At 56.0% G+C, this 68,430-nt stretch overlaps 1 protein-coding gene across 1 annotated transcript; it reads left to right on the top strand.

Annotated features, from left to right (window-relative positions):
• Window positions 1-28,258: 28,258 nt before the first annotated feature.
• On the top strand, window positions 28,259-65,579 carry GRHL3 (grainyhead like transcription factor 3). The gene is made up of 16 exons (XM_068159146.1): window positions 28,259-28,731; window positions 44,669-44,855; window positions 45,771-45,832; window positions 46,981-47,317; window positions 47,590-47,669; window positions 49,468-49,621; window positions 50,086-50,197; window positions 51,006-51,100; window positions 52,742-52,900; window positions 54,008-54,086; window positions 55,474-55,610; window positions 56,486-56,520; window positions 57,297-57,385; window positions 57,803-57,888; window positions 60,620-60,684; window positions 64,639-65,579. The coding sequence occupies exons 1-16, from the start codon at window positions 28,715-28,717 to the stop codon at window positions 64,751-64,753; spliced, it is 1,809 nt and encodes a 602-aa protein (XP_068015247.1). The 5' UTR covers window positions 28,259-28,714; the 3' UTR covers window positions 64,754-65,579.
• The last annotated feature ends 2,851 nt before the right edge of the window (window positions 65,580-68,430 follow it).

Below are 68,430 nucleotides of genomic sequence, written 5' to 3'. Positions count from 1 at the left end.
AAACTTGGAAGGAGCTTTTCTGTGTTACTTCATGGCCCAGCCCAAAGCAGGGTTACATGGAAAGCACAGCAGCAGGGCTGGTTTGTTATGGAATCACAGAGCCACTGAATCATTAAGGGTGGAAAAGACCTCTAAGAGCATCACAAGCAGGGCAGGAGAGGGGATTCTGCCCCTTGGCTCTGCTCTGCTGAGACCTCACCTCCAATCCTGCCTCCAGCTCTGGTGTCCCCAGCATAATGAGACACAGAGCTGCTGGAGAGAGTCCAGAGGAGGCCACAAGGACGAGCCAAGGGCTGGAGCAGCTCTGCTGTGAGCACAGGCTGAGGGAGCTGGGGGTGGTTCAGCCTGCAGAGGAGAAGGCTCCAGGGGCACCTCAGAGCTGCCTGCCAGGACCTGAAGGAATCCTGCAGGAGGGCTGCAGAGGAACTCATGAGGGTGTCTGGAGACAGGACAAGGGGGAAGGGTTTGAAGCTGAGGCAGAGCAGGGTCAGAGTGGAGCTGAGGAAGAAGTTCTTCAGCAGGAGGGAGCTGAGGCTCTGGCACAGGCTGCCCAGGGAGGCTGTGGATGCCCCCTCCCTGGGGGTGTTTAAGGCCAGGCTGGATGAGACCTAGCTGAGAGGTGTCCCTGGGCATGGTGGGGAGGTTGGAGCAGAGCAGCTCTGAGCTCCCTTCCAACCTGAGCCATTCTGGGATTCTATGCCCAGCACCACCATGGCCACTAAACCATGGCTCAAAGTGCCATGTCTGGATGGGTTTCTTTCCCACCTCCAGGAATGGGGACTCCACCACCTCCCTGGGCAGCCTGTTCCAATGCCTGACCAACTCTTGGCAGAGTCCCCATCCCTGGAGGTGTTCAAGAAGCCAGTGGCCATGGCACTTGGGGCCATGGTTTAGTGGCCTTGGTGGTGCTGGGCTGCTGGCTGGGCTGGGTGACCCTTGGGTATCTTTTTCAGCTGAAACAGTTCTATGATTCTACATCCTCTGTGTGGCATCACTCCCATTCCTGCAGGGTCTGCAAAGCTGCCTCCAAGCTGGCAAGGCTGAGCTGTCCTTTCCCCCCACCCCCCCCGTTTCCTGTAGCTGCTGCAAAACAAGGCTGAGGTTACAACACTCCAGGCTGAATCAACCCCCGGCAGCAGGCAGCGCTCGCCGGGGCCGTCCGCAGCAGCCCATTACCTCCTCTAATTAACCCTCACTTCATTAGCAGAAAGAAGGCCACTCAGGGCTGCGTGGGCGTCGGGAGGATGCGGCCCTGGTGCCTCCTCTCCGCGCTGCTGTTTGTTGGTTTCTGTGGCTCCGCAGAGACAAACAGCCCCACCCCGAGCGCCCTGCCGGGGCTCCGTGCCGAGCAGAGGCCATCTCCCCCTGCCCCTTCCCACCAGGGGTCAACAGCCGCCGCGTCCCCGCTCCTGGAGGGCAGACCTCGCTCCCTCTGGGGCAGGGGGGGATGGCGGTGAGCCTCTGCCTGGGCGGACGCTGCTGCTGCCGCCTGTCAGCTGCAGGCTGGGCTGTGCCCTTTGCCGAGATGCTTCTTGCATCACCAGAGGTCCCAGTCCCTGCCTGCAGCCCACGCCCTCCCCATCCTATTTAATTCTGCCCTTGCCCGGGCAGGAGGCAGCTCTGCTCCCGGCCCTGCTCTCCTCTCCGGGGCTGCTCTGCTCCCAGGTGCATTTCACCGGCAGAAAGAAGCAGAGGCTCAGGACCCTGCACCGTGTCTTTGCCTGGGTGGTTTGACCACCCTCCCGTCCTGCCACGGACCCCCCTCCCTGCAAAGCCCTTGCTGAGCATCGTGGTTGGATGAGGCCTTGAGCAGCCTGCTCCAGGGGGAGGTGGCCCTGCCCGCGGCGGGTGGGGGGGTGGGAACTGGATGACCTTCGAGGTCCTTTCCAACCCCTTCCATGAATCCCTGGAGGCTTGAGAAGAGAAACCCAGCACCAACTGCAGCCTCCCTCTAGCCTCAGGGGTCCCAAAGGAGACCACTCCAGACCCCATTTGCTTCTGATTTTCCACCTTTTGTTCCTCCTTGGTTTCTGTACTTTTAGTTTAGTTTTTCTTTCTTTTCCATTTTCTTTTTTCCATTTTTTTTCCTATTTCTTTTTCTTCTCTTTTTTCTTCTTTTTTTTTTCCCTTTTCCTCTTTCTTTCCCTTTTCCTCTTTCTTTTCCTTTTCCTCTTTCTTTTCCTTTTCCTCTTTCTTTTCCTTTTCCTCTTTCTTTTCCTTTTCCTCTTTCTTTTCCTTTTCCTCTTTCTTTTCCTTTTCCTCTTTCTTTTCCTTTTCCTCTTTCTTTTCCTTTTCCTCTTTCTTTTCCTTTTCCTCTTTCTTTTCCTTTTCCTCTTTCTTTTCCTTTTCCTCTTTCTTTTCCTTTTCCTCTTTCTTTTCCTTTTCCTCTTTCTTTTCCTTTTCCTCTTTCTTTTCCTTTTCCTCTTTCTTTTCCTTTTCCTCTTTCTTTTCCTTTTCCTCTTTCTTTTCCTTTTCCTCTTTCTTTTCCTTTTCCTCTTTCTTTTCCTTTTCCTCTTTCTTTTCCTTTTCCTCTTTCTTTTCCTTTTCCTCTTTCTTTTCCTTTTCCTCTTTCTTTTCCTTTTCCTCTTTCTTTTCCTTTTCCTCTTTCTTTTCCTTTTCCTCTTTCTTTTCCTTTTCCTCTTTCTTTTCCTTTTCCTCTTTCTTTTCCTTTTCCTCCTCTTTTCCTTTTCCTCCTCTTTTCCTTTTCCTCCTCTTTTCCTTTTCCTCCTCTTTTCCTTTTCCTCCTCTTTTCCTTTTCCTCCTCTTTTTCTTTCCCCCATCTTTCTTTACTTTTTCTTTTTCTCATTTCATTTTCCTTTTCCTCCTTTTTTTTTCTTTTTATTTTTCTTGTTCCTTTTTCCTTTATCTTGTATTTTTTTATTTTTATTTTTCCCCTTTTCTTCTTTTTCTTTACCTTTTTCTAATTTCCTTTTCCTTGTTCTTTTTTCCTTCCCCCCCATTTCTTCTTTTTCCTTTTCCTTGTCCTTTCCCCCCTTTTTCTTCCCCCTTTTTTCTTCTTTTTCTTTACTTTTATTTTTCTCTTTTCCTTTTTCTTGTTGTTTTTCCCTTTTTCTTTTTCTCTCCCCCCTCCCCCTTTTTCTTCTTTTTCTGTACCTTTTTCCTCATTTCCTTTTCCTTTTTCTTTTTCCTTTCTCCTTTTTCTTTTTCCTTTCTCCTTTTTCTTTTTCCTTTTTCCCCCCCCCTTTTCTTCTCCTGTGGCAGCAGCCACTGGGCTGTCTCTTGTGAAAGAGGATTTTTAGCAGACAAACCTGTCATTATGAAACGAAGTCTGGCCTCAGATATAACAGAGGAGGATCAGAGAGGCAGTTACTGTAATTACCCCTAATGATACTTACACTTTACCATACGTTAGCTGCATCCAAACCTTCTTTATTCCCTCTGCAAACAATGAATAATTAGCAGGCTCTGTCCTTGCCTTTTCAGGAGTTACATCATGCTCCCTGGGACACAAAACCCATCTGGGAGCAGCGCCCAGCAGGGAGAATTTCAGGTGCCACTGCAACCAGAGCTTGTCAAAACTGCAGGGGAGCTCATCAGGATCAGGAGGGACAAAGTTATCTGCAGGGCAGAGCTGTTCCCAGGGCACCTTCTCAATAGCTTTTGACTGGGGGAGGGGGTAGGTGGGCAATTTTCTAGGCTGTTATTTCTCACTGTGGAGGAAATCTGTTCCAGGCTTGTTCCTGTGGCCACTGAGACCGCAAGGCTCTGGGGCAGGGGCTCTGGTGGAAGTGGCTCTGCTCTCTCAGGGGTGCAAAGGGGTTTGGCTATGGCAGAGTTCACTTTAGCCTAGGTGAGTTCACTGTAGCCAAGGTGAGTTCATTATAGCCTAGGAGTGTTCACTATAGCCTAGGTGAGCTCATTACAGCCCAGGTGAGTTCACTTTAGCTAAGGTGAGTTCACTATAGCCTAGGTGACCTCATTATAGATGAGTTCACTATAACTAATTTGAGTTACCTGTAGCCAAGGTGAGTTCAATACAGCTAAGGTGAGTTCACTATAGCCATGATGAGTTCACTACAGCTGAGCTCACTCCACCTGAAGGGAGGTCACTATAGGCAGGGTAAACTCACTATAGTTAAGCTGAGTTCCCTGTAACTAAGCTGAGTTCTCTACAGCTCAGCTGAGTTCACCACAGCTCTGGTGAGCTGGTGGTTAAAACCAGCTGTGGTTTCCAGCCCTTTTCAGACCACCAAAGCCCAGCCCCCTGGTTGATGCTGTGATGCATCACTGCTGACAGCAGTAATTTTTAGTGACAGATACAGAAATGTCCTTAGGGAAAAGACAACACTGATGGAAGTTTCCTGTGGGAAAAAAGCTTTTTATTCCCCCCTGTGTTTTCAAGTGCTTTCACCTTTTCTGGTGATGTCTTCAGGGGTAGTTTCTTCACAGGCCTTCAAAGGCTCCTGAGCCCATTAATTTCACCATGGCTTGAGGTCAGTCCCCATCTTCCAGGCAATAATCACTTTCTTTTAGGATCAAACCTGGCCAGCTGGCTGTGATTTCTGATGGTATTGGATCAAGGATTTAAGGCACTGGAGCAGGGCCCTGTGAGGAGAGGCTTGGAGCCCTGGGGCTGCTCAGTCTGGAGAGGAGAAGGCTGAGAGGGGATTTAATAAATGCCTATCAGCATCTGAGGGCTGGGGGTCAGGAGAGAGGGGACAGGGACAGGCTCTGCTCAGCTGCACCCTGGGACAGGACAAGGGGCAGTGGATGCAAGCTGCAGCACAGGAGGTTCCACCTCAACATCAGGAGGAACTTCTGCTCTGGGAGGCTCCCAGAGCCCTGGAGCAGGCTGCCCAGAGAGGTTGTGGAGTCTCCTTCCCTGGAGCCTCTCCAGCCCCATCTGGATGTGTTGCTGTGTAACCTGTGCTGGATTCTCTGCTCCTGCTCTGGCAGGAGGGGTTGGACTCACAGTCTCACAGTATAACTAAGGTTGGAAAGGACCTCGAGGATCATGGAGTCCAACCTATCACCACAGACCTCATGACCAGACCACGGCACCGAGTGCCACATCCAATCCCCTCTTGAACGCCTCCAGGGACGGGGACTCCACCACCTCCCTCCATGATCTCCGGAGGTCCCTTCCAACCCCTCACCTCCTGTGAGCTGTGCTCCAAGCCAGCTGTGGTCTGTGCTTGTTGCAATCGCTGGGCAGACCACACCTGGCTGTGAAACATTGCCTTTTGCATAGCACCTGATACTGTGAGTTAAGCTGAGTTGCACAACGCGGGCTCTAATCTTGACTGGAGAGATAGGATCAGATCTGAGTCAGAGGCATCTCAGAGGAAGGAGGTTGAGTTATTTATTTATTTATTTGTTTATTTGCACAGCAAATGGCAAGGAAAAAAAAAAAACAAACCCTTCATTTGCATGTATGCAAATGGCTTTGAAAGCTCGATTCGTTTGTTTTTTCCCCCCCACCCCCTGAGTGAGTCCTGGGTCAGGGAAGTGTCCCACAGCATGCAAATGGCTGTTTGTGCATCAGGGGCTGAGCCGGGGTTGGAGGAAGCTCCTCTGGCTCGCAGCATCTCCCGGGCAGCAGTAAACAAAGGGGAGGAGACTCCGAGGGGAAGGGGAAGGTTACAGCAGGGAGAGCTCCTGGGAGGCTCCTCCGGCTGCTGTGAGGCTCTGAGCTGGGCCTCAGCCCAGGAGCAAAAACCTTCATGGCAAAATAAAACATTGCAAAGGTGCTGCTGGTGGTGGTGCTGGTGATGCTGGTGCTGGTGGTGGTGTTGGTAGTGGTGCTGCTGCTGGTGGTGGTGCTGCTGCTGCTGCTGGTGCTGGTGGTGGTGGTGTTGGTGCTGCTGGTGCTGCTGCTGCTGATGGTGGCGTTGGTGGTGCTGCTGGTGCTGCTGCTGGTGGTGTAGGTGCTGCTGCTGGTGTTGGTGCTGCCCTGAGCTCTGTGTGGCAGAAATGACTCAGGGAAGGGCTGCCCACGGCTCAGGCCATGCTGGCAGGGGCAGGAGCCTCAGCTGGCCGTGCCCTCAGCCAACAGGAGATGAAGCTGGCAGCCTGGGAGTCCATTAGCCTGAATACAATCCCAGGAGCACCGAAGGGTGGGGGTTGAAGGGACCTCTGGACATCAGGGAGTCACAGAGTGGTTTGGGTTGGACAAGACCTCCAAGGTCATCCAAGCAGCAACCCAACCCCACCATGGCCACCAAACCATGGCCCAAAGAGCCATGGCCACACATTTCTTGACCACCTCCAGGCATGGTGACTCCCCCAGCCCCCTGGTCCAGTGCCTGACCACTCTTGCAGCAAAGGAAAATGTTTCCTGTATCCAACCCTACCCTCCCCTGGCACAATCTCAGGCCATGTCCTTAACCCTGACCTGAAAACGATTGCTCTTCTCAGCTGTTTAGGCTCTTCCAGCCTTGGTGCCATCCCCACAGTATGGTGAAAGGGAAGAGAACAGTTACCTGATACCCTGACTGACTTGCTCTGAGTACTGTGCTGTGGCAAGGGTAACTATTACCTCTTGGGAGTCAGCTGCAAGTATGGGAAAGTTAATTGCTGCTGTAGTAGTGCCTGCAAAGCCAGAGTGTTGGACCTGCTCAGAGCAGAGGGCAATCATGGCATTGTTTTGGCTGGAAAAGACCTTTATGATCATCCAGTCCAACCCTCCCAAGTCTGCTGCTAAACCATGGCCCTTGGCAGCACAGCTCCAAGGCTTTTAAATCCCTCCAGGGAGGATAATCAACCACCTCCCTGGGCAGCCTGTTCCAGGCCTTGGCAACCCTTTCACTGAAGGATTTATTCCTAATGTCCAAAGCTCCCCTGGTGCAACTTCAGGAGCAAGATGTCACTTGCTCCTGGGGAGCAGAGCCCAGCCCCCAGCTGGCTCCAGCCTCCTCCCAGGGAGCTGCAGACAGCAGTGAGGTCTCCCTCAGCCTCCTCCAGGCTGAACACCCCCAGCTTCCTTAGCTGCTCTTCCCCATTCCTGCTCTCCAGACCCTTCCCCAGCTTCGTTGGCCATCTCTGGACCTGCTCCAGCCTCTCTGTGTCCTTCTTGTAGTCCCTGTGCTAAGGAGAGTTCAGCCACCAGGGGAGATGCCACCAGCACGCTCAGGTCACCTCTTGCTCCTCCTTTGGGAGAGTGACAAATGGCAACGATGGGGGTGATAAAATTCCTGGATTTTGTTGGGATCAGGACAGTGACTAAGATCTTGGTGCTGTAATTGATGGTTGTTGCTTTCTATCTGATGAGAGTGTGCTGGTGGTGTGAGGAGTTGTTAAGGACACATGGAGCAATCCTTTGTTGTGTTTCTGGTCGGTGAAGCCCTGCAGAGGAAATGACAAAGCCTCCTGCTGCTGCCCCTGCCAGGCTGGAGGCAGCCCCCAGCTGCTGGGCTGTGCCATGGAGCTTGTGCTGGCTCCAGCCACCTCAGCTCTGCTTTGGAAGCAGAGCAGGGTAGAGCTTCAACTGGACAGGAGGGAGAAGTTCCTCAGTGTGAGGCTGGTGAGACACTGGCACAGGCTGCCCAGGGAGGCTGTGGGCTGCTCATCCCTGGAGGTGTTGAAGGCCAGGCTGGATGAGGCTTGGAGCAAGCTGGGCTGGTGGGAGGTGTCCCTGCCCATGGCAGGGGATTGGAACTGGATGATCACTGGCACAGGCTGCCCAGGGAGGTGGTGGAAGCCTCATCCCTGGAGGTGTTTGCAGCCAGGCTGGAGGTGGCTGTGAGCAACCTGCTGTGGTGTGAGGTGTCCCTGGCCATGGCAGGGGGGTTGGAGCTGGCTGAGCCTTGAGCTCCCTTCCAACCCTCACAGTTCTGTGATTCTGTGATCCTCGAGGTCCCTTCCAGCTCAAACCATTCTGTGAACAGAGAACCTGACCTGGGTCTTTCTATCTGGAGACACTTTTTTTTGCAGGATTCCCTTAGGTTGTTTTGTTTTCTCAGCAGTTTGTTATCTAAACATCTGAATCCTCCCCACATTTCTACCTGAGCTTCCCTCCAAATAAACAAGGGCAGCAGAGAGCTGATTTTATCTCTGGAGAAGCTGGAGCTTAAGGAGAGTTTTCTTCCAAGCCCTGCAGGAGATCAGCAGCAGAGACCCTGACCCCTGGGGTGATGCTGCACTCACCTCCCCTTTCCCTGGCCCAGGTGCTGCTGGCTTGGGGCTCAGCTTGGAGCGGGAGGGGATGGCAGGACTGAGCCCCCCCCAGCAGGGAGCTCCACAGTTACTTGAGCTGTGACAACCCAGTGCCAAGGGTTCTGGTGAGGCCTGGTGTAATCCATTAGCAATTGATGCTTATTACAATTAATAACAGACTGAAATTAATTACTGGGGAGGAAAACTGCTGCCCATCCACGTGGCTGCCAGGCAGAGTGGCTCCTGTGGCACTTTCTTCCCTGGAGGGGCTGAGCTTTGCAGCTCCTGCTCAGGAGTGACAGTTTAAGGGATTTACCTGCTGTAATTCATCCCCCTCCACAGCCCCATCTCCAAGCAACCAAGCAGGAGAAAATAACTGCTCCACCAACCCCTTAATCCACCAGGAGCAAAGGCAGAGAGACTCTGAACTAGCCTGACAGGAATGATGACCCACAGAGCAAACGGCTGGGGGCCCTGGAGGGAGATCTGCCAAGCCTGGCTCCTATAAAGTACCTAATCCCTCTGTGTCTGAGTGCCTCTGGAGCTGCTCAGAGTGTTCTGGGCCAGAAGATGCTGTTGGGCCCATTTGCTAGACTCTGAGACCTGATGTCTGGGGTTTTAGCTACTTATAATGAGGGGGTGCTGGAGGTGATGTTACAAAGTGGCTCTGAGCCAGCTTAGGTCTCTGGAGATTTCACAGAATGGGAGGGGTTGGAAGGGACCTTTAGAGATCATCCAGTCCAAAACCCCTGCCAGAGCAGGGCCACCCAGAGCAGGTTGCACAGGACAGCATCCAGATGACTCCAGAGATGGAGACACCCAGCAGACCTCAGCCCCTGCAGGCTGGCAGCAGGCAGGAGGAAGAGGAGCCCAGGCAGAGCCACAGAACCCAGCTGCCCAAGGTGGGAATCCAAACTCCTCACTGCCCCTGCTGGGCAGCAGCAGAGTGTGGGGCAGCCTGCTCCAGCTCAGAGCCCCAACACTGCAGAGTGGCTGCAGTGTGCTTCTCCTTTGTGCCTGGTGCCTTTATCTCTGCTCCTTGGGGAGCATCTCTGTGGATTCATCAGGACCCCTAGGGCAGGACTCTCTCACCCAAGGCCCCTTTTTATTTGCTGGCAGCACTGCTGCCTGCCTTGTTTGCTAGATGCCCTCAACCAAACCCAGCCAGTGGCTTGTCCAGCACAGCAGCCAACCCCCACTCGCTGCCTGTGGATGGTGAAACCCCTCCAGAATGCAGCCAGCTGCTTGAGCAACGCTGTGGAGGGCAGGACAAAATTCCTCCCCTGTCCCTGGAGGCCAGCAGCTCCAGCCCTGGAGCAGGAGCTTTCATTACCCCTGGTTTTTTCCCCCTTGGGTGAGATGACTGCCAGGGTTATTTGCAGCCATAAAGTGTCCCCAGTGGAGCTTGGAGCCCAGGCAGAGCTGTTTGTCCCAGCTGCCTTCCCGCGGCGGCGAATTCCTCTGCCCTGCTCTGCGCTGGGCGCAGCTGGTTCCTTCCTCTCCTTTCCCTCCCAGCCCTCTGCTGCTCCTTCCCACAGGGTCTGGCTGAAGGTGCTCAGCACCTCGCAGGATGGAGCTCACCGCTCAGGGCTGGCCTTGGAGTTTGCAGGACTTCAAAGAGAGAGGAGGAGGGATGGAAGGGACTTGTGGCTGTGGGGCAAAGAGCCTCTGCTCGGCCAGGCCAGGCTGCAGGAGCTGCTTGCTGTGTTCATCACCATGGCTCTGGTAGCAGAGTGCAGCTTCTGAGGTGCCCTCCTCCAGCAGCCCCACTGAGAGCACTCTGGATCATCTCTCCTTCACACAGGCCAAGGAAATGCAGTGGTATCCTCACCCAGCTTTGTGGCACTTTAGGTCAGCCCTCAGCATTCAAAAGGCCAGGAGTATGCTGGAGATACTGTGGGGCTCAGTCACTTCCATTTGTTCTTTGGGTCTAGATTTCTTTTTTCCCCCAATAAAGATGAAATTTTTCTCCTCCCCTCTCCTCTCTCCCTTCTCCCCTTTCCCCTCTCCCTTCACTTTTCCTCTGAGCAGAGAGGTTGCTCATCCTCCCTCCTGCCTTCCTCTAACCAAGATCACAGCTCCCTAGACTGGTCCTTGCTGCCCAGCACTGGGTTCCCCAGCTGGAGAAGTCATTTTCCCTGAGCCCCTGGTGGTAGGGGATACATGGGGAGAGCTTCACCACACTCTGAAGTGCCACAGCAGGACTATTCTGGCCTGAACTCTCTGCCACCATCCCAGCCTTGGGATGCTCTAAGGAGTCCTTGCTGTGGTGCAGCACTGCTGGGGGAGTCAGGAGCATCAGCTGGGCTGGGCTGGCCTCTGCAGGAGATCTGGGGCCAAGCTGGAGCAGATCAGACTGGACCTGACCCTCGGTTCCTCCCCTCACACTCCTGGCCAAGGACAGGCTGCAGTTGGTAGGAGCAGACTCCGGAGTGAGAGCCGAGGGGTGTAAAGCAGGCAGAGGATCTGTCCTCCGTGTCCCGGGTGCCAGGAGCAGAGGCAGGCAGAGCTGGCACAGTGTTTGCACTTTCATCACAGCCCTGCCGCCGCGGAGGGGCTGCTGTGAGATGCTGCGCAGAGATAACTCAGCACATGTAAATAAATCCCCTGCTGCCTCCCCAGCGATCCCAGCCCCGATGGTGCAGGCTGTAAACTCCGGCATTTGTAGCTCCCATTTACATGATCAGATGGGGAAGGGAGGCAGGTTAGTAACAAAGGGTGCAGCTGCCTGCCCCACTCTGTCTCCGAGATCAACAGATTCCTTCACCCCCCGAGGTGCTGGAGTCTTTAATCTACAGCTCCATGGAGATGCTCCACGCAATTAGCACCTATGCTGCTTATTATTCCTGCTTGCTCCATTCTTACCCCAAAGCTCCCCAGATAAAAGGGAAGGCTTGGAAGGCTCCGAGTTTTCTGTGGCAGCTTCCTTACTTTGTGCAGCTTTCCTCCCCACCTCTCCTCTTCCCTGCTGCTCTCTCCAGGGGCTCTGAGAATCCCCCAGGTTTGTTTGGGGGTTTAGTTTTTTTCACAGCAAGTTCAAGCCCTGCTTTTCCTTGCTAGGAGTCTCTGCACTTCCAGCTCCTACACACTCAGTTTGTTACCCTTCAGAGCTTCCTGCACCCCAGAGCCCAGCTCAGGATTCCCTTCCACCCCTCTCCCCCCACGACTTGGCTGCTTTTGTGCTTCTTTGCCAAAGTGGATGGAGGTCTCCTAAGAGGAGATATTCTCTCATTTGATTTCCATCTCTCTTGGCTCCAGTGGGAGGCAGGAGCTCAGGAAAAGGAAGATTTTAAACATTTGAATTATTGTTTCTCAACCAGGACCTGAAAATCATGGAGCAGGAAAATCACAGAGCAGGTTGCCTCCTGTTCTCCTGGCTCTGCTGCTCTCTCATCCTCTGGTCTTGGGCAAAACACTTCAGCTTTGACTCTGTTTCCCCCCCTCAGTTATCAATAATCAGCATCAAATGGATGGGTAGATCTCCCAGGGATGCTGCAAACCTTAACCAGATGGTCCCTGCAGAGTGCCTCCAATATGCAGCTTTCTGTGGCAGGCCAGGGGAAAAATACTCAGGAGTTGGGTCCTGGCTCTTCCCAAGGGGTGAGGGAAGGGTATGGAGAAGCCAGGAAGGGTATAGAGAAGCCAGGAAAGGTATGGAGAGCCAGAAAGGCTATGGAGAAGCCAGAAAGGCTATGGAGAAGCCAGGAAGGGTATGAAGAAGCCAGAAAGGCTATATAGAAGCCAGAAGGAGTATGGCGAAGCCAGGGAAGGGTATGGAGAAGCCAGGGAAGGGTATGGAGAACACAGGAAAGGGTAGGAAGAAACCAGGAAGGCTATAGAGAAGCCAGAAGGGGTATGGAGAAGCCAGAAAGGCTATAGAGAAGCCAGAAGGGGTATGGGGAAGCCAGGGAAGGGTATGGAGAAGCCAGGATCAGTATGGAGAAGCCAGAAAGGGTATGGAGAAGCCAGAAGGGGTATGGGGAAGCCAGGGAAGGGTAAGGTGAAGCCAGGATCGGTATGGAGAAGCCAGAAAGGGATGGGGATCAGTTCTGTTTAACCACAGACTCCTGGGGGATTTGCATGATGGGACAGAGACAAGGAAGCTTTATTATCAGCTGGATCAGATTGATTATGTCCAGAAGAAAAGGAAATGTAGAGATTGTGGTCCAAGAAAATGCTGGAAGCTGCTGGTGGCTAGAAATGGGTCAAGACTGGGGTGGGAGAAGTCAACAAAGCCTGGCTCAAACTTTCATGTGAGTTCCTTTGTGACTGTACAGCTGTGGGGTGTTCTAGGGATGGGTCAGCTCCCAAGAATAATCCTGGAACTCCTGCATTTTTAAGGAGCTCAGATTTTTAATTCATATAAGTTTAGTTTCTGTGGTTTACATCAAAAGGCAGCAAAATGCTGGGAAAAACCTCGGGAGCAGCCACGCCTGGGGTTTGAGCAGGGCAGCTCATTCACACCTACTGCACTGCCTCTTCCTCCTAAGCTGCATTAATTGCTTTAATAAACAAAACAGTTTTCCTTCTGGAGTGTTCTCTTCTCTCAGCTGCTGCTCCCTGCAGTGGCTTCCTCCTGCCCTGGGAGGTTGTTCTTGGTGGCTCTTTGTCTCCACTTGGGAGATGGGCAAGGAAGGAAAATCCAGCCCGGATTTCTGGGAGTCCAGATGGCTCTGGGCTCGCCAAATCCTGCAGCTCCAAGCCCCAGCCAGGCAGGTAGCCAGGAGGGTAGGGACTCAGGTGGCTGCTTCCCTGATTTGCCTGCACAAAGGGACATTTTGTGTGCAAATGCAGCCTCTCAGGGCTGTAGCTGCTGCATGGAGTTATTTCATTTCCCTTCAAAGTATTCATAGAACCCCAGACTGGGTTGGGGTTAGAAGGGACCTCAAGCATCACCTAGTTCCAGGGACACCTCCTGCTGGCCCAGCCTGCTCAAGCCTCATCCAGCCAGGCTTTGAACACTTCCAGGCTTGGATCCCTCACAGCTTCTCTGTTGCAGTGCCTCACCACCCTCATGGGGAAGAATTTCTTCTTAATATCTCAATCCAGCTTGTTCCAGTCTGAAGCCATCAACTCTCATCCTCTCACTCCATGCCTTTGTCAAAAGTCCCTCTCCAGCTCTCCTGTAGCCCCTGCAGATCCTGGAAAGCTGCTCTAAGGTCTCCCTGGAGCCTTCTCTTCTGCAGGCTGAACAGCCCCAACTCTCTCAGCCTGTCCCCCACAACAGAGGATCATCTTTATGGCCTCCTCTGGATCCTCTCTAGCAGTCCCATGTTCTCCTCATGCTGGGAGCTCCACAGCTCTCCCAGCACTGCAGGTGGGGTCTCAGCAGAGAGAAGCAGAGAGGCAGAATCCCCTTCCTCCCCCTGCTGCCCACACTGCTGGGGTGGGACATGGCTGGGTGTGGGCTGCAAGCACATGGTGCTGGCTCCTGTTGAGCTTCTCATCAACCAGCATCTCAGGGCTGCTCTCTGTCTCTACTATGTGTATTGGAGATTCTAGATTCTAGATGTCTCTCTGTGTATTTCATTGTTTTCTTCTGCTGCTTTCACTCCCTGCAAATCAGGGTCAAACCAATTAACTTGGTGGAGCTGCCTCGATGCAAACCTGGATGAGCAAGAGGAGAGCTGAGGCTTTGCTGTCTGTCAGGTGGTTGTCACTAGAGGAAAAAACCCCAAAACCTAAAAAAATTCCATGTGCCCTGTGCTGGGAGAGAGTTGACTTTGCTGCATAGTTGAGATAGTTCCCATTCTAAGGATAGGAAACACTTGAGCAAAGTCAACAGCAGAGCAGGCAGCCTGCAGCTCCCAGCCGGCTGCCACCACGGGAGCTGCCCTGGGTGTGCTGACAGAGCGAATTCCAGCTGCAGCTTGGAGAAGTGCTGATTAATTTGCAGCAGTTCCAAAGAGGAAATTATAGCTGTTAAATCAATCTGGGTGAATTTCAGCTCTTGCACAAAAAGCCACCCTAATTGCCTTGCCCTGGTGGATGCAGGCTGAGCGGCAGCGCGGAGGGCAGGAAGCTCCCCCACGCCTCCTGCTATCATTAGCGATTGCAAAAGAGCCCCGAATGTTTACTCACTCGGCCGACAACATGTTTGTCTTCCCTCTTATTTATTTGTTTTCACCCTTCTTTGATAGCAGTGGAAGAGGGGGCGAAGGGATGGATGATGTCCTCCCGGGCCGAGCTTGGCTGGGGCTGCCGGTGCGGAACGTGCTGCTGGGCTCCAGCCCCGGCTCCAGCTCACCGCTGCTGGGGATCTGTGTCTAGCTCTGGGCTTCAGGACAGCGCTCAGCGTTTGTTGTTTCATTTGTCAGCCTGCCCTGCTTTGTGCTGTCATTAATCGCGGGGAGGTAGATGGGACGGGGACCAGGCTGGAGAGGCGGCAGGCAGGGGGGTGTGCAGCCAGCCTGCGCCGCTCGCTTCCCACCCGACCTCTCCTCCCCCAGGAGCAGGGTCAGGCAGACACTTAATGTGTTAGGGTGAGGTGCTGGCATCAAATTAAGGTGAGCTGAATTCACAAGGAGCCTGTGGAGAAGAAAAGCAGCTGAGGAATGAGGCAGCCGAGGGTTTTGTGGGGCTGTGAGTCAGCAGGTTGCAATTAGGACAGGCAGGGGAGCGGAAGGGATGGCCACTGGCTCTCCCCACTGCAGAATCTGGCTGGGGGCAGCCAGGGAGCTGCTTTGGGTTGAGTGTTGGGTGGTTGATTCAAGCCTGTCGTGCTTTGGGCTCAAGCTGGGTGAAGGTTTTCCACCAGTTCCTTGTAGGTTTTCCACCAACTCCTTGTAGATCTCCACCAGCCCTTTGTGCAGCTCCACCAACCCCTTGTAGGTTTCCCACCAGCCCCCTGTAGATCTTCCACCAACCCCTTGTAGATCTCCACCAGCCCCTTGCAGACTTCCCACCAGCCCCTGGCAGGTTCCCCTCTCTCCCTCACCAGGCGACAGCAGCTCCTCAAGGGCAGCTGGAAGGAGGTTTGGCTGCGCCGGGGCTGAGCGCAGGGAGGTTGTGTGTGGTCCCTGTCACCCTACGGGACTTGGGTAAACCAACTGCTTTGTTAGGTGCTGAATAGGAAAGTTAGCCCCAAATTAGCGCTAATGTGAGGTCATTTAACCCTGATGGGAGGTCTGCTGAGAAAAAACAGAATCATACTAGAGGCAGTGCAGGAGCCAGGAGAAAGCAGCCCCAGAGCCAGGCAGGTTTGTGCCGGCTTGGCAAAGGGGTCAGAAATAGAAACAGGTCCCGAAGCAGCCCAGGGAACCTCTCCTGCTGCTGGGATGATTATTCCTGCTGCTCCCAACCCCCGCCATGACTACAAGCTCCTCATGTTATTCCTGCAGGGTTTCAGGCCAGGAGAATGAGAAGGGAACTGGAGCTGAGCTGGGGCCAGCAGCTCTCAGTCCACAAAGGCTGCTGGGGCAGGGCAGCTCTTCCTGCAATTTCGCTGACCAGCCCTTGAAACCAGAGCTCCCCTTTAATTGCCACGGCAAAAAACCTCACCCCAACCCTGTGTGTGGCTTGTTTGGGAGCTGCAGCAGCAGCCTGCGAGTGAAGGGAAGCTCTTGGAGGTGTGAGAGAGGCTCTGGTGTCCTCCTTTCTCAGGCAGCTATGGGCTGGGGCTGCCTCACTCCTCACCCCTGGCACCGACTCGGGCTCTGCTGCGCAGCACGGCTCAGGTGGGGTCAGGATGTCTCCAGTGGGGTCTGGATGTGCCTGGGAGTTTGCTTTCAAGCCAGGTCCACCCTGGGGGAGTGCTGTGATGACCTTGTGGGGCTAAGCAAACTCTCAGGGAGCCATAAACCTCTCGTGGTTGAGGCTTCTCATTTGCAAGATTTATTAGAGCTCTTGGTGGAGCCACAAAGGTGGGGGAGGGGAGAAGGGCCCAGCGGCAGCTGGGTGCTCCTGGGGTGTGTTGGTGAGGCAATGGCTGCAGAGCCCAGCCAAGGGAGGAGCAGGGACCAGGCTGCTGTGAGGTGGCACAGCTGGAAAGCAGTGCAGACAGCCCCAGTGCAGGGCACAGAGAGGTCCCAGGGTGATGGAAGGAAGCAGGGAGGGTGCAGCACACTGAGCTGGAGGGAGGGAAGTGACTCAAGGAGCCTTGCTGTGTGTCATGGACTGGCAAAAGCAGAAGGTGGCTGCCCCTGCAGGATTCCTTGCATGGCCCTGTGCTGGGCACTGTGGGTGCCCTGGATCTGCCAGGGCCTCTGTGGCTGGGAGAAGGGGCTTGGGTTGGAAGCAGGAGCCTTGCTGTGTGTGGCTTTGGGCTGCCCCCTCCAGATGTGCAGGTGGTGCTGGGCAGATGTCTGCATTTTGCTGGGACCTCTGCACCTGCTGCCTTGTGAGGCAGAGAGGAGAGGATTCCCCAGCTCGAAGAGAGCTCCCAGGAGAGTGTGGGACACCTGATGGGATCAGAGGCCGCAGGCAGGCAGGCAGGCAGGGAGCAATCCCTGGCCAGGAGAAGGGCTGCAGGACTTGCCCAGCCAGCTGCTTACCGAACCAAGCACATGGAGAGTGGATTTTGTCCACTTCGAGTCCAAGGGTGGGGAGGGAAACCTCAGTCCCTCTGCCTGGTGAAGCTGGTGTGCCAAGGAGTGCTGGCTCTCTAACTCCAGCCTTCCCTGGATGATTCTCCAGCTGGGTGTTGGGAAATCCTTCCCTGCCAAGCAGTCAGCGGGACCGGAAGCTCCGGATACCTTCTCTCATCTGCGAAGGCAATCAGACGAAATGCCAAGCCCAGGGGGCAAAATTTCAGTCTTGGTGCCAGTCTTGCTCATTACCTCTCTGGGTTCTGCAGCCTGCTAGACTTTCATCATGTAATTTATTTGCTTCTCAAACATCCCTGCAGTTATTAAAAGCCTGGTACTGGGAGCTGCCACCCAAGGGTTCCCTAAGGAGCTCTTGGGGCGGGCTGGGGTGGTGCAGTTTACAGCTTGACCCCGGGCAGCCCATGGCCAGAATTCGATCTGGGTTCCTGCTAGCCAGGGGAGCTGCCTGGGGTCTTTAGGCCACAGGAGATCAGAGGCAGGGAGGATCTGATACTGCAGGGAGGGGCTCTGCAGAAATGTCAGCCAAGTGTCATGCTGGGGTCAAGGAGCAGAGTCTCCAGGTCCCCTTGCTGCACGCTGCCAAGCTGTGCCCCGTGCCCTGCAAGGCTCTGCAGGTTTCCCTTGGGGGGGAGAGAAGAACAGTCCCTAACCCACAGCATCCCTTGGCAAGGCTCACAACAGCCCTGCACTGCCCCATTTGGCACTCAGGCTTCAGTGCTGGCTCAGGTACTGGCTGGACTCCCCAGACATCATCTCACATCGTGGGTGCAAGGAGAACTCCCCAGGCTGTGTTCTCCTCATCTCTGGTCCTGCTCCTTCCAAAGCCTGGCTGAGGTGAGTCTGATGCAGTTAACCCCAGCAGCTGGCATGCAAGAGCAGTGCAGAGCTAGGACAAGGAGTGAGCCTACCTCTGCCTACCTGCTGAGCACCATCCCAGGCAGGAGCCCAGGAGGAGAGGCAGGGAAGCCAGGCAGGAGCCTCATGACTCGTTGGTCTGACCCTAATTTATTCAGGAACTGATAAAGTACATTTCAGTCCTTATCACAGGACTTCCTCTGACCACCTGGCATCCTTCAGCTGAATCCAGGCTTCAGCTTTGCCTCTCCACTGAGCTCTGAATCTGGGTCTGACTCAGGTTAGAGCTTCCTGGTTCATCCTAAACCGATTTCATTCCGTGCTGAGGATGAGAGCAGCAGGCACCGGTTCCACTGGCAGCCCCTGGCCCTGGAGCTGCTGGAGGAGCTGACAGGAAAAGGTCTCAGTGTGGAGGTTTAGAAATCCTTCAGGTTGAGCCAAAATTGCAGCTTCCTTTTTGTGCCTTTTTAAGACTCCTCTGCAGTTGGGGTTTGGCCACGGCTCCCAGTTCCGGCTCCAGCAGAGCCCTGCTTTGTGCCTGCTGCACTCTGCTTTGTTTGATCCTCTTTCAAACTGGGGGGAAGGAAAAGAAATGCATGGCTATAAGTCACATCCCCACTGGTGGTTTGCGTGGGTGCCCAGACACCCAGGGTAGGCAAATCCTGCTCAGACTCACATGGAATTGCTCCCAGCAGGGTCATGGCTGTGAATCCCATGAGAGCCCCGGGGGTGGCACCTCTCCAAGTGTGGGACTGCCCAAACAGGCCTCCAGCTGGAACAGGCACAAAGGTGGTGAGAGGCAAAGCTCAGGCACAGCCCTCTGCAGCGAGCAGCGTTTGGGGCTCCTGCTTTGCATCTCAGGGCCTCGGGGCCGAGCTGTGGCAGCAGACCCTCCCTGGGTGTCGCTGAGCAGGGCCCTTGCTGCTCAGCACCACGGCTCTGGGGCCAAGGGCTTTGCTGTTCTCCACAGACCCACCCAAGCCATCAGCAGCAGAGGGTCCCAGCAGCACAGACTGCTTGGGCTTGGAAGGGACCTTGAAGTTCTAGTTCAAACCCCTTGCCATGGGCAGGCACAGCTCCCACTAGCCCAGCTTGCTGAAGGCCTCATCCAGCCTGGTTCTGAGCACTTCCACAGCTTTTCTGGGCAGCCTGTTCCAGAGCCTCACCACCCTCATGGGGAAGAACTTCTTCCTAATGTCTCATCTCAATCCAGCTTCTTCCAGTCTGAAGCCATTATCCCCATCCTTTGTCAAAAGTCCCTCCCCAGCCCTCCTGTAGCCCCTTTCACATCCTGGAAGGCAGCTCTAAGGTCTCCTTGGAGCCTTCTCTTCTGCAGGCTGAACAACCCCAACTCTCTCAGCCTGTCCCCACAGGGCTCTGATCGTCCTTGTGGTCTCCTCTGGACCTGCTCTAACAGCTCCAGAACTCCAGACCTGGCCCCAGCACTGCAGAGAGAAACATATGCAAGAGTTGGCTTAGGAGGGGAACTGCTCCTCAGCTCCTGAAGTCAAAGGAGGTTGGTCTATGTAGCACCACTGAGGCTGCAGTGTGCCTGGCAGTGGCTGCCTGCTTCTTGCAGGAGGCATTTTCCACGAGGAAGGAAAATCCCCAAAGCCCCCAAGGGCCAGCAGCCCTTCATGTGCTAACTGCCACCCAGGACATTCTTGGTTGCAAGAGGTTGCAAAACCTCCTGATGTTTTTCCACCCCATGGGACAGGTGGTACCTTGCAGTGAACTTTCTGTCAGTCCCCCACCACCAGCCTGCCCCAGGAAGGGACTTGCAGCCCTCCAAAGGGTGGCAAAACCTCACCTGCTGGAGTTGCTGTGCAGGAAGGTTGATGGCTTTAGACATTGGACCCTAGGTGCTGGGCAATCCAGAAACAACCTGAGGAGCTCTTGGGAGGTTTGCTCAGAGCTGTTATCTGAGAAGGCAATGCACTGATAGGATTTGGGTTCAGGTTTCAACTCAGATGGCAAGATTTGGCACTGGGGGTGTTGGATTATGGCCTGGCCAGGAAAAGAAAGCAATATGAGAAGGCAGAGTGAGTCAGAGCTAAGTGGGACTTTATTTGGTATCAAATATGACAGACAGGTGCCAGGCAGGGAGCAAAGAGGCCTTGCCCACTACCGGGGGGTGGAGGAGATGTGTATCTGCTTTGCTTTCTCTCCTAGACTTCAGAGCCATGGGGAGGATGTTTGGGAGGGAGGATGTTTGGGAGGGAGGATGCTGATGGAGTTTCAGGGCTCCTCCAAGCTGCCATGTGCCTGCTGTGGGAGCTCTGACAGGGCCCCAGCTCCATCAGAGGTGTCAGGAGAAGGTGGGCTGCAGCCTGTGGGCTCTGGCAGGTGAGGACCTGGGGCCTGGCTGGCATCACCTGGATCCAGATCACAGCTTCCCCCAAGGCTGGATGCAGCTGCAGTGTGGATGGAGGAGGTGCAGCTGGAGAGTGATTCAGAGGTCCCATGAGCCCCTGACAGAGCTTTCCCTGCTGCTGCTCTGTGCTGGCAGTGCTGGTGAGCAGCACCAAAGGGCAGCCAGAGAGCCACTGACTCCCTCATGCTAGCATCTGAAGAGGACATCCTGCAGCAGCTCTCCTGAGCTGCTCTTGCTCCTCCAGAAGCTGCAAAGCTCAGGCTTCTCCTTTCTCCATCCCAGAACTGTGACCCTCACAGGAGGCTTCAGCACTGCCACAGCATCCCACACGCTGTGGGCTCTGCGAGTCTCAGAATGGTTTGGGTTGGAAGGGGACATCAGGAAGAGGTTTGGACACCAGGAGGAAGTTTGGGCATTAGGGGAAGGCTCTTTGCAATGTGGGTGGTGAAACACTGGCACAGGTTGCCCAAAGAGATGGTGGAGAGACGTTCAAGGTCCACCTGACCTAGTTGCAGTTGTCCCTGCTCACTGCAGGGGGGTTGGACAAGATGACCTTTGAGGGTCCCTTCCATCCCGATGTGTGCTAGGATTCTGTGACCTTAAAGATCATCTGGCTCCAGCCCCCTGCCAAAGGGCAGAGACAGCTCCAGCTGTAGGAGACTCTCCTCTCCCTTTGATAGCTGCTGGTTAGCATGACAAAGCTGGAGCCCTGGGGAGGAGCAGGGCAAACCCTGGGCCTGCCGGCAGGAGATGTTCAAAGGGAGATCCCTGCCTGCCTGTGAGGAGCTGAGAACTTGAGCTCCAAGCGTGGGGTGCTGCTCCCACCCGGGGCTGTGCAGAGGTCTGTGCTGCGCTCCCTGTGCTCTATCAGCCCCAGAACTCAGCTCAGTGACTCAGGCAGGGCCCTTGGCAGGGGTGGAAATGAGATGCAGTTCCCACAGTCGATGCACCAAGCCCCTGCCCAGCCTGGCTGCTTCTCCCCTCCCTCTGCCTTTGCCTTTTCATTTGAATACCTCAGGAGCGGAAGGTGCCTCCAAATCTGGGATCTGAGCAGGGAATCCCAGCTCCTGGGACAATTTTAGAGTCAAATCAAGAGTCAGGAGCCAACTTCTTCCTCTTCTTTTCTATAAATAACCAACTCCAGCAGCTCTCTCCTCGAGGTGCTGTGGGAAAGTCAGCTCCCGTGGAAGTGCTGAGGCAGAGGGAGAGGCAGGACAGGGACAGCTGCTGGCATGTGCCAGCTCCAGACACCCCTGCACCAGTGTCCCATGACTGCTGCCAGGTGTAGAAGAGAAGTGAGAAAGGATTCAGCTCTGTGGGGTGCTTTGATGCTGCCAGTATTGCCCAGCCTGAGAACTCAGCTGCCAGGAGCCCTGGGTCCTGCCAAGCACAGGGCTGGCTGCGAAACCACAAGCCGGGGCCATGGTAGATGTAGGATTGGCTTGAAGGTTGCTTCACTCTGTGGGGTGTGTGAGGGAGTTATTTTTCTTCCTGCCTCTTCATTCCTGAAGCCTCTGAGGGATGGTGTTTGGAGGTGTTTTGCAACAGCCATGAAGGATGAAGCCTTTTCTGCAGAGCAAACGTTCACACGGCCGTGTGGTTAGAGGAGGTCAGGCAGCTAAATAAACTCACAGCAGCAAGTAGCAGCAGATTTGTGATGAAACCATGAAAGCTGGCAAAGCTGAGGTGTTAGGAGTCCCAGATGTTGCACACAGATAAATATCTCTGGCCTGAGCTTTTCTAATTAGCTACAGAAACTCACTTGTCACGGAAGGATTCCACTCCGAGCTCCCTGAGCAGATTCCCTGCACTCCACCAGCACAGCCTCTGCCCTCTTCCTTCAGCAGATTTCATCTGGGGCTTATTTGCTGCTTAGGGACCTGCTGGTGGCAATCCCACATCTGTGTCATGTTGTGTGCTCAGCTCAGAGCTGGCACCTCTGCAACTGCCTGCACCAAGCAGATCCTGAGCTGCCAACAGGCTTTGTGCTTCAGCCGGAGCCTGAACCCCAGCCCAGCCTCTGCTGCTGGGATCTAAGCCTCTGGCTGATAAGGGTAATGTATTCTGAGCAGCCTGGGCCACCTCTGCCGCTGCCATTTCCATATCTCTGCTCATGGAGGGCTGATTAATGATGGATGGAGTCAACTGAGGTCCCTGAGACCAAACTCATCCCTGCTGCAGCCTCGCTGCCTGACATCAGATAACTTCCTGAAGGGAGGCAGCTCAGCTTTGATCAGGCTGCAGCAGTGGGGGGGACGGTTGGGAGCAGTGCCTGATGCTTTGCATCTGGGCCATTTTAACAGCTGTTTTTCATGTTTAAAACTGAAGTTTCTCTGAGTGAGGAAGCAGAGCTCTGTGGTGACTGTGGGGCCCAGCCCTCAGCCCTTCCTTGCTCTGCTGGCGTCACCGGGCAGCTTCTGCTGCTGGTGTGGTAATCACTGGCAGAGGGGGAAGGCAGCTCCTGGTGCTTTTGCAAAGGAAAACGTGCTTTTTGTGTCTCCTGTGGGGAGCACTCGATGGGAGAGAAGCCTCCTGAGCGAGCTGTGCCTGCAGAGCTGCAGCAAGTGCTTGCTGCCAGGCACTGGGCTTAGAGGAGAAGGTTTGGAGCTGCTCTGAAGTCCCTTTTAAAGAGTTTTCCTCTGTGAAACCTTCTCCTGACTCCTTCTCTGTGCACACTTAGGGCTGAATATCCCAGGAAGCCTGGGTGGCAAAATTGACTCAAACAGGGACTCCACAAAGACCTCAGCTGGGCTGAAGGAGCAGATCAGGGTCCCCTGGGAGTGAGAGCAGTGGTTGGAGTGCCCTGGTCAGACAGAGAGGACTTAGAGGCTCCCTGGGGCTGAGGAAGGTGTTTGGGCTGACCTGATCCTTGTGACACCTCCCAACTCCCTCCCTCTGCAGAGCTGATGTCTCCACTCCCTGCTCTGGCTTCCTTCTAGCAGGGTTTGGATGGACAAGTGTCAGCTCAACAGGTGCTGAAAGGCAGCTCCAGAGGGAGGCCATGGGACAGGCTCAGGTCATAGAATCATGGAATTGTCAGGGTTGGAAGGGACCTCAAAGCTCATCCAGTTCCAACCCTGCTGCCATGGGCAGGGACACCTCACACTAGGTCAGGTTGCTCAGAGCCACATCCAGCCTGGCCTTACAAACCTCCAGGGAGGTCAGACCACACTGAGGGGCACTGAGGCTTCTCCCACCACGGGAAGCTGTCTGAGATGGTGGTGCTGGGGAGTCAGGTTTGTTTATTTCAGCTGGGGCTGGCTGCCCTGAAGTCTGTTAGCTGGGTCAGTTGTTTGCAACCCAAACTTGTCACTATGCAAGGAACTGGTAGAACTAGCTAGAGACAAGAGGAATTTGCCTAGAGCCCCCTGGGCTACACCAGGTAATAACAAACTGGCCTGGCTCTGTGGAGAAGACAGTGGAGCCCTGGCTCGTGGGGTGCAGTGGTGCTGGGAGCCAGCAGAGCCCTGCAGAGAGAGGGACTCCCCTCAGGTGGAAAACAACAGCCAAGAGAGGGTCCTTTTGTCTCTCTTGGTCCCTTCAGGAGGCTGAATCCTCTTTCCCCTGTTCCTCATGATCACTCTGAGAGGGGCCCTGGAGCTCTGTGCTCTCTCTTGGGCAAGCAGAGCGAAAGGGGCAGTGCTGCCAGGCTGCAGCTTGCAGCCCAGGGAGGTTCTAAGGGCAGCTTTTTGTTCTCCCTTCCCAAGGAAAAGGCTCTGGGAGGCAGGGGGAATCTCACTGGGCAAGTGTCTGGTCTGGATATCAAAGGTTGCTACAGACTTCCATGGCACAAAGTGGATTGTTTTGTTCTTGCTGGAGAAGCCCCTGGAGCAGCCACATCTCCCTTTGCAGGACAGCTCACTTCAGCCTGCTCCAGGCTGCTTCCTCTTGCTGCCTATTAATTGCTGAAGTGTTTTAATAACCTTTGGTAAAAAGAGAGCTGAAATTCCTGGCACATCACTGGGAGAGGATGTTTGACAGCTGTCAGTGGGAAAGAGCTGTGTGTCCTAAAGGGATTCAAACCTTGGCTTTGAAGTTCCTTACCAGGGAGACAGACAAGAAGCCAGGCTGGGGAGCAGGGAGTGTGAAAGGACTCCTCCAAGGTCAGTCAGTGGCAGAGGGAGAAATAGGAGCATCAGGATGCTCACAGGGCTGCCCCCACACCTCCTCCAGCTCCGGGCTCAGCCAGCTCCTGACAGCAGCAGCAGCAGCAGCAGCTGAGGGCTGGAGCCCTGCTGAGTGATGCTATCCTCAGCGCTGGAGCTGCTGATCTCTGGCTCACAAACTGCAGCTAATCACAGGCTGCCCCTGGATGTTTGAAGAGGGCTTAGCAATCCAAACACAAGTGCAGCCCTGTTGCCTTAGAGAGGGTGTAGCTGTGAGCAAAATTTGGCCCTCTCTTTTCAGCTCTGCAGTTTGCCTTGACTGCTTTATTTTTAGAGCACCATAAAGGGCTTTTGTTCCAAGGTATATTTAACAGGGGAGTGGAAGGGGAAGTAGGAGGGTTTTGTGCATAGAGAATGTATCTCCTTGGTCTCTCTCTTTCCAACCCACCCCCTCACCAGATACTCTTGGAGGGTGGAGTGTAAATGAGGGGAACAAAAAGTAAGAAGAGAGAGAGAGAAAATAATAATTAAAAACACTAAAATCCCAGTCAAAGGAACTGTCTGGGCTCCCTGTCTGCAGGCCTCCCAGCACCACAGCAACATCCATTAGCACACAAAAGAGAAGGTGCCCAGGAGAATGGAAGAGGCAGGTGGAGGGTGGTCCTGGCTGCTGGAGGCAGCACAGTGCCCAGGCAGTGCTGCTCGTCCCTGCTTCCCACTAGGGCACATCACACCCACACTGCTCCTGACCCTCCTGTGGTGGGGCTGGGGGGGTCCTGTCTGGAGGGAGATCACTGAATCCCCATCCCTGGAGGTGTTTCCAAGAGGCAGAGAGGTGGTGCTGAGGGCTGTGGTTCAGCAGCAGGCTTGGGAGAGTTAGAGAATGGTTGGGCTGGAGGACCTGAAAGGGCTTTGCCAACCAACACAAATCTGTGACAGGGAGTCAGGAACATTTACACCTGGCCTTGGAAAGGTGCCTGGGAGAGCAAACTCAAGGTGGTGTAAGCACAGAGAGTAAACCCAAGCTGGTGTCACCATCAGGAGTAAATCCAAGCTGGTGTCACCATCAGGAGTAAACCCAAGCTGGTGTCACCTTCAGGAGTAAACCCAAGGTGGTGCCACCATCAGGAGTAAACCCAAGCTGGTGTCACCATCAGGAGTAAATCCAAACTGGTGTCACCTTCAGGAGTAAACCCAAGGTGGTGTAAGCACAAAGAGTAAACCCAAGCTGGTGTCACCATCAGGAGTAAACCCAAGCTGGTGTCACCATCAGGAGTAAATCCAAGCTGGTGTCACCTTCAGGAGTAAACCCAAGGTGGTGTAAGCACAAAGAGTAAACCCAAGCTGGTGTCACCATAAGGAGGACAAATGTGTATGGGCCCCACAGCACCCAGGCAGAGGGGTTGGTTTCTGTCAGTGGTGTTGCTGAGATGCCTCAGCTCTTGGGGGCTGGGAGAGAGCTTCATGCTGCTGGGAAGAGCAGAGCTCATTGCATCACAGGTGAGGCTGTGTCTCCCCACCTGGCAAAGCCTCTCATTCCACCACTGCAGGAAGAAGATGAGGTCCTGGCTCAGTGGCAGCCAAGCCAAGAAGAAACAGAAATGCTTACAAGCCAAGTCAGAGAGGCACAGCTGCCCTTCTGGAGTCCTACTGAATGGCTCCAAGGAGACTTTCTGTCCTTTCTGCCCATCCTTCCCAGCTTCCCAAGGGACCTCATGGCTCCTCAGGCAGGCTCCAGACACACTGAAGCAGGACAGGGCATGTAGCCTGATGGATGCTCCCCAAGAGCCTGGTGAGCCCAGCGCAGCCCTGCCTGGCCCCATTTCCACCCCAGCCGTGACACAGGAGCTGCAAGTGCAGCAGGGCTGAGCTTCAGCCCCCAAAGGCAGGAACAAGGCTTTGTCAGCAGCCTGCTGGGTACAGAGCTTAGCTCCAGGCAGGCAGAAGGGTCTGGTGGCTTTGTTTTCCCCCTGTCCCCTACCACCCAGCAGCAGACAGCATCATTCTTGCTGCTCTGCAGAAGGCCAAGGCTGCAGCCTGAATGCTTCCATCCAGAGGTGGATTTGGCCTGGCCCTGGAGACACTGAGGCAGAGGCTGTCCCTGCTCAGCTGTGCCAGACCCATGTCTCCCTCTCCTTCCTTTCACATGGGCTATTTCCCACGGAGGTCAGGCCCCTGTGCCCTGCCATCCCACGGTCTGCCTCCGACTGTGCTTTCTCCTCCTTCACTTTTGTTGCTGGAATCTGCTAAGTCTCACTGAAAGGTTAGGAGAAGCCTGGAAATCCCCCGAGGGGATGTTGCTGTTCTTTGCACCGTGCAGAGCCAGGAAAATCCTCTCTGCCTGGGTCTGGGGAAAGGACAAATACCCAGGGCTGTGACTCCAGTCAGTGCAAGCTGGGTGAGGTTTCCTTCATTTAGCAGATAGAATCAGAGCCTTAATCAACTACTGCCACCACTGCACAAGCTTCATGCTTTCCTTGGCTGGGCAGGATGTCCACCTTCTTTCCTCTGGGCTTTTATCTTTCACTCTTTTCCTGCCCAGCCTCTCCTGGCACATTGATTCTGATCATCAGCCCTCATTCAGCTGACTTTTGGGTGTTGCCATCCTCTGCTGTACAAGGTCTTGGCAGCTGATGCTCTCCAGAGGTCCCAAATGGAGTTTGCATTGCTCCAAACCTTCCCAGCAAACAGACTGTGCCCAGTCCCTGGATCCCTGGCAGGCAGGAGTCTGCCCAGCAGAGGGGAAGGTGAGAGTTGCTGGCTGGGGCAGGCAAAGCTCAGCCCAGCAGGTCCTTATCAGGCAGTGCAGATGCACCATGGTCAGTCTCCATCCTGCACTCCCAGCTGGCCATGCTCTGAGCCAGAAGCCACAGAGATGTGTTTGAAGGGTGTTGTACCCAAATGAATGTGCTCTGCCTTCACATCTGCCTGTGCAGGCATGCCTGGTGCCTGCCCCCGTGGGCTGGCAAGGTCATTTGTCACCAGGCTGGGGGAGCTGAGTTACTGTTATGTGAAGGGAGACCGTGCAGGCTCTCCTGTGTTCACCTGCTGGTGCAGGGCTCCGAGTGGGACAGCTTCAAGGAGTGAGACAGTGGTGGGGGTTGAGAACAAGTGGTGGAAACCTTTGTGTGTGTGGTTTTTTCCTTCCCCTTTGTTTTAAGGCTTGTACCAACTTGTCTCATCAAATCCTCTGCTGCCTTCCAAACCCAGTCAAGGTGAGTCACCCGCTGCGAGCCCATCCTTTGCCTCCTCATTGCAACACGGATGACAGAAACCATCCAGCAGCAGAGCTTGAATCTGTGATGAGTTTTTGTCCTGTTGCACAAAGCTTTGCCCCGTTTACAGGTGAGTTGCTACAGACCTCTTGGCTGGGTTGCTTTTCCTGCAGCCCCAAACGGCAGCGTGCGGCTGAGCTTCCTACTGCCCTGCACTGCCTGCTGCTGCTGCTGCCTGGGCTGTGGGGAGCAGCGGCAGGGAGAGCTTCTCCCACAGAGCTCTTTACACACCCAGAGTAAAGCAGAGAGTCCCTAGATCTCTCCTCTTTACACACCCAACGGCAGAGAGTCCTTAAACCTCTTTACACCCCCAGAGTAAGGCAGAGAGTCCCTAAACCTCTTCTCCTTACACACCCAAAGGCAGCGTCCCTAAACCTCTTCTCCTTACACACCCAAAGGCAGGGTGTCCTTAAACCTCTGCTCTTTACACACTCAAAGGCAGAGAGTCCTTAAACCTCTGCTCTTTACACACCCAGAGTAAGGCAGAGTCCCTAGATCTCTCCTCTTTACACACCCAAAGGCAGAGTCCCTAAACCTCTTCTCTCTACACACCCAAAGGCATGGTGTCCTTAAACCTCTGCTCTTTACACACTTAAAGGCAGAGAGTCCTTAAACCTCTGCTCTCTACACCCCCAGAGTAAGGCAGGGAGTCCCTGAGCCACTGTATTTGGTGTGTGTCCTGGAAGCTAAAGTTAGGGAGAGTTAAAGTTACTTTAAGAGGGGAAAAAAAATACTTAACTAAGCCACTTCTGGAAAGTTTCTGGAGCTAAGGAAAGTTAGTTTTAGAGGAAAAAAAAACCCACTTGTGGAGAGTTTCTGGAGCTCAGAGAAGGTGAGGACAGGGAAGCAAGGCTTAGCTTGTCAGCACAGTTACTGTCTGGGAAGCAGAGGAAGCTTCCCAGGGCTTTTTTTTCCCCCCTGCCCTAATTTATTCCTTTCTGTGTCCTGTGTCTTTCTCTCTGGGTATTTATAGATGAAGACACAGCAGAGGACAGCTCAACCCCCAGATTCAGAACCATGACAGCTATTTGGCATCTCCCTCCACGGAATGCATGCAGCAAACTGAAACTAATTATCACTCAGATGAATAACTGATTCCACTCCTTTCCCCCAGCTTTTTGTTGTTTTTTCTCTTTCTTTCTTTCTTTTTTTTTTTCTTTTCCCCTCAGGGCTTTTCCCTCCGTCCCCACCCTCCTCCCTCTGCTGCGTCCTCCGGCTTCGGCAGGCAGAGGGTTACTGCACCTGCCTGGGTGTACCTGTCCCACGGCACCTGTCCCGGCAGCCAATCCCCAGCTCTGCCAACCCACCTGTCAGCAGAATACCTGCACCCAAACCTGGCCATAAAGCACTCCCCTCGCAGGCAATGTCTGGCTTTGGCAGCTCCTAGAAGAGAGAAGGCAGCAGGACGGAGTGTGGGCAAGGCTCCGGCAGCGCGGGGGGAGCATGTCGAATGAACTGGAGTAAGTAGCGCAGGGGGTTCGCTCGCTCCGCGCCCGCTCCGCGCCCGCTCCGCTCTGCCGGCCGAGCGCTTCTGCTGCGCCCGGGCACCTCCGGGGGCTCCTCGGCTTGCTCGCAGCTGTTTGCAAGTGGAAGTTAAAGCGAAGGACGTTCGGGGAGGCGTTTGTCAGGCTTCGTGTTCCTCGCTGGCACCTTGCTGCTCTCGGAAGCGATCACTTCGTGGTGGGATTGAGTTGCTTTGAACGATTTTGTCGTGGCTGTGACAGGTTTTGAATCACTTCACGCAGTTGGTTTTGATCAGGAGCCTTCTTTTCTTCATTTATTATTATTTCCCCCCCCCTCCCCCCGACTAATATTTGACACATGGACCTTTTTGTTTTCATCACTTTACTTAGCTGATTTTATTCAGGATCTTGATTTTATCTTATTTCACCTTATTTTTTTTCAGCTTATTTTACCTTCATCTTATTTTACCTTCATTTTGTTATCTTATTTTACCTTCTTTTTTTTTATCTTATTTTACCTTCAATTTTTTTATCTTACTTTACCTTAATCTTATTTTACCTTCATTTTTTATCCTATTTTACCTTAATTATATTTTACCTTATTTTTTAATCTTATTTTACCTTATTTTTTATCTTATTTTACCTTATTTATTTTATATTTTTAAACCTTATTTATTTTATATTTTTTAACCTTATTTTTTTACCTTATTTTTTACCTTATTTTTTTACCTTATTTACTTTATCTTATTTTATCTTATTTCCCCCCTTAGACTTTTTCCCCCATTTATTTCCCCCTCCCCCAGACTAAAATTTGACACATGGACCTTCTTTTAAGTCCACTTTATTTCGTTGATTTTAATCAGAAACCTTTCATTTATCTTACTTTATTCCTCCCCCCCCCACAAACTAACTCCTGACACATGGATTTTTTCTTCTTCTTCTTTAATTCACTTTATTTAGCTGATTTTAATCGGGATATTATTATTATTATTATTATTATTATTATTATTATTATTATTATTATTATTATTATTATTATTAATTTTCCCCTCAGACTAAAATTTGACATATTTGCCCCCCCGCCCCCCCTTTCTTTAATCACTTTGCATAGTTGATTTTCATCAGGATCCTTATTTATTATTTATTTATCCATTCTCCCTCCCCCCTGACTAAAACGTGACACATTTGCTCTATTTAAAACCACTTCACTTAGTTGCTTTCAAGCAGCTTTTTTTCCCCCTCCCCCTTTTCTTTCCTACTAACATTCCCCCCCACCCTCAGACTCTAAGTTGACAGATGGACTTTTTTTATGTGTGGTTGGTTGGTTGGTTGGTTTAAATCCCTTTGCTTAGCTGATTTTAATCAGGATCTCCCCCCCCCCTCCCCCCTCCCCCTTTTTCCTCCCTTCCCCCTGCCCCCCAGACTCAATTGTGACACATGGAGACTCTGTCTAGAGGCAAAGCTCTCCTGCCTTGATCCAGCAAAATCTGACACGCTGTGGGTTGGTTTCTTTCACTGATTTGTGGAGGAGTCTCAAGAGGTTTGGGGCTTGCTGTGTGCTGCTCTCTTGTTGTTGTTGTTCTCTGGCTTTGAGTAAATAAAATTCAGGCTGGCTTTGGGCTGGAAGGGACTTGAAAGGTCATCTAGTTCCAAACCCCTCTGATTGTTGTCATGGCAGGATGATCGATTGTTTAATAATCATCAGTGATCATCTAATAATCGTCAGTGATCATCTAGTAATCATCAGAGATCATAAAATCAGGTAGATAGATAGATAGATAATAAAATCATGTGTGGAAGGCTCATATATGTAAAATGATCACACAGAGATAGATCTCAAATGATCAATATAGAATACTATATAAAATAATAGCATAGTATATCATCATCATCATCATCTAGAGACATAATAAAGCCCTATATAGATATAATAATCAGGTAATAGGTGATAGAATAATATATAGAGTGAACACAGATATATAGAGTGATCATAGATACATAAAATGGTCATATATATGATCATAAATATAAATTAATCCTAGATATAAAAATTAGTCATAGATATAAAAATTAATCATAGATATTAAAAATTAATCCTAGATATAAAAACTAATCATAGCTACAAAAATTAATCATATATATAAATTAATCATAGAGATAAAAATTAATCATAGAGATAAAAATTAATCATATATCTAAAAATTAATCCTATATCTAAAAACTAATCCTAGCTACAAAAATTAATCATATATATAAATTAATCCCAGATATAAAGTAATAATAGCTATAAAGTAATAGATATAAAATAATCACAGATATGTATAATAACCCTATATATAAACTGTTCATAGCTATAAAATAATCAACATAAAATAACCAAAGAGGTAGAATAACCAAATAGAGACAGCATAAAATCCCAGCTAGCTATAATAATCAGGTAACAGGTGATGGAATAGTATTTAAGTTGATAATATATATATATAAAATAATCAATATAAAATAACCATAGGTGGGTAGATAGATAATTAACCATATATATGTATAAAATAACCATATAGAGACATCATAAAATCTCACCCAGATACAATAATCAGATAACAGGTGGTGGAATAATGTCTAAGATAATCATATATAAAATAATCAATATAAAACAATCATATATATATATAAATACTAATCAGAGAGAGAGAGAATAAAATCTCATAGATATAATTATCACATAATAGGGAATAAAATAATGTGCAAAGGAATCATGTGTATCAAATAATCAATATAAACCAACCATATAAACAATAATGAGAGAGAGAGGTAACTAAATCTCACCTAGGTATGACAGGATACTGTGACACTCTAACAATCAGATAATAGGCAGTAAAATAATGTATCAAATAATCATGTGTATAGCAAATAATCAGTATAAAATAACCATATAAATAATAATCAGAGAGAGAGGGAGAATAAAATCTGACACAGAGATATAGTAATCAGAGAGCAGCTATGAAAAGGATCGATAAGGTAATCACATGAATCAAATAATCAATGTAAAATAATGACATGTGCATAGTGCTAATTATCCACAGGGGCAGCAAGCTGCCAGATAGCCACAGTAACCAGATGATGGATCATAAAATAGTGTCTGTAATAATAACAGTAAAACCATAGATCATTTAAGAAATCAGCACTGGGGGGACTCTGCCCCTGGGAGCTCCAAACTGCTGCTTCCTACAGAGGGGGTCGGACTGGATCACCGCTCGAGCTCCTTCCCAGCCCAAACCATTCGCTGAGGGGTGCTGGGGGGATGGATTGAGGGTGTGCCATGGGGGTGTGTGCCATGGGGGGGGTATGGGTTTAGAATATGCCATGGGGGGGCTATGGGTTTAGGGTGTGCCATGGGGTTGTGTGCCATGGGGGGGGTATGGGTTTAGAATGTGTCATGGGGTTGTGCGCCATGGGGGGGGGGGTATGGGTTTAGGATGTGCCATGGGGTTGTGTGCCATGGGAGGGTTATGGATTTAGGGTGTGCCATGGGGGGGTTATGGGTTTAGGGTGTGCCATGAGGGGGTGTGCCATGAGGGCGGTATGGGTTTAGGATGTGCCATGGGGGGGGGGCTATGGATTTAGGATGTGCCATGGGGTTGTGTGCCCTGGGAGGGTTATGGGTTTAGGATGTGCTATGGGGGGGCTATGGGTTTAGGGTGTGCCAAGGGGTTGTGTGCCATGGGGGGGTTATGGATTTAGGATGTGCCATGGGGGGGAATGGATTTAGGGTAGTCCATGCCTGGTGCCTCTGGAATGGAAGCAAACAGGTGTCAGAAGGGGTGCAGGAGGCTGGGGGGTGCTGCATGCTGGCTGAGGAGGCTGCTGGCAGTCCAGGGGTGTTCAAATCTCGAGGGCTCTAGCTCCAGACACCTCTGGCTGGGTACATCCCTTCATCCCTTCCCTGGGTGGCTGTGCTGGTTGTGTATCCCTGCCTGCCACGCTTCTGTGGGGTGAACCACGGCAAGAAGTCGATGTGTGGAGCGAAACGTTGAGCTGTGCACAGCCAGCAGGCTGCAGGGGGGGGCTTTGGAAGGGATCCTCCATTCCTGCCGTGCTCCCGAGCCTGGCAGGGGGCTGGTGACAGCTGAGCTCTTGATAATGAAGAACCCAGAGAAGGGGCAGCACTGATTCGTGCCAGCTCTAAGTCCTGGGATCCACCTGCTTGGGTTGAGTTGGGAATCAGTGATTTGATTGAGGGACTGAAGCAGGGACCTGTGAGGAGAGGCTTGGAGCCCTGGGGCTGCTCAGTCTGCGGAGGAGAAGGCTGAGAGGAGATTTAATAAATGTCTGTCAGTATCTGAGGGCTGGAGGTCAGGAGAGAGGGGACAGGGACAGGCTCTGCTCAGCTGCACCCTGGGACAGGACAAGGGGCAGTGGATGGAAACTCCAACACAGGAGGCTCCACCTCAACATCAGGAGGAACTTCTGCACTGGGAGGGTGACAGAGCCCTGGAGCAGGCTGCCCAGAGAGGTTGTGGAGTCTCCTCTGGAGCCTCTCCAGCCCTGTCTGGATGTGTTCCTGTGTGACCTGTGCTGGATTCTCTGCTCCTGCTCTGGCAGAGGGGGTGGAATCAATGATCTTCAGAGGTCCCTCCCAACCCCTGACATCCTGTGAGCCTGGGATTATTTTTTTCTCCCTTCCTGGATTCTTTGGGTGATGTTTTTGAAAGGCAGAGGCAGGGCCATGTGGGTTTGCTCTGCCAATGTTTGTGTGTGTGCACAGCTCAGCTGCAGCAGGAGATTGATGCATTGCTAATTAGGGACTGGGGCGTTCTGTTAGCTGCTGAATTACATGGCTGCTTGGCTCCTCTCTCACTAACGGGCTCTTAACCCCTCTGCCTTTCACATGGGCGGCGGCAGCAGCATCCTTTTTGTCATTCACATCTCCCAAGCCTGATAACACTCAGAGAGGTCTGCTCCAGGACCTCCAGGCAGCCTCCTCCTGCAGATCCTGTCAGATCTCCCTGAAAGCTTCACTTGAATTCGCTAACCCACTGCTGAGTGAAGAAACAATCGAACGTTCTCGGGGGGGTGTAGGCAGCGGGGGTGTAGCAGCTCCAGCTGGTGCCTCCTCAAGGGGCAGGAGCAGGGGCAGGCTCGCTGGAGAAACTCACAATGGGCCTGGAGCACCTCACCCAAAAACTCCCCCAGGGGCTGATGGGGAGCAGCGATAGGAGATAAGGGAGCTGGGAATTTCGTGGGACCAAAGGCAGAGCCGAAAAAGAGTTCAGAAGGGCTTTTGGGTTTGGTGCGAGGGGAAAAGGTGTCGGGAGGGAGGAGGAACTCTGTGAAGAGCTGCTAAAGGCCAACATCTGAGCAAGGGGCTGCGGCAGGAGCTGTGAACCTCTGCTCGATCACCCAGGGCGTAGCTTTGCAGGAAAGGGCTGCGAGGAGGCTCCGATAAGGGCAGCAGCCTGTAGTAGCCCTTGCGCCCCCCGGGCTGAGTGCAGGGAAGATGGGGCTGGCTTCAAAGCGACCCAGCAGAGCTGTCACGCCGAGAGGAGAGGGAGAACCACCTCCTCTCTTTAATTCCACAGCGAGGACAGGGAAGAGAATAGGGCGGCATGAGAGCCGGAGCTGCTTTGCCTAGCAGAAAAGACTCCAAGTGATCATTTCCATAGTCTTCTGCCGCCGATCCTCTCTCTCTCTCTCTCTGTCTTCACTCCTGCGCTGCGTGGGCTTGAAAGAGTTAAGCAGGAGTTCCTCCCAGTTGTGGTTTTGTGGTCGAAACCATGATCGCCAGGAGCAAATTTTTGTCATGCACAAGGTGTGTTATTAAAACTTTTGAGTTATGCTGCTGGTGAATGAAAAGTTAAAGCCCTTTTATGAAACGCTGGCAGGAAAGCACACAAGGGATAACCAACCCTGCTGCAGCCAGGCAGCCTTTCAAGGCAGAGCTGGGGCTTCATTTATTTCCCCCCTGCCCCCCTCCCAGCCCCTCCCTCCCCTCAGTTATGTAAAGAGAAAGAGAGAGATTTGTAAATTAAAGAAACAAGAATGGAATCACTGCTGGGCAGCTCCCGACCGAGGGGTGAGGGAAAAACACAACCCATCAACGACAACAAAAGGCCTCTGAATAAACTCCAGACTCAAAGCAGAGGTGAAGCAGCATTTACACAGCATCTGGGCTTTGATGCTTCGGGTGCCACTTCCCACTGATTGCCAGGTTGGTGTCGTCCCAGAGGAGTTTGGGGAGTAAAGAGAGCTCCACTGAGGAGGATCTGCTCCTGCTGTGCTCAGTCTGCTGGCTGAGCTGTGGAGCGCTGGGAAGCCTTCACCCAAAAATGCACCTGCAAGAGCCTTGGCTCAGCTGCCTGCCAGGGAGCCTGGTGCCAGCCCACGCTGTGAGGCCATGAAGAGGATCTAGGGATGGTGAAGGAACAGCTGGAAAATGCCTGAATCAGTGGAGCTGATTTTCACAGCATGGCTCAGGCTGGAAGGGAGCTCAGAGCTCCTCTGCTCCAACCTCCCCACCATGCCCAGGGACACCTTTCAGCTAGGCTCAGCTTCTCAGGGCCTCATCCAGCCTGGCCTTGGACACCCCCAGGCAGGAGGCAGCCACAGCCTCCCTGGGCAGCCTGTGCCAGAGCCTCACCACCCTCCTACTGAAGAACTTCTTCCTCAGCTGCAGTCTGACCCTGCTCTGCCTCATTCAAACCATTCCCCATGCTGCAGATGGTTCTGTTCTGGCTGGGGCTCCAGTGCTAACCCCCAAGTTTCGGAGGCTGGGAAGGGAAGACACCTTGGTGGCTGCTTTGTTGTTTCCCTGTTAGGTTGCTCTGGGTGGGGGGAGCTGTGATTGTGCTGTGGGTGAGGGCAGCTGTGATCCAAACTTGTTCCCAAAGTGTTCATAACCCCAAATGCTCTGAGGAAAAGGGCAGATGCCACTCACCAAGGGCATTGGCTCCTGGGTGCCAGCCACCCTCTCTGCCAGGTTTTGGTTTCTTTTCCTGGTCCTGTCTGAGCTGTGATGCTTGCCTGGTGTAGCAGGGCTGTAGGCAGAGGGGGATGGATCCTGTTTGCTTGGCAGAAGCCTTGTTTGAAACACATCATCCTCTGCTTTTGTGCTCCACAGCCAAGCAGAGAGGCTTGCCTGACCCTGGGGGACGCAGGCTGGCAGGAAACTCTGAGTCAGGCTACCTGGGGGTGTAGGCATGGAGTGCACCAGCCAAGCATGTTAGAGGAGATCTGGGCAGCCTGAAAAATCCCTCCAGGATGGGAAAAAAAGCCCAGAAAGAGCCAAGGGAGAGGCAGGCCAGGCTGTGTCTGCAGCTATCCCCCAGCACAGCTGAGGGGAAGGGAGGTCCTGCTGCTGCCAGGCGTGGGGCGAGGGCAGGCTGACAGGGCAGGGGAACAGGCTCGTGTCAAGTGTCCTGCCCTGACACAGGCTTCCTCTGTCCTCTTGGGCAACACCTCAGCATTCACCTCACCCACTCCAGCCAGCCTGAGCCCTGCTGCCAAGCTTGTTAGCTGACAGAACCTGCAGGCAGGAGGGGGAGATCAGCTCATCCCAGCCTACAACGGGAAGGCCAAGCTGCCCTGTTGACCTCCCGCGAGGTTCAGATCAATCTCTGCTCTTGCTCCTCCCTTAACTGAGTGCTGAGGCTCACACCCTGTAAGGTGGCACTTCAGGACATGGTTCAGTGGCCATGGTGGTCTTAGGTTGGTGGTTGGACTCCACGATCTTAGAGGTCTCTCCCAAGTGGAACAATTGTAAGGCTTAGTGTGGTACTGCAGGATCCTCTGGCAGGATGTGAGGAGGGAAGCAGAGACACCTGAGTCAAAACTGAGCTGTGTTCACAGTCAGGGCCTCTTGGCCCTGCTGCAGGACAGATAACCCCTAATAATTCATTGCTAAATCAGAGTTGGATTACCTGAGGAACACTGAAAGCAGAAAAGCTTTGTCACAGGAGATTGCAAGTCCCCTGCTGGCTGAAACTGGGGATTTGAACCCAAGCCTGGTATAAAGGTGAGCTTTTTAAAGCCCAAATCTTGCTCAGCTGTGATTGATTGAGTGATTGATTAAAAGCCAAAGGTCTTGGGGTCAGCAAATAGAGGAGAGTTAAAAACTAGAGCAGCAGCCAGGTTTGTTGGATGTGGAAGCATTGAAAACAAACAGAACAGAGAACACCCCAAAGCTGGGAGCTGTGAGGGGGCAGTCTCTGTGTTTGGGGGACTGGGAGCTGCACTGCTCTCTCTCTCTCTGGTATGTGTTGGTGGAGATCAAGGTTTGTGCCCATGAGAGTCTGCATCAGGTGCTCTTGTCTGCAAGGAACATAAGGAAGTGAGTGGAAGTTTAGACCTGGACTTCAGAAGAGCCAGGTGGTAGCAGGGGCTCAGTCAGATGCACCCTGGAGGGAGCCACAGAATGGCTCAGGTTGGAAGGGACCTCAGAGCTCCTCTGCTCCAACCTCCCCACCATGCCCAGGGACACCTCTCAGCCAGACTCAGCTGCTCAGGGCCTTGAACATCCCCAGAGAGGAGGCAGCCACAGCCTCCCTGGGCAGCCTGTGCCAGAGTCTCACCACCCTCCTGCTGCAGAACTTCTCCCTCAGCTCCACTCTGACCCTGCTCTGCCTCAGCTTCAAGCCATTGCTCCTTGTCCTGTCTCAGACACCCTCAGGAAAAGTCTCTCTGCAGCTTTCCTGCAGGACCCCTTCAAGGACTGGGAGGTACTGAAGAGCTTGGGTTTTGTGTCCTCCCTCTGGACCAGATCCCCCTGAAACTCAGGGCACCTCAAAACTGAGGCATCTGACATCATAAATTGTTTCTGGAACAGATCAGCCACAACTCCTGACCTGCCAAGTAACTCTGTGCTGTCATTTGTTGTGTTAGGCAGGGAAGGCTCTCCAGCAGGAGCCGGTGGTGCCATGGGATCCTGTGGGTGGATACCTCCAGGGTGATGTTATCAGCTACAACACAACCACCAGCTGGTGTCCCCCAAACATCACTCAGCACTGCCTCATGGAGCCCTTCAGGCTAGCAAGGCAGCAGCCAGCAGAGTGCTGGTGAAGGCTTACAGCAGAGCTTCAGGTCTGGCTCTGTTCTCTCATCTTCACTGAGCAGCCTTGGAGAAGTCTTCTTGATGGTTGTTGATCCTCATGGCTTGGTTGCTTCTCCTGTGGTGATAGAGAGCTCCAGAAGCAGAGACTTAGGCTGGTGTGAAAATGGTAGAGGAATTCTGAGCTCAGACCTTGATGGCCACAGAATGGCTCAGGCTGGAAGGGAGCTCAGAGCTCCTCTGCTCCAACCTCCCCTCCATGCCCAGGGACACCTCTCAGCCAGACTCAGCTGCTCAGGGCCTCATCCAACCTGGTCTTGAACATCCCCAGAGAGGAGGCAGCCACAGCCTCCCTGGGCAGCCTGGGCCAGACTCTCACCACCCTCCTAATGAAGAACCTCCTCAGCTCCAGCCTGACCCTGCTCTGCCTCAGCTTCAAACCCTTCTCCCTTGTCCTGTCTCCAGACTCCCTGATGAGAAGTTCCTCTGCAGCTTTCCTGTAGGATCCCTTCAGGGGCTGGAAGGCAGCTCCAATGCTGCAGGAGGGCAAGGGCCAGGCCAGCTCCCTGGCAGCACCCAGGCAGTGTCTGCCCCTGGAAGGTCTGTCTGGCTCCACAGCTCTCTGCATTCAGCCAGCAAACCTCCCCAGCCCGAGAGCTCAGCAGGGTCCTGTGCCCCCCAGGTACCAGCACAATGTGCAGCACTCCCATGGGCACACCCCAAACCTTCCCCCCTCTGGCCTCTCCTCCTGGGGGATGCTGAGCACCTCTGGCTTCCAGCAGTGCTGAGGGCTTTCAGTGCCCTTTTGGGTGCCAGTTCCCCAAGGTGCTGCTCCTCTTGGCTCCTTTTCTTTCCATCCCAGCCACTGCTCCTTTCTGCTCAGCACTCCTCCGTTGCCAGCAGATGCCCTGCAGCGTGCAGCCGTGAGGATCCCTGGCTGGCTGTGATGGGATCACATCCTGTGCCTCCTGCATGTGCCACACGGGCCACGTGCTTCCAGGAAAAAGAGAGGTTTGTGCTCTGCCCTTTGTGAAACAGAGCTGAGAGCTGGAGGAAACTTGGAGCTGTTGAGGTAAGACTGCAGTGCCCTGAGGCTGATCCTGCTGAAATGCCCCTGCAGAAATCCAGGGACAGAGCCCTCATTGTTAGCAGGCTGCCAGGGAAAACAGCTCAGTCCTGGAGGCACTGCAGGTCAGGGGCCATGGGATTAGGGCAGTCTTTGACACCCCAGATCCCCTCTGTGTTGTCCTTGGCATCTAGACAAATGCACTTCATTGCTGCTCTGGATGTTCTTTGTGCTTCTCCCGGTGGTGCTCTGCTCTGCTCTGGTTTCTTTGCCTGCTCCTGTGCCTTTTTGGTTGTTGCCTGGCTGTGTCTGTGGCAGCTGCTTGCTGCTGGCTCTCCTGCCACACCACCTTCAGCTGTGCTCACTTGTGATGCTTGCCAAAACCCAGGGGAAGGCAGAGCTGAGCTGAGAGGTTTGGGTGCAGTGAGGAGGCTGCTTCTGGGGTGCTGCCCTTCCTTGGCACGGGGACCTGGTCTGCAGCTCACATCTGGGCTCAGCCTTTATTCAGTGGTGCCCAGTGACAGGGCAGGAGGTGAGAGGCACACCATGGGCATGGGAAGGTCCATCTCAACAGGAGAAGGAACTTCTTCACCTGAAGGGTGGTGGAGCACTGCAGCAGGCTGCCCAGGGAGGTGCTGGAGTCTCCTTCTCTAGAGTCATTCAAGACCCACCTGGATGCTCTCCTGTGCAGTCTGCTCTGGGTGACCCTGCTCTGGCAGGGGGGGGTTGGCTTAGGTGGTCTCTAGAGGTCCTTTCCAACCCCTGTGGTTCTGTGATCTCTGCCCCAGAGAGCAGCCATGGTCAATGCTGCTCCTCATCTGCCCTCTTCTCTCCAGTGTAGGATCATAGAAAGATTTGGGTTGGAAGGGACCTTGAAGCTCATCCAGTTCCAACCCCCTGCCTGGGCAGGGACACCTCCTACCAGCCCAGGTTGCTCAAGGCTCCATCCAACCTGGCCTTGAACACTTCCAGGCTCAGAGTCTCTACAGCTTCCCTGGTCAAGCTGTTCCAGAGCCTCACCACCCTGATGGGGAAGAATTTCTTCCCAATGTCTCCTCTCAGTCCAGCTTCTTCCAGTCTGAAGCCACCACCTCTCATCCTCTCACTCCCTGCCTTTGCCAAAAGTCCCTCTCCAGCTCTCCTGGGGCCCCCTTTAAGGAAGAGAAGCTGAAGTGTTGATCCTTCCACATACTGCTCTTGGGGAGCATCAGGGTTATTTCAGCACAGAGTGTCCTGCCTGGGGTATCTCTGAAGCCCTTCAGGCCAGGGCCTCTATTCCATGGCCTTGAATTCCATGGATTCTCTGCTCCTTTGCCAAGGTGATGCTCCTCTGTAGCCACCAGCATCTGGCATGGATTGGAGGCTTAATCAGTTATAGGAGAGAGAACAAAGCCAAAGCTTACAGGGCAGCAAAGCCACCCACTGAAACCCCACAAAAGGCAAGGGGAACATGGGAGCTGCTTTCCTGCCTGGCTGATCTCCCCACCTAGACCCTTTGGGCATATTCTCCTCCTGCAGCAGAGCCCTGAGTGTTTATTCACCATCAGGAGGCCACTCTTCTGCTGGGCTTGGCAGCTGAATCAGAGAACAGAGCTTTGGGTGGGATGGAATGGGGAGAGGGGGCTGGTATCAGCTTGGGTCACACTCCAAAGTGTTTGGAAACAAGCAAGCTGCTCCCTGCCCCTGCTGCTGCTCTGCTCATGGCCCCAGGCTGCAGGGGGTGGGGGCTGTGCACAGGAGAGGGGAGGTCACTGGTCCCTGTGTTTGTGTTTCACCAACCCATCCTGGCTTTGTCTGAGCCACCACAGCAAGGTGACAGCTTCTAAAGGACACCTGGGACACAGGGGCAGGCAGAGGGGACACAGCCCCAAGGGAGAGGCAGAGAGGGGAGGGAAGTTCATGTGTGCTTGGGTCTGGGTTTGGATCTCTTTCCTGCACCTCTGCAGATGCTGAGTCAAAAGGAGGCTACAAAAGCAAAGTGACATAGAAAGAGAATTGTTTTGGTTGGAAGAGAGCTCCAAGATCATCCAGGCCAACCTGAAAACCCAGCACCACCCTGGCCATCACACCATGGCCCCAAGTGCCATGGCCACTGGCTTCTGAGCACCTCCAGGGCTGGGGACTCCACCACCTCCCTGGGCAGCCTGTGCCAGGGCCTGACCACTCTTTCAGGAAAGAAATTGTACCTAACATCCAACCTAACCCTGCCCTGGCACAACTTCAGGCCATGATGGGAGTTGGAATGATGAGCTTGAAAGGTCCCTTCCAGCCCAGTGCATTCTGTGATGCTGTTCAATCCCAGGGCTGTGTGCACTGAAATGCAGCTGGTGCCAGAGCTGCCCCTAAGCATGGGATGGTATCTGCTCAGCTGCTCAGCTCAGCCTCTTTCTGCAGCCATGGGTCAGCCCTGGTGGCCTTCTGGAACAGGCTCATACCATTGTTAGGCTTGGAAGCTTTGTGTCTCTTGCTCCTCATCCTGTCCCTGGGCACCACTGAGCAGAGCCTGGCCCCTGACAGCCACTCTTAAGATATTTACCAGCACTGATCAGAGCCCCTCTGGGGCTGCTCTTCTCCAGGCTCCACAGCCCCAGGGCTCTGAGCCTTTCCTCCTCACAGAGCTGTTCCAGTCCCTTCAGCATCCTCACAACCCTCCACCAGACTGTCTCCAGCAGGTCTCTGTCTCTCTTGAGCTGAGGAGCCCAGCACTGGACACAATACCCCAGCTGTGGCAGGGCTGAATAGAAGGGGAGGAGAGCATCCCTTGACCTGGTGGCCACACTCTCCTTACTGCACCCCAGGAGACCTTTGTGCACACAGTGGGTGCAAGGCTGGACTGGGAAATCTCTGAGGTCTTTTCCAACCAGGTATATTCTTCCAGGATCTGCAGGGGCTGCAGGAAAGCTGGGGAGGACTTGTGAGGGTGTCAGGGAGGGATAGGACTTGGAGGGGATGGAGCAAGACTGGACATGGGGAGATTGAGATTGGATGTGAGGAAGAAGTTGTTCCCCATGAGAGCCTGGCACAGGTTGCCCAGGGAGGTGGTGGGAGCCTCATCCCTGGAGGCGTTTGCAGCCAGGCTGGAGGTGGCTGTGAGCAACCTGCTGTGGTGTGAGGTGTCCCTGCCCATGGCAGGGGGCTGGGACTGGCTGAGCCCTGAGCTCCCTTCCAAGCCTGACAATTCTGTGTTAAAGCATCTGAAGTGTGCAAACCTGAAAGAGAGATTGGTTTAAGAAAATAATTAAGAGCAAAATGGAGCAGGGGCAAGGGAAAGGAAATGCAGCTCCTGGCAGGGAGTTGGAACTGGCTGAGCCTTGAGCTCCCTTCCAGCCCTGAGAGTTCTGTGCTTCTGTGGTTGTGCCACACCAAAGTGACAAGGCAGGGAGGCAGAATGGACTGGCACAACCAGGAGTGCACACAAGCAGCTGAGGGCTCAGGTGGGGGAAGGATAAAGCTCCCAAGCACCTTCCCTGCTGCTTCCCAGAGCTCCTGGACGCTTCGCTGCTAGGTCTGCCCGCGGTGTGTCTCTGTGCCTTGACTGCAAGCGAGAGGAGCTGAGTCTCACCCTGAGAGGCAGCTCTGCTGCTGCTGCCTATCCTTCCTTGAGCAGATGAGATTGAGAAGGGCTGAGGATTCCTGTCCAGACAGGACTGAACAGCCCATGGCCCTGCTGCAGCCTGACTCACGCCGCTCGCTCGCCTCGCAGACAGCAGCGGCGCTGGGGGAGGGCTCCGTGAGAAACACGAAAGGCAACGAAACTCCCCAAACACCTGCTGAGGTTTCAGGAGCAGGCTGAAACTGCTGCCACTGCCTCAGCCCGACCGGGGAGGGGAGAGGAGAGGAGGAGGAGGAGCAAACTCAGCATCTCTGTTACACCAGCGCCTGGTGGGAGCCGCTGGTGGCGTGGGAGCAGCTCCTCTGTTGCCAGCCTGGGCTCAGCTGCCTGCTGCTGCTTCAGCACAGAAACCAGGGGCACCTGGGGGCCCTGGGTCACTGGTGGAGATGTTGCTGGCTTCTCCCATGCCCAGCTCAGATGTGGAGGAAAAATGTCTTTGCTGCAAGAGTGGTCAGGCCCTGGCACAGGCTGCCCTGGGAGGTGGTGGAGTCTCTGTCCCTGGAGGTGCTCAGAAACCTGTGGCCATGGCACCTGGGGACAGGGTTTGGTGGCCATGGTGGGGTTGGGTTGCTGGTTGATGATCTTAGAGGGCTTAGATGGCTCCTGGGGTGAAGAGCAGGGATGTGGGTACCATGCTGGGGTCTCCTGGTTGGACTTGATGAGCTCAGAGGTCCTTTTCCAACCCCAGCAATTCTGTCACAGGTGCAGGCGTGGAGCTGTTCCAGCTGAGCTGCCAAGGAGGATGGGGCAGCATCCTTCACCCCACCTAAAGTCCACCTCTGCACCTTTCCAGCCCAGGGGCTTCCTGGCTCCTGGGCAGCTCACCTCAGACTGGCAGTGGCTGTTAGCTGCAGCTGGGAGTCTCAGAGCTGCCAGCTTCCTTTCAGGAGGAATTATTGTTCTCCAAATGATTCACTTAGAAGCCTAACCTGGGACTTATTAGAAACACATGGAGAGCAGCTGGGTGGAAACAACCTCTTCCTTCCAGAAATGCCACTGAAAGGCAGCATTCAGGACCTCAACTCCTGCAGAGTTTCTTTTCATTAATAATAAAACCCCAAACCAATCAGCAATGGAACCAATTCTGCTCTTGGCAAGAAGATTTCTGTACATCTCCCATTTTGCTCTAAACTTCTTCTGCTCAGAAACTCCACTGTGCCCTTCCTGGACCTTTCTTTTCTAGATGAAAAAGTTGGGTTGGGATTGGTTTGGTTTGGTTTGGTTTGCCCATGAAGTTGTTTGCTTTATGCTGCTTTTGATGCTGGGCAGTGTGAGCTGTGGTGGTGACACCACAGCCACGTGGCTGAGGGACGTGAGAGGAGCCAGGGCCCCTGATTCATCCTCTCCTCTGAGCAGGGTGAGCCTGGGGAATGCATAGAGGTTCTGGTGTGCTGGCTGCTGGGGGAGGAGGAGGAGGAGGAGGAGGAGGAGGAGGAGGAGGAGGGAAGATGACCAAGGTTTGGGTAATTAAGTGTCTGACACCTGGAGAAAGTGCCAGAAGAGAGGACAGGGAGGGCAGTGTCTTGGTATGCTCTCAGCTCACGTAGTCCCCATCAGCCTCACCTTGGCCAGGAATTTTTTAGGGGCAGGGAGGGCCTTGTGATCTGTCTTGCTTCCCTCTGAGCAAAACCATCTGCAAATGCTTGGACAGAAAAAAAAGCCCTGGCTTAGGTGGGGACTCAATTTTAAACCCCATGAGCTACAGCAAAGGGCTGAGGTTGGGTTTCAGCTGGGCAGGTCAAGTTCTCTGGACACTGAGTGATCATCTCTGGCTGCCCCCTGGGCTTCAGCTGCAGCTTCACAGAGCCCCAGAGTGGCTCCTCTGGAGGATCGGATTCCTGCAGTCGTTTGGGCAGTTTCCTGGTGGTGATGCATTCAAGCTGCTGACCAGCAAACATCTCACCTCAGTGGGGGTGAGACCTGGCTGGCTGCTGGCTGGGCAAGGGGAAGCTGCAGATGCTGAGGTGGTGGTTGGCATCCCTGGGGCAGGAGGAGGGGAGCAGGGGCAGATGTGCCCCGCCGGGGAGACTCTGCCCTAGTTCTGTGCACAGCTACAGGCAGAGGGATTGGTAATGCCAAAGGCTGTGGGAGTCAAGGAGCAGGGAAGCATTCCTGCTCCATTCCAGCAGTGCCTTTGGGAAGCCCTTCCTGTCCTCAGCTGGCTGGCATGGAAGTGGCTGTGGGAAGTTGGCCTCCTCCATCCCTGCTGCCTCAGTTTCAGGTCCGTGCGTCTGATGAAGAATGACAGCATGAGCTTCCAGAAATTCCCTTACACCAGTGAGGATGAAGCCTGGAAAACCTACCTGGAGAACCCCCTGACTGCAGCCACCAAAGCCATGATGAGGGTGAACGGAGATGACGACAGCGTGGCTGCCCTCAGCCTCCTCTATGACTACTACATGGTAGGTCCCCGCTGGGGCCGGCTGCCCGGGCTGGGGGTTTGGCCCAGAGGAGAAGGGTGAAGGCAAAGAGAGCTGCTCAGGGCCTGCCTGCTCCCCTCTGAGCAAACCCAGGAGTGAATGGGTGAGAAAAAGACCTGAAGAGGAGGAGCAGGAAGGTCAAGTATGTGCTCAGGCAGCTCAGGAGGCTGCCCGGCTCTGAGCTCTCTGTGTTGTTTGTGCAATGAATGATGCTCACAGCACCCCCAGGCCATCAGCCCCAGGAAACTGAGGCACCAGACACCATTCTGGTGTAGAGGAGACCCAGAACAGGGTGGAAAACTGAACCTGGGTGTCTTGAGTCTCAGGCTGCTGAGGTCTGTGTTCCCCCCAACGGCTTTCACATGAGAAACAGCAATGCTCTGTGAGCCCTGGAGCTGGGCACAGCTCTGTGCTTGGCACACCCTGGCATCTTGCTCTTCCCAGTGCTGCTGCAGGATGGAGCTTCAGGAAATGCTCTCCTTGACACCAGTGGGAGTGATGCTCCCATCCACAGGGCTGTTTAGGCTGGGAAAGACCTTTGAGATCACTGAGTCCAACCATTAACCCAACAAGTCCACTGCCAAAGCTCTACCCAGCTTTTTGATCCCTCACTTGGGTGCTTTTCATAGACTCCTGGAGTCACAGAGGGACTTCTCTTGGGAGTCCTTCCCAGGAGAGAAAGAAAGGTGGTGTGGCTTGCCTGGGATTACCCTGGGAATCCACTGCAGAATCCCAGCCAGAGGCTGCAGCTCTCCTCTGCCCTCACCTCCTGTTTGTTTGCAGGTAGTGTTTTGGTCCTGAGACTTTGAGGCTAATTTTACCTCTGTGGGGTTTGGGTTTTTTGCCCATTAGGAAAAATCCAACCATCACCAAAGTCTTTGTTCTGCCTCCTTCCAGGTGCCAAAGGAGAAGAGGATCCTTCCCCCTGCCATGATGGGACGCAACGAGCTCGGAAAGAGGTCAGCTCCAGTCCCTGCTCTCTGTAGCTGTCTGCTCCTCCTGCAGCTGCTTGCTGGCTCCCTCTGAGCCTGCAGAAAATAGACATCAAAGCAGAGTGTTATTCCCAGCAGCAGTGGAGGTTATTATCCCTGAGACATGGATTAACATTCTTCAGGCCAGATCCCAAGCAGGCAGCAGTGGAGCTACAGCCATTGCCAGAGCTGAGCCTGGCTGTGTGCAGGGGAGCTGCACTCAGCTGCAGCAGCTGAGCCATTTGTCCTTGTTTCCTCCTCTGGGGCAGCTGGGAAGGGGGAAAGGGTTAGGCACTGGCAGCCAAAAGGGCAGAACCAAGTCCTCTCCCACTCCCTGGGCTGATAAGGGTTTCGCTTCCAGCCTCCCAGGATTCTCTCCCAGTGACTCCCAGTTGTCCTTTGAGGTTTTCAGGTAATTAACTATTCAATTAATGGCTCATTTGCCACTCTGAGTTCAGTTCCCCTTCCTGAATGCTGTGTGTTTTGGCAGCCTTTTCTGGCTGGCTGTTTTTAACTCCTTTGACAGACTAAGCCTCTTGAGCAACTCTTCACTCCCTCTGCCTGAGCTGAGCTCAGCTGCTTTCTCCTCTCTGAAGGCCACTGCATCACCAGGGGTGATGCTCTCAGCTGAAAGAGGGAGGATTAGATCAGGCAGCAGGAAGAAACTTTTCATGCTGAGGGTGGTGAGACCCTGGCCCAGGTTGCCCAGAGAGCTGGGAGCTGCCCCATGCCTGGAACCATCCCAGGTCAGGTTGTTTGGGGCTCTGAGCAGCCTGCTCTGCTTGGGGATGTCCCTGCTGCCTGCAGGGGGGTTGGACTGGATGAGCTTGAAAGGTCCATCCTGATGGATCTAGGCCCTGGATCTGCAGCCCCAGACCACCTCTAAACCTCCTTCTATGGTTGTGTGTGGCCATCCCTTACCTGCTGAGCTCCTCTGGCTCTTGCTGACTGCACTGAGCGGTGTGTGGCTGGCTGGAGATCACCCAGGGGCCTGTCCCACCTCCCATCTCCCATCTCAGGCAGATGTCGGCAGCTGGCTCAGTGTCACCTGGCAGCTGGACTGTGCAGTCTGCTTGCTTCTTGCTGGGGCTGCCCACGTTGTGCCCTGGTTTGAGACAGGTCCCTTTCTCCCCCAGGCACTGCCACAGCATGGAGTATGACCCCGAGCTGGCGTCCTTCGACGGCTCAGCACACCTGATGAAGCTGCTGTCTGAGAACGTCTCCATGAGCCAGGAATATTGTGAGCCACAGAAGAAGAGCAGCTTAAGCCTTGAAGGTGTCCCTGCTCCCCACAAGCCAGCCATGCTGCCACCAGGCACCAGCAAGCTGGATGCCACCCCAGACAACTACATGGTCCCTCCAGGGGATGTGTATGACAACAGCTCCCTCAACTCCCTCTTCGAGGCCATCCCTGTGGCCCCAGCACAGCAGAGGTGGCAGCCAGACAGCACTTTCAAGGAGGATCCCCAGGAGGTCAGAGCTGCTGGTGGGGTGCATGCTGGCGCTGTGGGGACTGCTTGAGGCTGGCTTGGGGTTTGCTGATGCTGGGGTCAGTGGGAGCTCTGCTTTTGCACGAGGAGCTTGATGCCATCCCCAGTGGATTGCTGGGGCTTGGGAGTGGGATAAGGCTTGGGGGTGGGGGTCCAGGTTTTCTCTGTGACCTCTGTGTCGTGGCTGGGAGAAGGTGGGTGGACAAAGCAATGAGAGATTCTACTTCTGACTGTTCTGTTTCCATTTGTCTCCAGTCCCTGCTCTTCAGTGATATCCTCAAGCCCCAGCCAGAGCCTCCTTGCCCCGAGAGCTATGCCACGGATGGTGTCAAGAGGTAACTGCCCCTCCACGCTCTCTGGGCTCCCATGGGCTTGGCTCTGTCCCTTCCCTGGGGAAAGATTTGTTCCTTTCCTTGCCCCAGTGCCAGCCTTGACTGTGACCACTGTGGGCTTAGAGGTCTGAGCCAGGTTGTGTCCTCCTGGTGTCAGGAGCAGGATGCTGCTCTGGGATGTTTTGGACCCAGAGTGGTGACTGTTAGGTGCTTGCAGTGTGGACTGCAGGGGTAGGCTTTGGAGAGCTTCACTGAGCAGGAGTCAGACCCAGCCTCCAACTCCAGCTAGCTGCTGCACTTGTGCCAGGCCATGTTTCCAGTCTGAGAGGTGTGTGTGGTTCAGGCTGTGCTGGCCAAACTGGTGCCAGTCCAGTGCCAGCTGCTTCCACTGCCGTGGCCACATCCCAGCAGCATCTCCACCTGCACGAGGGCAGATGTGGCACTAAGGGCACAGCTGTGCCCTGCAGCCCCTGCCCAGGGAGCTCTGCTGGCTTCCTGTGCTGCAGATAGGTCCAGGTGGCTGCAGCAGCATCCCATGAGCTGCTTGGAACAGGGTAAATGACAGAGAAGAGCAGGATGGAGCTGGGGAGGGTGCTCAGGAGCCTCCTCCTCACCTCAAGGTTAGGTCCTTACTCTGGCTCTAGCACCTTGGTTTCAGAAGGGGCCACAGCCTCTCATTCCAAAGACATGAGTGAGAGCTCTTCCTCCTTTCCCCTCCCCTCTTGGGCAGAGCTTTCCTGCTCTAGATCCAGCACCAAGCCTCCCAGGAGGGAACATTATTCAACCTCCCACTTTTTATTTGCCTCCTGAGTCACCTGGCTCTGTGACTCAGCTGTCAGACGTGGGGATTTTCACACAGCCAGCAGCTCCTGGTGCTGAGCAGAGGCTTTCTGTTTGCTGTTTGTTTGTGCACTTGAGTCCTCTCCTGGCTCTGGATAAGAGGAGCTGCCCAGCCTCTCTCCAGAGATGGCATCACAGGGGAGGTGGAGCAGGAAGAAAGCGCTGGGTTGGTGACTAAACAGCACTGTGATGATCTGGGGCACTTGAAGGGTCTGTGTGAAGGTCTGGACAGGTGGTGGCTTGCACAGGTTCCTCACAGAAGAGCAGAGCTTGAGCTTTTCATGGCTGGAACATCCACAGGTGCTGGTGAAGGCCCAGGAGCGGGGCTCCTGGAAAAGCAGGCTCTTCTTTTCAACATCCTTGCCCACAGAGACACTTCCTCTGTGTGGCAGCTCAGATCTTCCCTGTAGAGGCTAAAGCTGCTGCCCACCAGGCTGAGAGTGACCGCGCTGGGCTTTAGAGCACTCCCTTAGCCCAGCTGCTGTCCTGCAGCTCCTCCTCTTTCTTCAGGACCCCCTGGCAGAGCCTTCCTGGCTCAGGCAGTTGTGGCTGTGTGAATGTGGAGACAGGAATCTCGCTTTAGGATGCTGGAAAAGCCTCCTGGCTGCTTCCTCTTTCAGTCTGGCTTGGTTTAGGCTTTCAGCTGTGCGAGGGCTCCGGAGCCACCCGCGGGAGACCGCTGGGCACAGCGATGCACCGGGAGGAGGTCTCTAAGCCCAAAGCCAAGGCTAAAATGAGGGCACCAGAGAAGTGCTGCTCCCCAGGATGTTGGGGGAGGCTCAGTGTGCGCCAGAAGGCGGCTGGTGGTGTGGGGCTGTGCGGGATGGGGACCGGGGCAGCGTCTGCTGGGTGTGCAGCGGCTGCAAGCCGAAGGGTGGAGGCTCCCAGCTCTCTTGTTTGGCTGCTGGAGCCAAGCAGGCAGGATGTGCTTATTCATCATTCTCTCTTTGTTCCATCAAAGTGACTTTGAATACACTCTGGGGTCGCCCAAAGCCATTCACATCAAATCTGGGGACTCTCCCATGGCCTACCTCAACAAAGGACAGTTCTACCCCATCACGCTGCGGACGGCTGGAGACAGCAAATGTTTACACTTGTCCTCAAATAAAGTGAAGGTAAGAGAGACAAGCTGACAACTCTGCTGACACATGCTGGAACCAGACATCCAGCAATTGTGCTGGCCTGGGAACAGAGCTGAAGGTGAAGAGTAATGGCTTTGTGGCTCACCTTGGCTTAGAGCAATGAATGGGATGGATTCAGTCAGGGCAAACTAATCCTCCGAAGCGCAGCAGCAGCCTTAGCCTTACCTCGCAGCTGAAGCCTTGCACTGGAAGGTCAGAGGTGCACAAAAGGCCTCCTCAGCAGATGGCTGCCTGCTGGCCCTGCTGGGAAGACTTCTGAGCTCCAGAGAGCTTCCCCATCCTGCTGCTGGGATGGCCTCAGAGCCGTGCCTGAGGCAGGTCTGAGCTGGAACTCCCAGCCAAGAACCTTGGTCCTGAGCAGCACTTAGGGGCTGGGCTTTGGACTGAGAGGATTCCTGCAACTCCGAGGCTCTGAGCTGCCCCTGGCTGTGTTGCAGAGCGTTGTGATGATTGTTTTTGACAACGAGAAGATCCCAACAGAGCAGCTGAAGTTCTGGAAGCACTGGCACTCCCGGCAGCCCACGGCCAAGCAGAGAGTCATCGACGTCGGTACGAGCAGGGCTGGCTGACCCCCGGGGGCTGGGGCTTGGGGACTCCCAGCATCGCTTCCCTGCTTTTCCAGAGCACAGGAGCACAGCTGAATCTCCAGAGTTTGGCCTGGGGGAAGGTGGGGAGGAAGAGGCTGGTCTGCTGCTTTCAGGTCCTTTCTGGCTGAGGAGCTCCTGAGGGTTTAAGATGATGTTTGGCGAGGCCAAGATACAGCAGGGGGGAGCCTCAGGCAGAGAGAGAGAAACTGCTCAACAGTTTGGGCTCTTAGAGGTTGTGGTGTTAGGTCAGAGGCTGGACCTGATGACCTCAGAGGTCTTCACCAGCCTCCATGGTTCTGTGAGGTGGGACTCCTCCTGGAGTGCAGGGACCTGAGCTAGAGAAGGCTTTGGTACTGCTTGGCCAGACAAAGGCTTTGGAGCATCCAGCTGAGCCGCTCAGGAGCTCCTGGCAGCAGACACAGGGGGGTGGATTTAGCAGCATCCTACACTGACTTTGCATGAGGTCAGCACTCAGACAGCAGGCACCAGCCCAGACCCTTGGGTCACCTCTGGCCTGTCCCTCACACACAGATGTGGGGCAGAGGGACCTGGCAGAGCTGGGCAGTGGTTGGGCTTGGATGATCTTGAAGGTCTTTGCCAAGCCAAGTGAATCCTGACTCTGTCTGCACACTGAGGTTTCCCCAGGGGTCTCAAGGACGGCCTCTGCTGTAGGACAAGGCTGTGGAGTCAGTGAGAGGTTGGCTTGTGGCAAGGGGGGGAGCCCGGGGAGTGTAAGCAGAGTGTGACCTTGCTTCTGTGCTGCCTTCCAGCTGACTGCAAAGAGAACTTCAACACCGTGCAGAACATCGAGGAGCTGGCCTACAACGCCCTCTCCTTCGTCTGGAACATCCACGAGGAAGCCAAGGTACAGCTGCTTGGGGCAGGGACCTGGGAGCCTTTGGTCCGCAGCAGAGCTGCAGCCTCCTGCCTGAGGACCCAGCCAGGCTCCCCCCCCCGCCCATCCCCCCAGCCCAAAGCCCTCAGCTGACAGACAGAGAGAGTTTGAAATCCAAACAAAGTCACTGCAGTGGCCCCAGGTCGTGTTTGCCCGCCAGGACAGCAGGGGAGGACTCCTTGCTCCTCTGTGTGTTTAAGCATCGCCATTAGCTGATAACCGCCCTGGGGGCAGCCCGGGGCCGGCTCAGGGATGTTTGCTCAGCGCCGATGGATCCCCTGCAGAAAGGCTCTGGCAGCAGGCAGCCTGGAGCAGGGCTCTGCTCACCTGCAGGTCAAAACTATTTGGGTAAAGCCCAGCTTAGGGTACAAAGAAAAGCCCCAAACCTCCTGCCAAGGCAGCGTTTTGGTGCAGGAACAACTCAGCACCCTTCTGGGGCTTGTGTGGTGTGGGAGGCAGCTCCCCGGGGCACTTTTGGCCTTCAAACCCTTAAAGGCTTCTACCAACAACTTCCAGCAGCTCTGCTGCCTCCTCTGCATCTCTCCAGAGCCTCTTGCTCACATTCTGCAGCCAGTGTGGAGCTGATCAGAAGGGTGAAGCAGCCAAGAGAATAGAAGCAGAGCATAACTCTCCCATCCCGCGGGAGCTGGCAGCTTGGCACAGCTCCTGGTCTGCTTTGGGATCTCCAGAAGTCCTTCCTTTAGCCCCGGAGGAGGCCTTGGGCGTTTACAACCCCAGAGGTTAACAAAAGTCTCCAAGGCAAAGCTGTCAGGGAGGGAAATATGTCGGGAATGTGGCGACCCCCCCGGGGGGCACCTGGGCAAAGCTCGAGTTGAGCTCTCAGCAGAAACCCTGCAGAGCTGCTGGCCTGGGGCAGGCAAAGCTGAGACTGCAGGGAGCTGGACGCCGGGCTGGAGGGGGCAGAGCTTTGGGGTGCCTGCAGCACCTGCTGGTTCCCTGCTTGCAATTCAACCTCACAGCCCAGGGAGAGGTTTTGCTTTCCTACAGCGAGGTGCTGACCGCCAGGGCTGAGCTCCCCAGGCAGAGAGCCCTGCTGAGGGAGCTCTCTCCAGCTGCAAGTCTCTGCCCAGAGTCCCAGGGGAAGCTTCGAGGTCACACAGCTGAGCTGGTCCCTCGGGGGTGTGATGTGGCTGACAGCTGTGCTCAGCTCTTACCCAGAAGCTTCCACTGGGGAAAACTCCATCCCCGGTGGTGCAGGAGCCCAGGGTGTGATGCTGACCCTTCATGGGAGCAGCAGCACTCACCTGCAGCGCCTGAAGCTGCCTCTCTCCAGGGCATTGCTCTCTGGGGTCCCTTGTTCAAACCTGAGACCAGACACAGCAGCAGGAACCTCCCCAGGCAGCCTTGGCCTCTGAGCTGGTGGCAGTGGATGCTCTGTTAGGGGAGAGAGGGAGAGCTGCAGAAGTGGGGGGGGGTGTGTGAGGCTGGGGCTGGGGAGGGCTGGGGGGGAGCCAGCAGCTCCCCTGCTGGGCTGAGGCTGGGAGGATGCCTCAGGAGCTGCTTTTGTGGCTCCCTCGCTGCTCCCAGCGCTGCTTGGGCTCCAGGCACTCAGCAGCAGGGGGCTGAGGCAGCCTCTCCTCCTCTTTGCAGGTGTTCATTGGGGTGAACTGCCTGAGCACTGACTTCTCCTCCCAGAAGGGGGTGAAAGGAGTCCCTCTCAACCTGCAGATAGACACCTACGACTACGGCAGCGGCAGCAGCCAGCTGCTGCACAGAGCGGTCTGCCAGATCAAGATATTCTGTGACAAGGTAGAGCTCTGCTGCTCGGCAGCCTGGCCAGCAGCCACTGTGCCAGGGGGCAGGGGTGCCAGCAGCCACTGTGCCAGGGGGCAGGGCTGCCAGCAGCCACTGTGCCAGGGGGCAGGGGCGCCAGCAGCCACTGTGCCAGGGGGCAGGGGTCCAGAGAAAACCACAGCAGGAGGGCTGGGAGGGGCTGCAAGAGCCTGGGGGAGCAGGGAGGGTCTGGGGGAGCCTGGGGGAGCAGGGAGGGTCTGGGGGAGCCCTGGGGGAGCAGGGAGGGTCTGGAAGAGCCATGGGGAGCAGGGAGGGTCTGGAAGAGCCTGGGGGAGCAGGGAGGGTCTGGAAGAGCCTGGGGGAGCAGGGAGGGTCTGGAAGAGCCCTGGGGGAGCAGGGAGGGTCTAGGGGAGCCATGGGGAGCAGGGAGGGTCTGGAAGAGCCCTGGGGGAGCAGGGAGGGTCTGGGGGAGCCTGGGGGAGCAGGGAGGGTCTGGAAGAGCCATGGGGAGCAGGGAGGGTCTGGAAGAGCCCTGGGGGAGCAGGGAGGGTCTGGGGGAGCCTGGGGGAGCAGGGAGGGTCTGGAAGAGCCTGGGGGAGCAGGGAGGGTCTGGGGGAGCCTGGGGGAGCAGGGAGGGTCTGGAAGAGCCTGGGGGAGCAGGGAGGGTTGGGCCCCTGCATGAAAGAGGACCCCAGGGCTGTGCCTGCATGGCTGAAGCCTCTGAGGAGCTGACCCCTTAGAGAGCTTTCCCCAGCTCAGGCCTCCATGGGGTTGTGCCTCACCACAAATTCTAGTTGGGACAAGTTTTTCAAGAGCAGGAGAGAGGAGAATCTCCTTAGAGGTCCTTCCCCAGCCTCAAAGATACTCCCATGGGGAAAACCCAATAGTAAGAAGCTCTCACAGCTGCTTCTGCCTGCAGTGGTCATTTTTGAAAGCACACTGGGGGGGCAGGGGGCTTGGGTTGGTTTGGATTTAATTTATAAGTATCAGAGGACTCTGGGTGGCCTCTGGAAGGTCTCTGAGCACTGTGGGGTAAAGGCTGCCTTAAGCTGTTCACCCCTCAGAGATGTCCACCCAACTCTCTCCTGCCAATGGCCTCAGTTTTGCCTTCTCTTGCTGCAGGGAGCAGAGAGGAAGATGAGAGATGATGAAAGGAAACAGTTCAGAAGGAAAGGGAAGTGCCTGGACTCCAACAACAATGGTCAGTGCTGCTGCTCCTCCCCTCCCCTGTGCTGGGGGCCCTGCAGCCTTGCCTGTTAGCTTCCATGAGATCTGCCCCTGCCCATTCCCAAGCCTGAGGAAGCCAGCCCTGCTCACAAGCAGGTTGTCCACCAGGTCCTTGCCTCACCTCCCACCAAAGCCCTTCATTAATTCTAACCAACCTTGTGAGAGACCTCTCCTCCAGCCCTGCCTCCAGCTCTGCTGTGCCCAGCAGCAGGACACAGAGCTGCTGGAGAGAGCCCAGAGGAGGCCACAAGGATGAGCCCAGGGCTGAGAGGTGTCCCTGGGCATTGAGGGGAGGTTGGAGCAGAGCAGCTCTGAGCTCCCTTCCAGCCTGAGCCCTGCTGGGATCTTGGAGGCTTGGTAGGAAGCCTTCCCTAAAAGGGAGGCAGCAGAGGGCAAGCCCTGAAGACCTTCTGGGGGGGTCCTGTCTGGTTTATTTTCTAGTGTTTCTGCTGGGAGACCTTGGGCAGGAGCTCTCTCCCTGAGCAGCAGCCCCTGGGCAGGAGCTCTCCCCCTGAGCAGCAGCCCTTGGGCAGGAGCTCTCCCCCTGAGCTGCAGCCCCTGGGCAGGAGCTCTCCCCCTGAGCAGCAGCCCCTGGGCAGGAGCTCTCCCCCTGAGCTGCAGCCCTTGGGCAGGAGCTCTCTCCCTGAGCTGCAGCCCCTGGGCAGGAGCTCTCCCCCTGAGCTGCAGCCCCTGGGCAGGAGCTCTCCCCCTGAGCTGCAGCCCCTGGGCAGGAGCTCTCCCCCTGAGCTGCAGCCCCTGGGCAGGAGCTCTCCCCCTGAGCAGCAGCCCCTGGGCAGGAGCTCTCCCCCTGAGCAGCAGCCCCTGGGCAGGAGCTCTCCCCCTGAGCAGCAGCCCCTGGGCAGGAGCTCTCCCCCTGAGCAGCAGCCCCTGGGCAGGAGCTCTCCCCCTGAGCAGCAGCCCCTGGGCAGGAGCTCTCCCCCTGAGCAGCAGCCCCTGGGCAGGAGCTCTCCCCCTGAGCAGCAGCCCCTGGGCAGGAGCTCTCCCCCTGAGCAGCAGCCCCTGGGCAGGAGCTCTCCCCCTGAGCAGCAGCCCCTGGGCAGGAGCTCTCCCCCTGAGCTGCAGCCCTTGGGCAGGAGCTCTCCCCCTGAGCTGCAGCCCTTGGGCAGGAGCTCTCCCCCTGAGCTGCAGCCCTTGGGCAGGAGCTCTCCCCCTGAGCTGCAGCCCTTGGGCAGGAGCTCTCTCCCTGAGCTGCAGCCCTTGGGCAGGAGCTCTCCCCCTGAGCTGCAGCCCTTGGGCAGGAGCTCTCTCCCTGAGCAGCAGCCCCTGGGCAGGAGCTCTCCCCCTGAGCTGCCTCTTGCTGTGCCTCCTGAGCTGAGCTGACCTGCACTCTCCATCTGTAGGTCTGAAGGGCTGTTTGCTCTCTGGCTTCAGAGGGAATGAACTCACGTTCCTGAGGCCAGAGACTGACCTGGAAACCCAGCCAGTCCTGTTCATCCCCAATGTCCATTTCTCCAGCCTGCAGAGGTGTCCTGCACAGGTGAGTCCCCTCCAGCCCAACCCCCCTGGTGCCCCCAGCTCTCACCCAGCACAAGGCCAAGCTGCTCAGCCCCCAGCTGGGACCTGTGACATGGGAGGAAAGAAACCCAACCCCAAGCCACAGCTCTGAGGCACTGTGCTGAGCCTTCAGGCACAGCTGCCAGGGGTGGCCTAGGAAGTGCTGCAGCAGTGCTGGCCAAGGGAACCTCCCCAGGCTCCTTCCAGCCAGATCCCCCTGGGGGCTCACCTGAAGCCTCCACAGACACCTGGGGAGTGGTGGCCAGAGCAAGAAAAGATGTCAGCAGGAAGCAAGCCATAGGAAGCTGTCAGCACAGCACTCCCTGCATGTGGGGACCTCTCTCACTTGCCCTCTGCCCTTCTCTTTCCCCTTGAGCCTGGGGAAAGCTGGAGGCAGTGCTCCTCAGAGCTCAGCAGTGCTCCTCCAGGGGGGCACAGCCACTTGTGCCAATCCTGCAGCAGCCTCTGGCAGTGGCTGCTGGCCCTGATGCCTCAGCACCCAAACCAGGGGCTGGAGGAACCTGGTTCACTGCCAAAGAGCTCCCTGGGAAACCTGGACCTCAATCCCAAGGAGCCTGTGAGACCTGCCCTGCTTTTGGGTCTAGCTGGGTCTGTGCTCAGCTCTCTGCTGGGCAGAGGAGGAGAAGCTGGATCACAGCATGTTGGGGGTTGGAAGGGGTTGGAGAGCTGCTTTATGTCAGGTTCATTTCATCTGCAAGACCCAGGCAGGAGTTTGGGTTTCATTGGGTAGGGAAGGACTTGGCAGGAGGGGAAACCTCGTTCCAAAGGTGCCCACACTGCCTCCTGCCCCAGCTTTGCTGCTCTGCACACTGAAAGGTCTTTCCTTTCCCTTCCAAGGTGCTTCCTCCTGCTGTCCCCAGCTCTGCAAACAGGTAAGGATGCAGCAGCCTCCAGCTGCCCTCTCTCTCCATGCACACCGTGGCTGGGTGGCATCCATAGGCAGAGTGAATCCCCAGGAGCAAACCAACACAGCACAGAGTCTCCCTGCTGCCCTTCACTGTCAAAACAGGGTTAGACCTGGGCCTAGAGTGGCCACAGAGATCTTTCCTTTCCCTCTCTGTGAGCTGCTGCAGCCTGGGTCTGGTCCAGGACTGCCCTGAGACAATGTTTGAAAGAGAGCTCACAGAGCTCTCAGTGAGGGGCTGGCACTGCTGGGAAATAAACTGGCATGAAGCTGCAGCCCCAGCTGTGATGTGTGCAGGGAGGGGAGACCCAGGATGCACCCAAGGCAGAGAGACAGACAGGGAGGTGCAGAAGGGTTTTGCTTCTGAGGTGATGCCAGAGCCACAGCCTGCACTCACTGAGGGGCTCTGGAGCAGGCTGCCCAGAGGGGTGGTGGAGTCTCCTTCTCTGGAGACTTTCAGGACCCACCAGGATGTGCTCCTGGTGCCCTGCTCTACTCTCCAGAGGTCCCTTCCAAGCCCTAGGCAGGAGGCTGCAGCTCTGGCAGACTCTGCTGCTGGCCTTGCTAAGCTGAGGTTTGGTGGCTGGATGCCTGCTGGGGGCTGGCACCAGATGGTTTCCAGATCCCTTCCAAGCCAGGCCATGCTGTGGGTTGGCTGCTCAGCCAGAGGTTCAGCTGCTGGGGTTGTTTGGTTGGCTGCTCTGTTCTGCTCTGTCCCCTTGAGACTGTTGCTCCCTCCTGCAGGCTGCCCTTGAAGCGCAGCGGTGCCTCCTTCACAGACGACTTTGACCAGATACCTCCAAAGCAAGCCAAGGAAGAGGACCCTCAGAGAGGTGAGCCCTGGGATGGGAACTCCCCTTGAGTGTGGAGTCTCATTTAGTGACCCCTGGATCTCCAGGGAGACCTTAGGGCAGCCTTCCAGTACCTGCAGCTGGGGAGGGACTGCTCCCAAGGGCTTGCAGCGTGAGGGACAAGGGGCAAGGGTCTGAAAGCAGAGCAGGGGAGACTTAGGTTGGGCTTTTGGAAGAAGTTCTTTACCCTGAGGGTGGTGGAACACTGGCAGAGGTTGCCCAGGGAGGTGCTGGAGGTATTCAAGGGCAGGCTGGATGGGGATGTCCTGGGCTGGATGACCTTCAGAGGTCCCTCCCAAGCCAGAGCCCTCAGGGGTTCCGTGGAGGACAGGAGGTGGCAGCACGCCGGGGACGTGCTGCGAGCAGCCTGGGCTCAGGGCTGGGCTCTGTCTCTTTCAGTCCTGCTGTACGTGCGGAGGGAGTCGGAGGAAGTCTTTGATGCCCTCATGCTGAAGACCCCAGACCTGCAGGGCCTCAGGACAGCTGTAAGTGGCAGCAGGAAGCCCCTGCAGGCGGCAGGGCGCTGGCGGCTGTGCGGTGGGAGCTGGCGGTGAGGCTGCTCCTGGCTGCTGCCTGCTGTCCCCTTGAGAAGGGGAATGGAAACTGTCAGCAGCAGCAGCCCGCAGCCGCTGGCCGGGCCGGGAGGTGCTGCAGCAGGGCAGAGCACCCCTCAGGGCTCAGAGCACCCCTCAGGGCTCAGAGCACCCCTCAGGGCTCAGAGCACCAAGCCAAACTCCTCTTTGTGGCAGCAGCTTCGTGGCTGCCCCTCTGAGCCAGCCTTTCCCTTCCCAAGGCTGCAGCTGTGCAACCTGAAGCCTGTCCTGGGCTGGTGCTGGAATCCCCTGAGCTGTGTTTGAGGAGCACCCAGACATATTTCTGTGATGATTATCAGCAGCAGCTCTGATAACCTCCCCTCTCTCTGCAGGCTGCTGGGAAGGGAGCAAACAATGAACCTCCCAGCTCTGGGCTGCCTTTGTGGCTGCACTTTCGAGCTCTGTTGGTTTTACAAACTTTTAAACCCAGGGAGTTTGGGAAATGCCAGAGCAGAGGATTCGTTGCCATCTCCTCCCTGCCCCATCCCTGCCTCACACAGAGCACAAAACCTCTGCAGAAAAGGCTTGTGAGGGAGCTGCAGGGCTGCAGTCCTCCTCAGGCTGCTCCTGAGCTTGCCGAGGAGAGGACTGCTGGGATGCTCTGCAGGTCAGCAAAAGCTGCTGCTGCCAGATGCACCCCCAGAGACACAGCCAATCAATCAATCACACAGCCATGGAATCAATCAATCACACAGCCATGGAATCAATCAATCACACAGCCATGGAATCAGTCAATCACACAGCCATGGAATCAATCAATCACACAGTCATGGATTCAGTCAACCACACAACCATGGAGTCAATCAATCAATCACACTGCCATGGATTCAGTCAGTCACACTGCCATGGAATCAATCAATCAATCACACAGTCACACAACCATGGAATCAATCAATCACACAGCCATGGAATCAATCAATCAATCACACAGCCATGGAATCAATCAATCACACAGCCATGGAATCAATCAATCACACAGCCATGGAGTCAATCAATCAATCACACAGCCATGGATTCAGTCAATCACACTACCATGGAATCAATCAATCACACAGCCATGGAGTCAACCAATCAATCACACAGCCATGGAGTCACAGACCAGGACCAGAGAACCATCCTGGTTGGGAAGGGTCTCTAAAGCTCTCCCAGCCCAACCATCCTCTGCCTGCCAAGCCTGGTGCTGAGCCATGGCCCTCAGCACCACAGCTCTGCAGCTTTTAGCCCCCCAGGGAAGGGCGCTCAGCCACCCCCCTGGGCAGCCTGGGCCAGGCCCTCAGGAGCCTTTCAGTCAAGAAGTTTCTTCTCCTCTCCAACCTAACCCTGCCCTGGTGCAGCCTGAGGCCATTTCCTCTCCTCCTGTCCCTTGGGACAAGAGCCCAACCCCACCTGGCTCCCCTCAGGGAGCTGCAGCCAGCCAGGAGCTCTCCTCCCTTTCTGCAGCTCCTCTCCAGCAAAGGGAGAGCTCAGCACAGCTTGTGCCCAGCTGCCTCCAGCACCAAGCACAGGCCAAGCCCTGGGGGGGCGAGGGGAAGGGAAGGAATCCTCTTCCTTAGGCTTAATGTCCTGGCAAGAGACCCAGAGCCAACCTGCAGCCCCCTGCCAGCCACGGACGTGCCCAGGCTGTCCTTTTCACGCCGTGGCTTTGGCCCTCTGATGGAGCCAAGGGGAGGGAGGTGGTGGGGAGGGAGTCTGTGCTGCTGGCTGCCCCCCGGCTCAGGGCTCCCCCCCGGCTCAGGGCTCCCCCCCGGCTCAGGGCTGCCCCCGGCTCAGGGCTGCCCCCGGCTCAGGGCTGCCCCCCGGCTCAGGGCTGCCCCCGGCTCAGGGCTGCCCCGGCTCAGGGCTCCCCCCCGGCTCAGGGCTCCCCCCGGCTCAGGGCTCCCCCCCGGCTCAGGGCTGCCCCCGGCTCAGGGCTCCCCCCCGGCTCAGGGCTCCCCCCCGGCTCAGGGCTCCCCCCGGCTCAGGGCTGCCCCGGCTCAGGGCTCCCCCCCGGCTCAGGGCTGCCCCCGGCTCAGGGCTCCCCCCCGGCTCAGGGCTCCCCCCCGGCTCAGGGCTGCCCCCGGCTCAGGGCTCCCCCCCGGCTCAGGGCTCCCCCCCGGCTCAGGGCTCCCCCCGGCTCAGGGCTGCCCCGGCTCAGGGCTCCCCCCCGGCTCAGGGCTGCCCCCGGCTCAGGGCTCCCCCCCGGCTCAGGGCTCCCCCCCGGCTCAGGGCTCCCCCCGGCTCAGGGTTGCCCCCGGCTCAGGGCTGCCCCGGCTCAGGGCTCCCCCCCGGCTCAGGGCTCCCCCCCGGCTCAGGGCTCCCCCCGGCTCAGGGCTGCCCCCGGCTCAGGGCTGCCCCGGCTCAGGGCTCCCCCCCGGCTCAGGGCTCCCCCCGGCTCAGGGCTCCCCCCCGGCTCAGGGCTGCCCCCGGCTCAGGGCTCCCCCCCGGCTCAGGGCTCCCCCCCGGCTCAGGGCTCCCCCCGGCTCAGGGCTGCCCCCGGCTCAGGGCTGCCCCGGCTCAGGGCTCCCCCCCGGCTCAGGGCTCCCCCCCGGCTCAGGGCTCCCCCCCGGCTCAGGGCTCCCCTCGGCTCAGGGCTCCCCCCGGCTCCCTTCGCGGCCGCTCCATCTGCTCTGCTTTCCTCCCGCAGATCTCGGAGAAGTACGGGCTCCCCGAGGAGAGCATTTACAAGGTGTACAAGAAGTGCAAACGAGGGTAAGGTGATCTCTGCCGCCCCCAGCCCCTTCCCCGCGGCTGCAGCCCGGGCGCTGCTTTGGGCTGGGTCTCTCTTAACGAGGCAATAAAAAGCTGTTTGCAGCACATAAACCTCAGCCCTCTCTGGGCGGGGGTTAAAGGTTTGGGGATGGATAATGCTCCCTTGTATCAGAGTTGTTTGGAGTGTAAAGTGTCCCCAGGAGAGGAAGTTGGATGAATTGGGGAATTGTTTGGGGAAGCTTAATGGCTGCTGCCTTGTGTGATGGAGAACTTATCTCCCTGGCATCGGGGAGGAGGGAGAGATGTTTGCTGCTCCAGAGCCAGCGCCTAAACGGCTCACAAAGAGCTGCAGTGGCTGAAGGAGGGCATGGGGCAGCCCAGCTGGAGATTGCCAGCAGGCTCTTCCTCCTGCCCCCGAGCGCAGGGCTGCTCATGCACAGCCCCAGAAACGGAGCTGTTCTCCTCAAGGGGAGCCAGCAGCAGTGGTGGCCTCGGGAGAAGGTTTTTCAGAGTGCCTGGAGTCTGCTCTGGAAGCAGAGCAGCTGTGGAGGACAGGGGAGGGCAGTTTATCACCGCAGCTTCAGGGAAGCAAGGCTGAGGTGTGTCAGCTGTGGTGCTGGCTTCTGATGTGGCCATCCCAGGTCCTCAGGCTGTCATCAGACAGCTCAGGCCAGGCCAGCTTGGGTTCCTGGGCCAGCTGACTGGGAGCATCTGCCTGGCAGGAGGGAGCCAAGCGCTGATGAGTCTGCAAGGTGGACCAGGAAATGGCAGAGCTGCAGGGGAGAGGCCACTCAGGCTTTGTTTTGCTTTGGGCTTTGGTCATGGCTTGATCTGATAAGTTGTGAAGGTTGTTTAATGCTGACTGGGAGGGCAAGCAGGCAGCTGCCCTTGGCAGCTCTTCCCCACAACAGGAGGAGCAAAGGGGAGAAAAGGCCACGGCTGGGAATTACATTGGAAAAGCAACCAGCTGCCCCCCAGCTGGACCTGAGTGAGGGCCTGCAGCCCTCAGCCCCTGCTGGACCTGAGTGAGAGCCTGCAGCCCTCAGCCCCTGCTGGACCTGAGTGAGAGCCTGCAGCCCTCAGCCCCTGCTGGACCTGAGTGAGAGCCTGCAGCCCTCAGCCCCTGCTGGACCTGAGTGAGGGCCTGAAGCCCTCAGCCCCAGCTGGACCTGAGTGAGAGCCTGCAGCCCTCAGCCCCTGCTGAAGCAGGGAGGGGGCACAGAAGATCTTCCCCAGCCTGCCAGACACCAGGCTCAGGCTCTGGGTCCTGCTCCCCCAGATTCACTTTCCCTTGGAATGATTCTCTCCCACTGCTCCACCCTGAGCCATCCTCTCTGCCCAGCTGCAGCTCTTCAGCTGGTGCAAAGAGCTGAAGCTCAGTGGTGGGGAGCAGGTGAGGACCTTCCCTAGCAGGACATTCAGATGAGCCTCAGGGTGACTCCAGGGCAATAACAAAGTCAGTGAGGTTTGGCCTGGACAAACAAGGGAGGGCTCAGGGCCCTTCAGCAATGCTGCCTTCAATCTTTTGTGGTTGAGAAGTCAGCTGGAAGCAAGAGGCACAGGTGGCTGCTCTGGGCTGCTCTGGGCTGCTCTGTGCTGCTCTGCCTTCCTGCACTCAGCCAGCCAGGGGCAATCAGAGCAGCTCTGCTCACCACCCACCCTTGGGTATTCTCTGGGGACAGCTGTCAGGGGCCAGACCCTCTGGGATGCAGGGCTGGGGGACATGCCCCAGGTAGCCCCAGTGCTGCTCCTGTCCAGTGCTGGGGGGTGAGAGGCTGCTGGGATGGTTCTGATTCACTGGGAAGTGAACCCCTGGGCAGTGCCAGGCTCTGTGTCTCAGCCTCTCTCTGCACTCAGGGGGAAGCTCATCCCCCAGGAGAGCCAGGGACAGAGTCCAAGAGGCCATGAGTGTGCTGAGGGGCCTGGATCATCTCTGAGCAGCAAAGGCTGAGAGCCCTGGGGTGGGAGCCTGGAGAGGAGCAGCCCCAGAGGGGATCTGAGCAATGCTCAGCAAGAGCTAAAGGCTGGGGGGGGCAAGAGGCTGGGGCTGGGCTCTTCCTGGTGGTGCCCAGGGACAGGCCAAGGGGCAATGGGCACAAACTGGAGCCCAGGAGGCTGCATCTGAACAGGAGGAGAAACTTCTTGGTGTGAGGGTGCAGAGCCCTGGAGCAGGCTGCCCAGAGAGGTTGTGGAGTCTTCTCCTCTGGAGAGCTTCCAACCTCCCCTGGCTGTTGTGCCCCTGGGCAAGCTGCTGTGGGTGCCCTGCTGGAGCAGGGGGGGTTGGAATGGATGATCTCCAGAGGTCCCTTCCCACCTCCACCCTGCTGGGATTCGGTGGTTCTGTGAACTGTGCCTGCTGGAGCGCTCTGTGCTCTGCCAAAGGGCAGCACAGTGCCAGGCCCTGGCACGGAGCTGCCAGCAGAGCAGGGTGGGCACGGGGGCAGAGCTCCCTCCTTCCTCTCTGAAGCTGGGGCAGGCTGTGCCAGGGCTGTGCCAGGGCTGTGCCAGGGCTGTGCCAAGCCTGCCTGCAGCTGCTGCGGGCAGGAGCCAGCAGTGCCCTGCGAGGCATCCCCCGGGGGGACCCCGAGTCAGGTCTTGCCGAGCTGCTGGATGTGTTTGATGCTCTCAGCCCTTTTCTCTTCCTTGTTTCGCTGTGTGTGGGGTCTGGGGTGGTTTTCCCCTTTGCCATCTCGGCTGGTGCAGCGTTGCTCAGTTAATGCTCCTGCCCCGTTAATGACCCCGGCGGGCGGCGGGAGGGGATGCGCTCCCTGCTCCCAGGCGTAATTTGTTCTCTTTGTTTCCTCTGAACGGTTACAAATTTCCCTCCTTGATTGATGGGAGCTGCAGGGGCAGGGTGCAGAGCTGCCCAGGGACCCCCAGCACAGACACTGGGGGGGATGGGGGTGGGGGACACGCTCTGGTCGGGGTCAGCACCGCAGCCTCGGGTTCAAATCAGCTCTTGGGATGTTTCCTGCTCTCCCATGTCTCCATGGAGTCGATCCCAGGTCAGGATGCTGTGTGATTTAGAATCACAGCATGGAGGGGCTGGAAGGGACCTCTGGAGCGCACCCAGTCCACCCCCCTGCTCCTGCAGGGCACCCACAGCAGCTTGCCCAGGGGCACAGGGGCCAGGGGGGGTTGGGAGCTCTCCAGAGAAGGAGAAGACTCCACAGCCTCTCTGGGCAGCCTGCTCCAGGCCTCCAGCAGCCTCACACCAAAGGAGTTTCTCCTCCTGTTTAGGTTTGCAGCAGGGCTGTGGGGATGTGCCCCTGAGCACAGGTGGGATCCTGCCACCAGCTGGCACAGCTGGCACAGCTGGCAGCATTCACCCAGCCTCTGCCTGGGGGTTCCTCCCAGAAAGGGCTCCCAGGTAGCACATCTGGAGAGGAGGCAGACAGCCTGCTCCAAACCACTGTGGCCCCACTCCCAAAGCAGTCTCAGCTTGTTCAGAGCAGTGCAGCCCTGCAAGCACCCAGGCAGGGAGCAGGGAGGGAGCTCTGCTCTGGATTCACATCCCACAGGATCCTGCTTCATTTAGCCTGCAGAGCAGACTCTGGGCCCAGGCACATGCAGGGTGGGATTGCCAAAGCTCTGCAGGAGAGCCCTGTGTGGTTTTGTGGCTGGAACTCCTTCACCCTGGCTGAGCCTCTCCAGCTGGGTGAGGAAAACCTTTGGTGTGAGGCTGCTGGAGGCCTGGAGCAGGCTGCCCAGAGAGGCTGTGGAGTCTTCTCCTTCTCTGGAGAGCTCCCAACCCCCCCTGGCCCCTGTGCCCCTGGGCAAGCTGCTGTGGGTGCCCTGCTGGAGCAGGGGGTTGGAGTGGGTGAGCTCCAGAGGTCCCTCCTGACCCCCAGCAGGCAGTGACTCTGTGAGTGCTGAGCTCTGCTGACCAGGCTGAGCTCTGCAAAGCCTTGGGATGTGCTGAACCTGACCCAAGCCACTCTCCCCCTGCTGCAGGATCCTGGTGAACATGGACAACAACATCATCCAGCACTACAGCAACCACATGGCCTTTCTCCTGGACATGGTGGAAGCAGAGGACAAGTTCCAGATCATCCTCAAGGAGCTATAAAGGAGCCACAGGCAGCACTTAGCAGGACTTGTCTCAAAGCCATCAAGTTTGACCCCCCCCAGGACTCAGCCTGGAGCCTCAACTTGTTGCCTTTACTTGAATCCACTGCCCTGGGCAGGGCCCCCCCTGGCCACACGGAGCCAGGCCAGAGACTGCTTGGAAGATCTGTCAGTGATGTGAACATGGAGCATGGACCTTCCCTCTGCTGAGTTTATTGTTATTGTTATTTTGTATGTTATTTTATTTGAGTCTGCCCCGGCCCTGGCCCTGGTCCTGGTCCTGGTCCTGACCCCGGCTCTGGCCCTGGTCCTGACCCCGGCCAGGGGCAGCGCGGCTGGCAGAGCCCCGGCAGGGGCAGAGCGCCGGCAGAGCCCCGGCAGGGGCAGGGCACCTCCTGGCTTGGCTCTTTGCCTGATCCAGCCTCAGGCTCAGGCTCTGGCTCTCTCCCAAGCCCTCAGTCATGCAGAACCTTCAAACCATTTCCAGCAGGGCTGAGCCCAGCCCTGAGCTTCTCTCTCTCTGCCCAGAGAGGACTTCGCCGCTCGCTGCCGGCCGGACGCTGCCCGTGCCCCCCGCTCCTGCCCACCCCCCCCCCCCGAGTGTAAATACCACCCAGGCCTCCCCCCCAGCCCCTGTTGATACATTTCTGATGTCCCTTTTGTATTTGATACACCTGGATAAACGGTTTGCATTGTTTTCTACCTGCCTCAGTTTGGTGACACAGAGCATTTCAGACACAGGCTGCCTCACCTCTCCCTGTGGACTCCTTTTGTAACGGTCTTGTTGGTCTTGTTGGTGTGGATATCCCATAGTAATAAAGGCTCAAAGATGGAAAGTCAACTGTCTGCCCCCCTCCCCAGCCCCCCAGCTCTGGAGCTTGGAGCTGGGCACAGCCAGGTAGGAGCCAGGGCAGGGAGGTGACAATGAAGGCACAGAAGGGACTCCAGGCTGGTTCTGCACCACACTCTGTTTGCCTCCCCAGGAAGGGGTGAGCCAGCACTGCCCCTGTGCTCCCCCCAGAGCCAGCACTGCCCCTGTGCCCCCCCAGAGCCAGCACTGCCCCTGTGCTCCCCCCAAAGCCAGCACTGCCCCTGTGCCCCCCTCAAAGCCAGCACTGCCCCTGTGCCCACCCAGAGCCAGCACTGCCCCTGTGCCCCCCTCAAAGCCAGCACTGCCCCTGTGGCCCCCCCAAAGCCAGCACTGCCCCTGTGCCCCCCTCAAAGCCAGCACTGCCCCTGTGCCCCCCCAGAGCCAGCACTGCTGCCCACCTGCTCCCCTGCAGCCCCTGCTTCCCCCTGCAGCCCCTGCTTCCCCCTGCAGCCCCTGCTTCCCCCTGCAGCTGCATTCCAGCTCCTGGACTCCTCCTCGGCCCTCCCTGCAGCCGCTGGGCTGGGCTCTGCCTCCCCCAGGACGACAGGGCCTGGAAGGGACCTCAGGAGGTGATCCCACAGCACCACTGTGGTTGGACAAAGACCTTCATCACCATCAGGCCCAACTCTAACTCTGCCAGGGCCACTCCTACACCAGGCCCTTCAGCACCATGTCTTGGTGGCTTTTAAACGCCCCCCAGGGATGGGAATTCAGCCCCTGCCCGGGGCAGCCTGCCCCAGCCTTTGGGACCCCTTCTGGTGCAGAGGTTTGTGCAGCCCCAGCGCTGGGCTCTGCCTGCCGGTGCGGTGCTGGCTGCTGCGGAGGTGTTGCCGAGGGGCTGTGGGCAGGGGGAGGCTGCTGAGCAGCTCCAGGCACATCCCAGGGCTGGGGGCTGATGTCACATGGAGCTGGGGAAAGGCTCAGGCAGCCGGTGCCAGTTTCAGCTCTGCTGACAGGGGAAGCAGCTCAGCCTCCCTCTGCGCTGGGAGGTGCTGGGGCTCAGCCGTGCCTCTGCCTCCCCCTGCTGCACTGCCTGCTCCAGCTCCTCACACCTGCGATCCTGCAGCCCCGTGCCGAAACTCCCTGCAGCTGCTTCCCAGGCAGGCAGAGCAGCACCGAGGGCAGCCCTCTGCTCTCTGATTAATCCTCTGACCAGGCAAGAGTGAGGACTTCCCCCGCTCCCCCTCATCTCCATCCTCTGCTGCTCCTGCCCATCAGAGAGGCACCCAAGGCATGGGGAAGGGAGAGGGTTTGGGAGAGGGCTTAGGGAAGGGCAAGGAAGCTGGGGAAGAGTTGAGCAGGGCTGGGGAGGAGCAGCTGAGGCAGCTGGGGGTGTTCAGCCTGGAGGAAAGGAGGCTGAGGGCAGACCTCATTGCTCTCTACAGCTCCCAGGAGCCAGGTGGGGAACGGTCTCTTCCCTCTAGTCTCAGGTGATAGAAGGAGAGGAAATGGCCTGAAGCTGCACCAGAGCAGCTTTAGGTTGGACATGAGGAACAATTCCTGCAAGAGGAGATGCCAAGGCAGCTTGGCAGCACTGCTGGGGAGAGGAGGGGGTGCTGCAGGCAGGCTTGGTGCATGCCTTCTGGATGGGGCCAAGGGTGCTGTGTCCTCAGTCCCAAACAGAGCAAAAGCAGCCTCGGGTGGCTCCGAGGAGGACTTTCCGTCCTGTCCGCAGGCTGCTCCTTGCGTCCCGGGGCTGGAGGCAGAGCCCCGGGGCCGTTTAGCCCGGGGCCGGTCTCAGGGGCCGGTGGGCGCTGCGGGCAGGGTTGATTCAGGGCCGGAGAGGAGCAGCGGCAGCCCGGGCAGGAGGCTGTTTTGCTGACTGGCTCAGTATCGCTCATCCCTCCCAGCAGAGGCGGAGCTGCCGCAGCCGTTGCGCAAAGCGGAGCTCCCAAGTATGTGAGAACATTCCTTGAGCCCTTGCCCAGAGCCCACCAGCGCCGTTTGAAGATTACGATGGGAGTGATGAAGGAGCTTCACCTCCCCGCGAACAAAGGTCGTGTGAAAGTATGAAGCTGCCGGGGCTCGGCGGAGGGCTGCTGCCGGCAGCCGACTGCAGCTCCCCTGCAGCCAGGGCTGCTCTGCTGCCTGCTGACTCCAGCCAGAGAGGCTCAAGTCAGCCTGGCTCCTCAAGTGGAGCTGGTGGGAGGGTGCTGGAGGGTGTCGGCACCAGCAGGCTCTGGGGGGTTGACATTTGTTTCATGCATTCATGGACTCGGTCGGGTTGGAAGGGATCTCAAAGCTCACCCAGCTCCAACCCCCTGCCATGGGCAGGACATCTCTCCACCAGCCCAGGCTGCCCAAAGCCTCATCTAGCCTGGCCTTGAACACCTCCAGGCAAGGGGCATCCACAGCCTCCCTGGGCAACCTGTGCCAGGGTCTCCTCACCCTTACTGCAAAGAATTTCTTCCTGACCTCCAGTCTCAGTCTCCCCTCAAGCTTCAGTCCATTCCCCCTTGTCCTACCACTCCCAGCCCTTGCCAAAAGTCCCTCTCTGGTTTTCTTGCAGCCCCCTCGGGCACTGGCAGGCTGCTCTGAGGTCTCCCTGGAGCCTTCTCTTCTCCAGGCTGAACAGCCCCAAGGCTCCCAGCCTGGCCTCACAGCAGAGGGCTTCCCGAGGGAACCCTTCCCAGGTGCTCTGAGTGACTAAGGTGAGAGAGGTGCATACAAAAAGCAGCAGCAGCAGGTGACTGAGTTGTGCAAGAGCTCTGCTGTCTCCAGCCCTGGGTGGAGGGCTCTGCTCTCCCCTTCTCCACAGAACACCCAGTTTCTGTGTCTTTATTCACTGCTTATTCACCCCTTGCATC

Source organism: Melanerpes formicivorus, unplaced genomic scaffold (genome assembly GCF_026170545.1).
Source record: "Melanerpes formicivorus ecotype bairdi unplaced genomic scaffold, bMelFor1.0.p_v2 SCAF_45, whole genome shotgun sequence".
Taxonomy (NCBI): Eukaryota; Metazoa; Chordata; class Aves; order Piciformes; family Picidae; genus Melanerpes; species Melanerpes formicivorus.
This window is presented reverse-complemented; position numbering and strand designations above follow the sequence as displayed.

Coding starts and splice junctions, on each gene's coding strand:
- GRHL3 (XM_068159146.1), top strand. Junction 50,198..51,005: donor GCAGAGAGTCATCGACGTCG/GTACGAGCAGGG, acceptor GCTGCCTTCCAG/CTGACTGCAAAGAGAACTTC. Junction 52,901..54,007: donor TCAAGATATTCTGTGACAAG/GTAGAGCTCTGC, acceptor CTCTTGCTGCAG/GGAGCAGAGAGGAAGATGAG.